At 46.5% G+C, this 64,662-nt stretch overlaps 3 protein-coding genes and 1 long non-coding RNA gene across 9 annotated transcripts in view; all 4 read right to left on the reverse strand.

Annotated features, from left to right (window-relative positions):
• The window catches only part of LOC307211253 (alpha-2Da adrenergic receptor-like), a 2,425-nt gene extending 918 nt beyond the window's left edge, over positions 1–1,507 (reverse strand). Inside the window, exon 1 of the mRNA XM_079967731.1 lies at positions 1–1,507. This exon is cut by the window's left edge and continues 918 nt beyond it. Within this exon, the coding sequence (XP_079823857.1) occupies positions 1–949 (949 nt within the window). The 5' untranslated portion in view covers positions 950–1,507.
• A 3,720-nt stretch (positions 1,508–5,227) lies between these two features.
• Positions 5,228–24,193, reverse strand: SLC34A1 (solute carrier family 34 member 1). 6 transcript variants are annotated; one of them, XM_079968078.1, is made up of 14 exons: positions 24,099–24,163; positions 23,806–23,915; positions 23,487–23,603; positions 22,629–22,823; positions 14,911–15,039; positions 12,001–12,144; positions 11,490–11,601; positions 10,820–11,015; positions 10,053–10,148; positions 8,829–8,931; positions 8,507–8,674; positions 8,204–8,320; positions 7,636–7,760; positions 5,228–6,668 (listed from the first exon to the last, which is right to left on the reverse strand). In XM_079968078.1, exons 3-14 carry the CDS (start codon positions 23,590–23,592, stop codon positions 6,129–6,131), a joined length of 2,031 nt encoding a protein of 676 aa, XP_079824204.1. In that variant the 5' UTR covers positions 23,593–23,603; positions 23,806–23,915; positions 24,099–24,163; the 3' UTR covers positions 5,228–6,128. The 6 variants fall into 6 exon arrangements, with proteins under 6 accessions (XP_079824204.1, XP_079824203.1, XP_079824206.1 ...); XM_079968077.1 differs by lacking the exon at positions 23,806–23,915 and having other exon boundaries at positions 24,099–24,193; XM_079968080.1 differs by lacking the exons at positions 22,629–22,823; positions 23,487–23,603; positions 23,806–23,915; positions 24,099–24,163 and adding exons at positions 17,541–17,880; positions 17,912–18,151.
• Positions 24,194–32,936: 8,743 nt separating this feature from the next.
• On the reverse strand, positions 32,937–35,794 carry LOC307209774. The gene is made up of 3 exons (XR_013835767.1): positions 35,715–35,794; positions 35,447–35,503; positions 32,937–34,694 (listed from the first exon to the last, which is right to left on the reverse strand). It is a non-coding gene; the product is annotated as an uncharacterized lncRNA (long non-coding RNA).
• A 4,945-nt stretch (positions 35,795–40,739) lies between these two features.
• On the reverse strand, positions 40,740–62,735 carry RGS14 (regulator of G protein signaling 14). Its single transcript, XM_079965145.1, has 15 exons — positions 62,127–62,735; positions 58,532–58,553; positions 57,596–57,750; positions 55,383–55,475; positions 54,435–54,578; positions 53,914–54,063; positions 53,672–53,792; positions 53,421–53,542; positions 51,389–51,592; positions 48,677–48,753; positions 46,915–47,041; positions 45,936–46,017; positions 44,326–44,384; positions 43,914–44,025; positions 40,740–41,520 (listed from the first exon to the last, which is right to left on the reverse strand). The coding sequence occupies exons 1-15, from the start codon at positions 62,169–62,171 to the stop codon at positions 41,207–41,209; spliced, it is 1,827 nt and encodes a 608-aa protein (XP_079821271.1). The 5' UTR covers positions 62,172–62,735; the 3' UTR covers positions 40,740–41,206.
• Positions 62,736–64,662: the final 1,927 nt, after the last annotated feature.

The following is a 64,662-nucleotide window of genomic DNA, read 5'->3' on the forward strand; positions in this document are numbered from 1 at the left end:
GTTCTCTTGCCTGCACCAGCCGGTTGGTGGAGACGGACATGTCCCTGCTCCTGCGCTGCTGCCGGCTAGAGGGAACTGACCAGGAAAGCCTGGGGGTCCTCTGTGACCGGGCACTGTTGCCAATCTCTTCTGCCCTCCACTGCCGAGAGAGCCGGGGCAAGCTAGGCTGGGGGTGGGGAAGCTGGCCGTGCTCCGAGCCTGCATTCTGCGCTTCCCCAGGGTGCTGAGTGCTCACTCTGCAGGCGTCGCACTTGGCTGCAGTGATAAGGTTGGGGTAGGAGACACGTCTCGCAGCAATGACCACCGAGTTCCTGTGCCTGGCCACGTGGTAGATCCGGCAGTAGACAGCAACCATGATGAGGCAGGGGGCATAGAAGGAGGCAGTGCAAGAGGCCAGCACGTACCAGGTGTCATCGTGCAGCAAGCACAGCTGGTCCTGGTGCGTTGACTTGAAAAGTGGTGGCAAGGACACCAAGGCAGAAATGGCCCAGACAGCCCCAATCATGCACTTGACCCTCCGGGGACTCCTTTTAAGGTTGTACCGGGCAGCGCGGGTGACGGCCCAGTACCGATCCAGGCTGATGGCGCAGAGGTGCATGATGGAGGCGGTGCAGAAGAGAACGTCCAGCGACAGGTAGAGGCTGCACCAAAAGCCGCCAAAGCACCAGTAGCCCATGACCTCATTGGCCAAGGAAAAGGGGATGACAAGGGTGGCCACCAGGATGTCTGCCACAGCCAGAGACACCAGGAAGAGGTTCTGCGGGGCCCGAAGGGCCCGGCTGGTGTACACAGCCAGCACTACCAACACATTTCCCAGTAGGGTCACAAGTGCCATGACCAGCACGGCCACCAGGATGAGTGCCATGCCAAGAGGCGAGTGCGGGAGCCCAGCGGGTGCCTGGTCACTCTGATTGCCAGATCCATTTTGCTGTGGCTCCATACCATGCATCCCCAGACCAGGCCATGGGGGTGCCCAAAGCTACCTGTGCAAGGTTCACAGGCTCCCAAGTCTCACCCGGGCCTACTCACAAAGCTCTGTTTCATGGTCACAGGTCCAGAAAAGGACGGGCCCAGCAGCCTTCCTCTCACCTGGCACCATCCTACCTTGTGGGGCTCAACAGCACAGCGGTGGGAAGGCCCAACAGATCCTGGCGCAGCACATCAGACACTAAAGCAAAACGACAAGTTCCAGTGAGGCATGGTAGATCTCAAAGTGTGATGTCCCATGGAACACTATAGTGGATTTCAGCGCAGTTCGGGGCAGATAGGTAAATCTAGTGCCCCCAGGCAGCAGAACTAGAAGATGCACAGTTCCCTCAGAGAACAGTCCACAGATGGCCTCAATCCCTTGGCTTCCACTTGATACTAAGCATGTCCAAGGCAAAGCGGTGGGTATGTGCAGAGTACACCCCTTTCTTCTTGCCTGCTGATTCTTCCCTCTCCCTGCAGTGGTGTGAAGCCCGGCAGAGCTGCTCCAGCTCTGAGCCTCTTTGCATCCGGCCTCTGAGCAGATCCCTTGGGAGGAGGGAAGGGAGGGGCAGGCAGTGCTGGCTGGCTGGCCTACAGGCGCCCAGCCAGCTCCAGCTGGTGGGAGAGGCTGCTTGCTGCCAACACTAAGAGCCCAGGAGGGGGAGCTTGCCTCCCTCACCCAGGCTCAGAGCACCTGGCAGGCGTGTACACACACAAGGAGGAAAGGGCTGGGGAAGGGCTGTGCCTAGCTGCCTACAACCCAGATCCTAAACTTTTTAAACTCAGGCATATATCCAGCTGATCTGGTGCGACTTACCTCTGAGTCTACTGACTGAGGGGCCCAGCTTTTTCCATGAGCCACCAGAGGGGAAGTTCCTTGTAGAGGTTCCACCAGTGATAGTGGACAACCATCCAGTAAAGCTCTCACCTGTGCCAGGGCAGATGACATTTCTCTTGCTTCTTTACTGTCCCAATACAGCCTTCCCAATCTTGGTGGCTTCTGGCTGCTGTTGAACGACAACTCCCCAACCAACCCCAGCCAGCATGGGCAATGGTCAGGGAAGAAGGGAGTTGTAGTTCCAACTCCCATCAGTCCCAGCCAGCTTAGCCAGTGGTCAGGGGTGATAGCTGGAGATGTCTATTTTTAACAAGATAACAAAGACCAGGTTTGCAGAGGCTTGGGAACTGTAAGTTATGGGAGCAGGTGACAAGCAGGCAAGAATGGAAAGAAATATGGAAATTACAAAGAAAGTAGTGGTTGTGTAACAATGGTGAATTGTGAAAAAGAGGATTTGGGATAGCTGGGAATGGAGCAGATGACATTATAATAAAGCCTAAGCAAATGTAAGAAAGGATAAAGTAAAATAATTTACTATTTATAATGTCTCCATCACAGGTGTATGAATGGCTTATTTTTTTAAAATGTATAGTGTGGATATGTTATTGTACACGGTGAATATATTATTGTACACAGAGATTTAATGAAGAAGAATTCCCAGTCAATAGCTCTTCACACACCACTGTCTTTTCTTTTAGAACCACCATAGAATGCAAACTAACCCTTATATCCAGCACTGGAAACCAACCCTGAACCTGCAGTTAGTGTGTCTCTCCATTTGTGGCTGCGGTTACTCAGTAATGAGAAAAAGGAACTCCAAACATGCTCAGATGCACCATTTTAATTAGTCTACCACATACTCCTATGTTTACCTATGAAATGGTTCGTTAAAAGGCTCCAGGTGCAGAGGTTCCTGATGATCAGCCACTAGCTGAAGTTAAGTAGACATGGAAATCTTTCTCTCCTAAATTCTGCTGAAACGCCATTGTTCTTCTGAGCCAATGCTCTTCCATCTTTATAAAGAAAGGACAGGGACCTGAAACGGCCACCTGGGCTCTTCTGGGAGTCACAGCATGAATCCCAAGTCTTTTTGCCTGCTCAGTGAGGAGCTAAAACTCCGTTCCAAGCTCTGTTCAGCTCAGCATTGCCATCCAGTGGCCATGTCTGTTCCAGGTTCCCAAAAGATGCAGTCTGGGGCATTGTAAACTATGCACGATCAGCCCCAAATAAGGGATTTTTAAGTTAAAACTTAAAATATGACACACATAAACACACAGGTAAGCATTTTAAATAGCTGTCTGCCAAGAGTCTGAGCAATTTATAGCAACTGTTCCATGGAGTATCTGCAAGACAGAAGATCCCGTGGAATTATTCATACTCTGCATTAAATATTGATTTTCCCAGAACTGCTCCACAAGCAATTAATAATACTGGCATGGATCCTATGGTAAGGAAGCTCATGGAAGGAAACTTTCATGCCCTCTTTCTGCATCTTCCTGAAAAACTGCTTGGAGAATCTGGGAACCTCTTGAACATTATGGGCTGGGGTGCAGGTGAAACTGCTGAGAAATGGAGGCACTGCTCAGACTCAAATCCTATGATAAATTAAACAAGGGAATTCAAAGAAGCAAAGTTTCCCACCACCACTATGCCTTAGCCAGCACTATTTTTCTAGAAAAAGCTGTGCCTAAACTCACCATGAACACCTCCCTTGTTCTCTTATAATGGCAATGGTGTCTACCTGAGAGGTGCCAGAACTGAGTTCTGGCAAGTTCCAGCTGCAAAAAGCCCTGGTCTTAGCCCATACTGACCAAGGAGGGACCCTTGCCCTTCAAAAGCGGTTACAAGGGTGAGAAGGGGATGGGAAATTTTCCTTATGTAAACTTCCCTAGGTTGTTTTAGGGATTTAAGTCAAGCAAACAAACAAGCAACCAAGTGGTAAGCCAAGAACAAACCTTGGTTACAGCTCATCATTTGTCTGAAGTGAGACAAACAACAAGCCTGGGTTCAGACATAATACTAAGTCAAACCATAGCTTAGTTTTTGACGGTGCACCACTTTACCTCCACTTATTATCTGCTTGCATATTTATAAATAAAGCAAATATTATAAAGGCATCATGGCCTAGTTTGGACATGAACAAGTGGAGGCGAGCTTCTGCAGACTTTCCTCTTTCCTTTCCTCCTTTTCTGTGACTGAAGAGATCAGAAGTTTCCACTTTCTAAAACTAACTGCAATACCGAATGACTTCCAAATTAAAAAAGCAAATTTACGATTTGTCACAAACTGCATTATGATCTTGGCTTGTTCTCACTGACCATAGTTTAAACAAACTACAGTTTCCCAAGTTCAGACAGGAAACTGTGGTTAGTTTTAAACTGGAAGCAGACTTTCCTTATCTCCTTATGGGAATGAGAGGAGATAGAGAGCACAAAAGTGTGAGACATACTGTGGCTCATTCACATATTTTCTCATTCTGCCTGAACCAGCCCCCAAAGTGCTCTCTCTCCTCCAAAGGAAACCAAATCGAGTAATGACACCCTTGGAACATCCCATCAGTTGGGAGAGTAGGGACACATAAGATTATAATAGATGTTCCTTTTACTATGGCACTCATAGTCATAGCTGTCATAAAGAACAAACACAAAAGCTACACCTCCAAAGCATCCTTTATTTTTGACATTTACCTTTGGAAACCCTACCTGAACAATCAAATGGAACAACAGGAAAATGCATTTCTGAATCATAGGACTGCAGTTCAAAGGTGCTGCCAGTGCCGGAGACCGCAAAAAGAGAAGGAACCTTGGCTATTTGGTGGTGATATAAGGGTATGTGATGAAGTGGGTAGGTGGCTTAGACTGATTCTGTTGAGGAGAGCACATGGTACGTGTGAAAAAGGAGCATGGGAACATCTAAAGAAGAAAAAATGCAGGTGCCTGGAACAACTCAAATTAGTCTAAAAGACACTCAACCACACAATCAGTTCTGAAACTTCAATGAAAAGAAATTTATTTAGTGAGATATAGAACAATTAGAAGCATAAAAAAAAACCACAGGCATTCCTAATTTATCCTTGTGTGTACATTTTCCTAAGGCAGTATGGGTCAGGCTTCAGAACTCAAAAGAAGCATTTTGATGACAGCCTCAAACAGAGAATTTGCCCACATCACATGCCAGGTTCCTCATCCAAGGCAGCACTTTCTTAAGTGTTCATATTCTCTTTAACAACACAGGACTTGGTTTTTTTTTTTCAAAAATATGTAAGAAATGGCTTCTGTTTTATGTGCAATTTCTTTTTGCTGACTGCTAGCTGTTGATCTGCATTATACAACTTTGCTGTACATTGGGTGAGTTGGGGTGTGTGTGTGTGTGTGACAAAGATAATAGTGCACCAAATTTTGTAAATAATAAACATTAAGCTCTTCCCAATCTGGATTTTTATTTGAACCACGAAACTCTGGTTTGCACTTTGACTGAAAGCAAGAAGTCGTACAACAAAAGATACATGGAAAGAAGCCCCTTCAAGCCACTTATCTCATCCCATTCCCATCCTACTGAACCTTGATAGTCCACCTAGAAAATTGTTCGGAACTCATCTGCAGATATAAAAGCAATGTGAATGGGGAGGTGGCAATACTTTTCTTAAAACTTCTAAACAATTTTTAAAAATTAAAGATGATATTTACTAAAGCAGTGTCTAGAACCCCCGTCATAGAGAGACAAGAGGTCACAAAGAGGCTATTGGCACCATATTGTCAGGAAAGGAGGGTAATTATGTTTAATATATTGCAAATGTGTGGCACATCCTGAAAAATACTTCACAGGATAATCCCCAGTGCTGCTACAGGAAGAACTTCCCTGTTGTCTCCATGCAGAACATCCCAAGCTTAGACCTTGCTCAACTTCCCAAACCAACTCATGGCAGGGCATCTAATGCATTGCACATAAAACACCCTCACCTTGAGAGACACAAACACAGTTGCAAAGGCTGAATTTTGCACTCATAGATGCAAGCCACACACACTGATGTTTAAAGCAACAGTTGAATGCACATTTATAGACACACACACACACACACTCAATACCGGGTCATACACAGTGGCAGAAGAATCCACAATGGCTGGAAGACAGGTACACACATGGCAGTCATACAGCTAGAGTCACACATGAAGCCACCAGCACTGCAGCTCAACACACACACACACACACCCTTCCCTACACAGTGGCAGGTACACTTTGTTTTCAGAGGTCAGGTCTACCATTCCTTTTCTGCTGAGCACCACTATCTGCAGGCGGCAATGGGGCTATGTTCCAACACAGGTTACAGGTGGGTAGCATTTTGCACTGCTGGTAAATTTAGTCGGGGAGAGGGCCTTGGTGGTAGTGACAATTCCTTTAAGGAAGTGATTGAGAGACTGGCTTTAATCTGAGGAGATAAATCACTCTGTTCCTCTTGGCTGCTTGAGCGACGACCAGCGCAACACAGTGTGGCCCTAGTGATCAGCTCATCCATGGGTTGCAAGGAGTGCATCCAGTACGGCAGGAAGTCCCAGCTCTGGAGCCACCGGGGCAGTCGGCCGGGACTTCGTGACTGCATGACGTTGACAAAGGCCACACAAGCCAGGAGGCATAGGAAAGGGGCTGCCACGCCCACCAGGACCTGCCATCCTGCCATGGAGAGTCCAAAAACCAGCAATGGCAACAGCAGGAAGCAGGTGAGTAGGTAGAAGATGGCAAACCAGCGGTATTTGGCCGTCTGCTCACCTAGCGCTCTGGCCATCTGAATGGGCAAACGGGTGCAAGGCAAGGGATACCACAGTAAGATTCCAGAGATGTTGAAGAAGAAATGGCAAAGAGCAATCTGAGGAAGGGAAAACAGAAATATAGCAACCATCCTGGAGCAAGACTGAGAAATGATGGCATGCCAGGCTGAAACAGGTAGGGCATGTAAAGAAGATAATCCCACTTTCCCCATGGGCCACTTCATGTTTTAAGAGCCTGTGTGGTGCAGCGGCCAGAGTGCTGGATTGATATCTGACAGACAAGAGTAGAAATTCACATTCAACCATGAAGGTCAATGGCTGACCTTGGGTTGGCCACAGTCTCTCAGTCTAACTGACCTCACAGGGTTGTTGTGAGGGTAAATGGGGTGGGGGAGAACTACATATGCCACCCTGAGCTCCTTGGAAGAAAGGTGGGATATACAGTATTTTTTGCTCTATAAGACTCACTTTTTCCCTCCTAAAAAGTAAGGGGAAATGTTTGTGCGTCTTATGGAGCGAACGCAGGCTGCGCAGCTATCCCAGAAGCCAGAACAGCAAGCGGGATTGCTGCTTTCACTGCGCAGCGATCCCTCTTGCTGTTCTGGCTTCTGAGATTCAGAATATTTTTTTTCTTGTTTTCCTCCTCCAAAAACTAGGTGCGTCTTGTGGTCTGGTGCATCTTATAGAGCGAAAAATACAGTAAATGTAATACAAAATAATAACCCTTGACCTTCCAAGATCAATGCGGTCATGACAAACTGTTTGCTTGCTTGCTTGCTTGCTTGCTTCTCTATACTGCCTTTTTCCCAAACAGAGATTCATTGCATTTGCATTTGCAGTAAACAGAAATACATAAAAGACCAGATGGGTATTGCTGAAATCAGCCATATTTGACCTGGGATGCGCAAACTGTGCAAGGTGGATTCTGTTTGGCAGCATTTGTGTATATAATGCATATGTGTGTGTGTATGTATACATAACACACACACACACCCTTTGGCTTGGAAGGTATGCTCTTCTAAAGTAATTCCACCCTAACCAAGTAGGGAGAGGGCATCTGCTCACCTGGAAGGCACTGGCCATCTTGTCTCCTGGACTTGCCAGGGCAGCTAGGATAGCTGTGGTGGTTGTTCCAATGTTGGAACCAAGGGTGAGTGGATAAGCACGTTCCAAGCTAATCAGCTCAAGGCCTGTCCCACAGAAGAAGAAGAAAAAAGAGAAAACCATCAGGAAAACAGCACTTTCTTTCCCCTCAACAGTCACTCAAAATAACAGGCAATGGGGAACATTCCTTTTTAAAGACCTGGCCTTTATGCCACTGCAAGAGCGCCTCGAGACATATTCTGCTATTACTCATGACATCTTCTTCCTGAGGGATTCCAGAGCTAGCTATGCTTCACAGCACCATCACTTACTGTTTAGCTGAAGCTACAGCAACACCTTGGTCTTTCTAAATGCTTATATTGCGTTAGTGATATTCAGGAATCCGAAGACCCACTTCCTCATAAGAGGCCGAGTGGGAGAGACGGGACTTATAGGCTTTATTGTCAGTCTGGCCATTTTAGTTTCCTTTTGTGTAAACACACACATCCCTTCTATCTTGCCCATGGAACCAGAGTAAGTGCTGACTTACCGATAAGTGGCGTGATTGCTGAAGTGAAGACTGAGCTGCTCTGTACAATAAAGGTCATTCCAGCACCAACAAGCATGGCGAAGTAGCCAGCAACCCAGCCAAAAGGGGATGGCAGATCTGCCCAGGAACAAGGAGGAAAGACTGAGATCCACAGATTGCTTCAGCCATGAGAACCCAGTTAGTGAACTTCTGGTGGCCTGGAACCCAGAGAGTCTCCACTAGAATCCACACCCTTTGGCTCACGGCTGGGTATCCACTGAGGGAGCCAGGAGTTCTCTCTGGGCCTGGTTTCAGCCAGCCTACCTGTGTTGATGACCTTCTGGATTGCTTTGGCCACATGGCCTTTGAGCACAGAGTTGAGCATCTTGACCAGCATGATCAGGCAGGTGCACAGCATAATCAGTGAGGCAGCAAGCAGCAGGAGGCCCACAGCCAAGTCTGGCAGAGTGGTGTCCACAAATAGGTGATGGCCTAGGTGAAGGAGCAAGGTGCAGAGAGTGCATTAGGAACAATCCAATTCCTCTTGCCCTAAGTCATGATTCTCCCTTGCCGCCTTCACAGGAACGGCACAGGTACAGCTGCCATTTCTAACAGGGTCCTGCTGCCTGGGGTTGGCAGTTCTTACATTTCTCTTTCACAGCCCTGCTGAGGTTCCCAGCACTGTCCAAGCTGCATAGGGCACGGGAGCTGCAGTTCAGGAAGCTTCCTCTCGAGCTCAAGGAAGAAATCTGTAGAAAAAGCGAGGGAGGCATCAGCCACATGCAGGCGCTTTGTGGACCTTGGGAAAGAGTCACCCATGCTGAGACAGAAAGGGCCTTGTTGTTCTATAGTTAATATTTGGTGTCTCTGTTTAGCCATTTCAGTTAGCCATCCTAAATTACTTCCTTTGTGCATTCCGACTTATTTCAAGCAGGCAAAAGAATACTAAAATGCTAATTCCAACACCAATCATCCTTCTTTTGTCAGGTTTCCACCACAGTACTTGCCTTATTTCAAAGAGTCTCTAGATAACCCACTAGTAAAACCTCTAAATGCTGTCAGCCTTGCATCAGTGATCAATTAATCCTTAAAATGGCACTTAATTGTTCATGGCTCTTAATGGATAGCAACGCATAATGCTCATTTTAATGCATTGTCTCCCATGCCTGTCCATAATGATTCTGTGTGCTTGCGTTAACATCTCACATAAGTCCAGTCTTTTTGGCTAAGCACTGTGACCATAGTCCTTGGGTTGAAGCCTAATCTGGCCCGCTGGTCGGTTTAATCCAGCCCCTGTGGCATTTTATTTTATTTCCTGGGGTAAAATCCTTAAAAAACCCTCTACAACTTCAATCTTAAAAAAGCTCAACAACTTGGTTGGCCCTCTTTGAATAAAGTTTGGACACCACTGGCTTAAGACAACATGACAAGTCAAATCATGGTTTGTTTCCTGGGGACAGTAGCAGCAGGAGCAGGGGAGAAGTGAAGCTCCTGTGATTTCAGCACTGTGAACCAGCACATTAAACCATGGCTTAATTTTAACGGTGGTTTAATAGGATCTGCGAAACGGGTCAATGTCATCTCTCACACCCCAACATTCCTGCTTTGTTGTCTCCAAAAAGCACAATTGTGCCCTAGGATCTGTGCAACCTTGCTTTCCAACCCTGCACAGAAATGGAAATTGTTCACACTCCGTTCTCCAAAATGCCCAAAGGTGTCTCATTGATCAATTTCTGGACTGTGTAGTTAAATGTTGAGTCTCTGACTTGAAGTCTTCTGCCAGGACCATCAGCACATTCTGATACTCAGCCCCTACTGCTTCTAGCCCTCCCATCGCATCACCCCGGCCACACACACCCTGAACTCTCACCTGTGGAGCTGATGCTTTACACCACACCTTGATCAGACTCTTGTTTTGCAAACTCTCGTCACCTGTAGCAATGCCGGTGATCACTGACTTATCCAGCTGTGGGAACAGGGGGAAAGATAATGGATATGCTGTCAGGGATGGGAGACAGAGAGCCCAAAGTTTCCCGTAAAAGGAAGAGAAGGAGAAGCAGACCCCTGGCATAGAGTGTCTGGAAATTTATGTTCTCTTTAGAAATCCTGGACAAACAGGCTAGCAATTTTTATATCAGCTTGAAGCTATGGAATTGAGCTGGGTTCTTAGGGAACTGACTGCAACACCTGCCTGGGCTTTCCCCTGCCAAGGCTGTCCCCATCACAATATCTTGCACCATAAGAGAATAACATTTCTCCCATTGCATGAGTTGTGACCTGAAGTGAGTAAAGCAGGACTTGCTTGGCTCCCCATTTCCCCCCTCAACTATTGGCTACCAAATCCCTTTTCCTACTTTGCTTTACAGCATCTTGGACATAGACCCTTTACCAGCAGCCAAATAATTATCTTTCAGTAGCCCCACAATTTATTGAATGTATGAACTTCACAGAGACCAACGGATCCACAGTCCTTAGATGTAGACAAAGGCTAGGCTCCTGACACTCAACACCTAGAGAAAGAACTGGAAGGTAGAATGGAGGATAAGGACATGGCCAGGGTCCCAAGCATGGGGAGGTGGCTATTTCTCTTGTGACAAAGCCCAAAGAGACCATGCACGACTTGCCAACAACACACACCTGGATAATAAGGCTAGTGAAGGGCTTTGTGATTACTTTCAGAAGCTCTGGAGCGTCCTGTCCACTGGGGAAGTTGAGAGTTGCCACAGTCACCGTGGTGAGGTAGTGCAGATAGCCACTGGCCACTTCAAGAGGCAGCAAAACCAGCACTGACAACCAGTTGAAGCAGTCATGTAAGGTGGCCCCTGCAAAGGCTCTGAAAGGCAGTAGAGAAGCCATCATTGATGTGAACTGTAGCAGTGCGGGGATGAGAATGATGGGGATGGTCTCAACTGGGCAATGGTCCAAATATCAGATACTTCATGTTACCATTGTGTTGCCAAACAATTTCCCTCTGCATGGCCAGATCTCTCTCCAATCCATCCATCCACTCCATCTCTTTGTCTGTCTACTTGGCCTACCCAGTCAGTCGAAGGTACGGTTACTCCCTTGTTAAGATGGTCTTGTTCCTCACTGCCCCTGTCAGTTCCTATGGGCCTCAGGAGCTTCAGTCACCGTAAAGTTTCCAAGCACCTCTGATCCCCTCCTAATTCCTGGTCTTCACCCATCTCTGTCAGCTGCACGACAACTGGCTTTCTCTCTAAAATACCCCATAGATGCAACCCACACCAATCTCACTTTTCAACAGCCCCACTGGTTGCTCCCATCGCATGCCCACCACAACACTCACCTCTTAAATTCATCTCTGTCACCGGACTGCATCAGTGCCACAATGGTGTTGGTGACTGAAGTGCCAATGTTGGAACCCATGATGATGGGGATGGCGGAACGTACCTCCAGCACTAGGAAGGAAAGGGCAAGGGCAGTGCCTTCTGGGTACTCTGACTCCGTACCCCATCTGGGGCACTAGAAACAGAGTGAGGTTTCAAGCAACCTCTCTATGGTGCCCCAACATGTGCTGTCTTTTTCTCCCTTCCTCCTCAGCCCTGCACACATCCCATTCAGATTTCATCCGTCTCCCACTCCCAGCCAAATTCAAAGTTACCTTGTGATAACAGCAAAGTATGAAAATGCTGCCAAGGCAAATTGATGGCTACAGTGATGCCAGTAGACATACAAGAATCAAATGAGGGAACGGAGTAGCGGGGAGCATGCAACCTAATTTCTCCTGCACCCACATGAAGCCACACCTCCAGAAACATCCCCTCCCTTCTACATTGATGTTTGCCAGAATGACTCACGCCCCGAGGAGACCATGCTGACAATGATGGAGCTGGAGGTGCTGGAGCTCTGAACCAGGACGGTGACCAGGATTCCCACCACAAGCCCTGCCACTGGGTTGGAGAGGATGGCGTTGTCATTGATAATGTCCCCGACTACTTTACCTATGGGGCAGAAGACAGAAGTCTCTGTGTGAGCACTTGGTAAGACCCAAATGTTTCCACATTTGCTCACAAATTGGGGAAGGGATTTCTAGCAGCAACAAGCTGGCTGGAATTGAAATCCTTAAGCAAGTTCCTCCTCCCCAGCATTCTTCCACTCCCAACTTTAGCTGCTTTTCACTAAGGAAGGAAACATGTAAGTGGAAGGTTGTTTATGCTTCTCTAGATTGACCATGAATGGGAACCTTTTGCAGACCAAGGGCCACATTCCCTTGTGGGGGATCTTCCAGAGGCCAGAGGTTGGTGGGGCCAGAGGCCAAAGTGGGTAGAGCAGTGGATGTGACTCTTGACTTTGTACAGTAGGTTACATAGCAGCCATGCAAAAGTAAGAGCTTTCTGCCTGCTCCACACATCTTTCTCCATTCTCCACCCAGGCAAGCAGTGCCTCACCAACTTAAGTCTGCCCCTCAGCCAGCCCCCGCCTGCCTGCCTTCTTGATTACATCCAGCCAGGGGGTACCCTTGGCTGTCAGCTGCCTCCTCCTTTGTCCCAGTGTTGCCCTTGCATAATTCAGCAGGGAGGAGGAGGAGGAGGCAAAAATAGAATTATTTGCTCCACCAGTCGTTGGCTTAGGCTCCACCTACCGTTGGCCACCCAGCCTTCCACCCTATGAGTCCACATGGGTCCCCCTCCCTGCAACTGAATGGGATACAAATGTAACCTGATTCAAAACTAGATTTCTACTCCCCCATGCCCAGCCCTGCCAACAGCATAGATTAGAAGGCAAGCACAAAGGAGCCAACTATAGACAGCCAGTGAAATGAGGTAGTGGAAAGGAGAATATGATGCTATCCAGTAGTATTTGGTAGCAGGTCCCTGATATAGAAGGAAACCTAAGTGGCTTTATTAGAAGGCCAAGCAAGATAACCCTTCTCAAGAGACAGAGGGCCTCTCCTGTGAAATGCAAATTGATCAAGAACAAGGGATAACAGGACCCAAAAATCAGGAAGAAGTAGAGATATGGGAGGCACAAGCAGGAGCTGTGCAGAGAACAAAAGCCATGCTTGGTCATTGGAGGCCTCTTGCAATATGTTTTTGGGGATCTGAGTCTCTAGCATTCTGCTGCGAGCACATTTTGAAATATCACTAACTCCATAACCATGAAATGTGGTATAATGCAATATAGAAGGTCTAAAACCATTTTGGGATTCAGGTGTCTCAAAAAAAAATTACTATCACTTGGAAAGAGAAGCGAATTAATGTCAGTGTATCAGAAGAAGCAAAGATCACCAGTGTCAAAGCAATGATTCTTCAACATTCGTTGGACTGGTCACGTTGTTTGGTTGCCTGATTATCGTTCTCCAAAGCAGCTACTGTATTCCCAACTTAGGAATGCAAAGTGTAATGCCGGTGAACAACACAAGAGGTTTAAAGACGCTCTCAAGGCAAATCTAAAAAATGTAGTATAAACACTGACAACTGGGAAACACTGGCCTGCGAGCGCTCCAATTGGAGAATAGCCTTTACCAAGGTGTCATGGACTTTGAAGAAGCACTTACTCAGGCTGAAATAGAGAAACAAGCTAAGAGGAAGGCACATTTGGCAAACTCTCACTTTGATCAACTCCTGCCTGAAAACCTATGTCCCCACTGTGGAAGGATGTGCAGATTCAGAATTAGCCTCCTCAGTCACCTATGGACACACTGTTAAGAGCATATTCATGGAAGACAATCTTACTTGGCTACGAGTGATCGCCAAAGAAGAAGAGAATGCAGTACAAGGATAATGAGATAGTGCGCTGCCCCTGATAGACGCTGAACTGAGAACACAAAGTGGTATGATAATACATTTCAGGACTAAGAGGTGGGGTTGACTGTTGGAAAAAAACCCTGGGGTGCCTCTGCAGCCCCCAAACTCTGAGCGTTCCTACAGTATGCGCAGCTCTGGAAAAGGCATTCCCCTTCTTCTCCAGTGCGCTTCAGCGACATACATCAACTGATATATGCACACTAATCTTCTGGCGTAACACAGCAAGAAGAACGAGACATTGTAGAGCTAATCTATGTATTTATTTACACACTACATACCAACAAAAGAATCATTGCATGCTTTCCAGCTCAGAGGGAACAGACAGAACAAAAGCAAAAGTACAGTGTAACAGTACACATAGCAGAAGAAATAAGACTGTCTTCCGTTCCCACACTCTTCCCAGACAGGCATGTGAATTACACCAATCACATCTGCAGCACTGGAGGCATGAAATACTAACATTGACAAGTAGGGCCTACAAAGCAAGACAGAATTTTCCTTGAGCCACTTCCAAAATGTAGCAGATGTACCTACCACAATTTAAATGCAGCTTGTAAAGCAGCAAGACAAAGCAAACCAGAAATGCTTCCTAGTTGGATGAGTCATTTTCTAGTTGCGCTAGAAAACTAAATAAATGTTCCAAGCAAAATGGCTTGTTTTTGAAAGAGATTCTGAGGATTCTGCACTCCCCATCAAGAAAAGCACATCTGGATGAAGGGGTCCAGAATTGGCAATCTTTAGCCATGGGAGCAATGAGAAAACAGTTCTCCCTCTCCATGCTGTTGACCTCAGGCTCTTTTGCAATAGCCTGGATTCAGCAGGACCTACTCCAGTTCCAGAGAAAGGCAGGAAGTGGAAGCAATAAGACCAAAGGGAAGGGGATCAAGCAGCTTCATTCCCATGGACCCTACAGAGAAAGGAAGGGAGGAAGGGGAGACAGGCATATATTGTGACCCTCACCTCCTGCCAACTGGAAAGCAGAGCTCAGCAGATCAAGGGAGCACACAAACAGGTACAAAAAGCCAAACATCAGAGGCACCTTGAGAATGGAGATGAGGATGGATTTGGTCCTTGCCCATCTTCCAAGCGCTGCAATGGAACAATAGACATTAGGTTAGAGATTATCTTGGTCAATTGAAGCCTCTCAAGTCCGCTGCACCCACCAATTATTCCCTTGTTTCCCCACACTTAGGGCTTCTCCATACTTCCTCTTGTCCAGCTCCTTTCGCCTGGGGGAAACCACTCTTTAACACTCCATCAGAGCAAAGGGCAATTCAGGTATTCCCCGGATTGCCATTTGTTCTGATATATTGCTAAAGAGTGAGTTTTTTCTTGGAAAGGAGAAGAGCACAGGAAACCCGCTCGGACACATGCTTTCTAGGCACAAGATAAACAGAAGTGTGGGTGAGACTTGAGCTTCCACTGAGGATTGCCAATTGCTCCGATTCACCGGTAAAATGTGAGTTTTCCCAGGGAAAGTGTCGAGGGGGAAAGAAAAGCCAAACACGTGGACATGGAGATTTAAATTCCGGACCTGAGCCTGGAAAACATGGTGCAACAGGAAGTCTGGATGAGCCCTGAATCTCTGCAGGGAGATTTTTTTCAGTCCCTGCAACCAGAATACAAAAAAAAACAAAAAAAAAAAACAAAAAAAAAACGAGGAAAGGTACAAAGCAAAAGCACAAAATGACCACCAGGTCAGCTTGTGCCCCAATCTGCACTAAGTGGGAGGTGGAGGAGAGGCATCATTTAGTCAGACTGGCATTCCAGTTCTAAAAACAAACCCATTTCATTTCAACTCCAGTGTGGGTTGCTTAGTAACAGTAAGGAACCTGCCAATCATCTTTCTATAAATGCTGAGTGCTTCGCAGCAGGGAAATGGACAGAAGTGGGAACTGCAATCCTTCAGGCACCCACGCAGCCAGCATGGGCAACTGAGAACAATGCAAAGGAAGTGCGTCCTAACACAACATGAGCACCTTAACTCTGACCGAAGGGCAGTGTGAGAGAGATGGGGGTCAGCAAACGTTTGAGCTAGTTTGCACAATCCTATGCCTCAGCTGTTTCTCTCAAGGGAGACTTCTCTGTGGGAAATGTTCTCTCTCAATATTTATCAGCTGGAAACAGATTGTGTGTCGTCGTCACTGTTACACAGCCTTGATGTCTCACATCAAGTCTAACAAGCAGGGAATCATTACTGATTCATGATGAAGTTGTATCTACGGCTTTGCACACAATACCCTTCAGGCATTCTGACCCTGGTTTTGACTTTTACAAATGCTCACATCTTCTGTTTATTTTGAGTTTAATGGTGAATGTTAGGATATTCGTTAGGCCAGAGTTAAGGGTGATGGTGAAAGTCCTTATCAGTTTGATTAAGATAACAGACATAACGGTAGCTAGTTGAACTTATTTATTTCCTCAGCTGCATCCTATAATATGCAACCCTATTGTACGCCAGTTTACTCAGAAGTGACTCACTGACTTCAGTGGGACATGCTCCGAATTAAAATTGCTTTCTTGAAACAGGGATGGAGAAGTTGTGGCTATCTAGATGTTGTTTGACTACAACTCCCATAATCCCTGTGACTATTAGCCGTGCTGTTTGGGACTGATGGGAGTTGAGAGTCCAACAGCATTTAGAAGGCCACAGAATCCCATCACTGTCTTAAAAGAAGTAATAGTCAACATTAAAGTATTGACTCATTGCACACACTGTGTTATCTAGTAGGTTGGAACGACCCACAGATTTTATAATTTCAAATGAAAGTTCACACACATAGGCAGTTGGCAGTTTGGTCATACTGGCTGGGGAAAAAAGCTTAAGACTTAACATACAGTACATGGAGGAACAGTATGTGATTGTGAAAATGTCCCCCACTGCTTTGTTTGTATCTAGGGAGTTTCTCAGATATTTTGTGCTATTTTTTGTTCTTGCACAAGCATACCTCAGTCTCACTTCTCCTGATACTAGAAGACAAAAAATCAAGTTGTGTCCACATTTCTAATTATATAGTGATTAAATGCTAAATAGGCAATGAGCTACGAGGCAAACTGCAACAGCAAGATAAATGACATGCTATTATAAGGGAAGCTGAAGTATTGGGGGAAAGGAGGGAACTGGACTAGTTCCTAGAAACAGGGTTGGGGAACCTGTGGCTCTTCAAAGATTGCTCCCATCATCCCTGACTATTGACAATGCCAGCCACAAGCAGGGTGCTACACTGGGACTGGTGGGAATTGAAATCCAACAACATCTTAGAGGACCACAAGTTCTCCATCCCTGCCCTAGAATCATGCTTTAAACTGGCCATGTAAGTAATGATAATTTCACCAGCAGCTGTGGATGAAGCTTATGCCAGGTATTCAGCCAGTACCAGTATACCAAGGCACAAGATGGCTGAGCTAGATACAAAATGGGAGGATGGGGGGGGGATGGCACTCCTCCACTTATGTTCTAAAATATTTGATGGCTAAAGCTGGGAAGAAGCTAGAAGGGACAGCAAATGCAGGGCTGGGTCAGCAAAGCTGGGCAAGAAGCTGTTGCACCAGCAATTCATAGGCAGAGACTGAGACCCCAGCTGCCCCACCTTCTTCCACCACCATGATCCAGAGCATGTGCTAGTGACTAGTCTTTGTCTCCTCCTCTACCCAAGCCTTGAGGGAAGCGAGGCCTTAGGCTTCCAAATGAGCTCTGGGCTTATCATTATTTCTGCTCCTGCAGTCCTGGAACTGATGGTAGAAGGGCCAGAAATCAAGGATGGGTGAGTCACTGGTCCCTTGGTATCACAACTTTCTGGGGGAAGGGGCTTATTTGGGGTGGTAGCCTTAGGCTGTTCCTCGAAGAAAATTAAGCCCCTGTGAACACAGTTGTATCTTTGGGCTATGGTTTATGGTCACCCTAATCCTGCAAAACCTGGTACAGCGTGGCTGGGGCAACCCAGCCAGATGGGTGGATTACAAATAATAAAATTATTATTACAGGTAACAATTTTGCCCAAGTAGCATAGTATGCCTAGCCCACCAGAAGTGGTCACTGCCCTCTTGCCCAAGGGTAGGGCTGGGGAACCGGAGGCCCTCCTGATATTGGGAACCTCCCATCAGCCCCAGCCAACAAGACCCATAGTCAGGGAATAGGTGGAACTGTAGTCCAACTGTCTCTGGACGGCCACAGGTTCCCTGCGTCTGCCCATGGATGTGGCTCTCCCCCTGGCCCAAGGCCTCAGCTCCAGAACAGAACCTGTTTACAGCACCCTCCTCCTGCGCTGCTGGTCTGCACGTTAGTTCCCATGTCAGGAGCCACCAGGGAGGGCTCCTTGGCGGTCTCCTCCCCGTCCTCTCCTCAGAAAGGCCCCTGGCAGACATGGCAGGAGTGCTGCTTCCATGTCACATGACACCCGGGCCCTCTCTCTGACAGGAAGACGTGGCACGGTCTCCATAGCAACTTGCCACGCCTCCCTCCCATTGCACCTTGCCCTGGTACCACTGAGGTGATGGCTGCAGTCCGTTCTGGTTATACATCAATGGGAGGGCCTCCTCTTTGAAGCTTTGTCTGTTAAGGACAGGGGCCTGTGGTCAGGGTGAACACACAGAATCCAAGATGCAACCCATTTACTGAAAAAGGATGTGAACAATACTTCTTTTTTTCTGCCTGTTGTTTGAAACTCAAAGCATAATGGTGGCTACCACACTTGGGCTCTTGAGTGCTGTTGGGGCATTGCTTTTCTGCACTTCACTACAAGGGAAATTAAAAGGGAGGTGCGCACAAGCACTTATTACAGCTCTATATTACTCATTGGTGTCGTATCTTATGGCCAAGAGACCTTCTTATAATGTTTACTCACAGCTAATTCCTGTTCAGCAGAGATTGCCACTACTGTTAATTAAAAGTTTGCTGCTTGTGTAGAGTCAGCCCGTTTTATTGCTAGAGGTGTGGATTAGCAACAAATACTTTGTTTATTGCCCCTTGAATAGTTTCTCTTAATTGCCTCAATATCAGTTTCTGTACCTGGGGACTAGTGAGGGAGGCTTTGATTACTGATTTCTCCATTATTTCTTTAGAGAAATAGCACTGTTTCACAACAGAAAATTTAAATTGAAAAAGGTATTAATAATTTAAGCCTTCTTTCTACCCTCCACCTCAGGAATGTAGGGTAGTATTGGGGCAATTAAGATAAGCAAGGGGGGGGGAAAGGATATTCATTGCTGAGAGCTTTACTGGGTACACCTGGAATTAATAATTCATGCTGAGCCTGTCAACAGGAAGTGTTCAGTTAAATTTATCCCTAAAAAGCTCTAGACAGGCTGATGCTTAATAATAATAATAATAATAATAATAATAATAATAATAGCAGCAAAAACAAATCAAGTGAGAAACACTGGAATGCAATGAGCTGACAATTTCACCATCTGGATACTTCATAAAAACTGAGTGACTGGACAGCAATGCTGGAAAAAGCTAGTGTGGAAGCAACCAAACCAGTAATCTTCTGCAAAACAGCAATAGTGCACGCCAGAGATGGAGAGACCTGCAGGTATTATAGGACTCCAGTTTTCATCAGTCAGCATGGCCAGTGGTCAGGGATGATGGGTGTTGTAGTCCAAAGCATGGGAAAGAACACAACTTATCCGTCCCTGCTGTACACGGTGCATCGTCTTCTTCATTGTTGTCTTCTTCATGTCCAACATTTATATCCCACCTATCTTCCATCATGGCATCATGGCCACCCAAGGTGGCTCCCAAGCAGCCACATCTCTAGGTACCAACCAGACCTAGATCTGCTTAGCATCAGTAAGGTGGTGACCTCAAGTGAGGCAGGTGCTGTGTGAAACATCTGCCTGAGACTCTTTGAAAGCTATCGCAGGTAAGAGTAGAGTCCACTGGAATTCAAGTGGTGGTCAGGACCCACTAGTACAACATGGGTCACAACAGGAGCACTAGCACCATGTAAATTCTTGTTTGGGTTAAAAGTGGGTCCTGGATGAAGATACCTGGAATACTAGGCTAAACAGAGAAACAGTCTGATCTGGTATAAGGAAGATTCCCATATTTCTATTTTCTGACCAGGCAGTGAAGACTAAGTGAAAGATCATGGAAACGCAAGGAAGAATGTGGCTGTGGCTTATCGGGAGGGGTTCACAAAGTTCCCTTTGTGAATGCACAAGCATCCTGCAGCTCACCCTGAAAGCAAATGTTTGCAACAGGTCAAACTTTTTGTGAACTTCTAGTGAAGCCTAGGGAGCAGCAGTCACTGCCCTTGCCCCGAGGTCAATTTCTGGTATCTTGAGCAGGGCAAGGGAGCTGCAGCAGTAGCTCACAGGATCAAAGCACATGGAACTCATCCCCCCTCGATCCTGCACACAAGCATTTAAGCAGGGACATTCAGTTTTGCCAGCGCCCTTACTTGAACGCACGCAACAGCCCTCATTCCCTTTTCACAGACTTCTTAAACATTGTGGGTTTAGCAACAATGGACTTTGCAAAGGCAGCTGGGCAATTATCTGTGCTTGTAAGATGGGTTCACTTACACTGCATACGTGCAGCAAAAAAGAGTGCCTTTGAACATTTTGAACATTTGTAGCAAAAGGAATAATTAAAATTCAATCAATGACAAAAAAGCAAGGCATTGCCGTAGGGAAGCCATGCTGGTGATTGTCTATAATGTGTGTTCTACATAAGTACTCTCATGCTGGATTTGCATTGTGGAGGAGGACGCAGCATCTAAAGCACTTTTAAGGTTATGGAATGGCAGAGGCATGGGCGGAAAGAGCTGTTGCCAATGATTCAACAGGAACCCATGTTATTTGTGCAACAGCTACAAACACTTTATATACAGCAGTGCCATTAGCCTACCGTAGGGTTGTCCAGGAAAACCAGGACATGTCCTCTTTTGGCGGGGGGCAACATGCCCATCTGGGCAGATTTTTACATTTTAAAGGAAATGTCTGGGTTTGGGAGGGTATTTGGGGGTTGGGGGGGGCATGTGCATGCCCAGGAAGGCACTGTGCCTGGAAGTCAAAGTGCCACAGTGGAGCAAGGGCATAGCAGCAAAGATAAGCTCAGAGCTGGGGTCCTGCCTCCACTTGGGCTGGCAGCAGCTTGGGCTTGGGCTGCTCTGCAATCTGTGGCCGCTGCCAGCCTGAGCCAGAGAAAGAGGTGTGTGGGTGCAGCAGCAGCCCTGTGCACCTCTTTCCACGGCTTGGGCTGGCAGCAGCTCTTTTTTGCTCTTCAAGATATGGCAACCCTAGCGTACGGAGACTGTAGCTGTGGGGACAGGGGACCCTCTACGTGAAACAATTCTGCTTGAATCTCAGGATAACGTCATATCACACTGCAATAATACTAGCTTGAAGGAAGAGATCTGGATCCCGCCCAATAAATCAGAATACATTCGCTGAATAACAGAACATTGTTTGACGAGGCCCTTAATTTCTCCCTAGGAAAACAAACCTCTCCCCTCCACCCCACCTTCACTACCACATACTGGATTTAGAGAGGTTCCCCATGATGGAATTTGATAGCTACCCTTGAGCTAGTTCAGAAGTTAACATGGTGACCTCTGGATGTTGCTGGACTTCAGTTCCCATCACCTCTGATGGCCGGGGCTGATGAGAGCTGGAGTCCAACAATATCTGGAGGGTGCTATGTTTGCTACCCCTGATCTAGTTGATACCTTCTTGGAAAGATACAGTGGTACCACGGGTTAAGAACTTAATTTGTTCTGGAGGTCCATTCTTAACCTGAAACTGTTCTTAACCTGAAGCACCACTTTAGCTAATGGGGCTTCCTACTGCTGCTGCGCTGCTGCATGATTTCTGTTCTCATCCTGAAGCAAAGTTCTTAACCCGAGGTACTATTTCTGGGTTAGCAGAGTCTGTAACCTGAAGTGTCTGTAACCCGAGGTACCACTGTACATGGAGAAGTTGTGACTTTCGCAATCCTGACTTTGTATCTCAGTGCCCTTTGGCAACTTGGCTAGCTCTCCTCTTTTGTACTATTTCTCAGATGTGCTCTGCTGGAGCATGCCCTCCAGGTAGATAAAAGGGCAGGGATAGCTTTTGGACCGCCTCTGCCTATGTGAACTCACCCAGGTTATGAGATATGCAGATACTCACAGGGCCTTAGTAATGGTGGAATCGTAGTTGCGGAATACACTGCCTGGGGAGGTCTGCCATGCTTCCTCTTAATTTCTACCCCCTTTATGCTGTCTTCTTTGGTTTGAATGTTAACAGGATGTAATGTTATACAGAATACATTTTGTATTTAATCAGTTTTACTCCTTGTAAACTGCTTTGGAAAAAAGGTTGTTTTTAAAATTGGGCATACATATTTAAAACAAGGGTGGGGAACCCTTGGCCCTCCAGCTGGTGTTGTACTCTGAATCCCAACAGCCTCAGCCAAGATGAACCACCCTGAGACCTCCAGGTATATGGCTGTACTGTATCTAAATTCAATTTTAAAAATATAAAAAATAAATAAGATGGCCAACAATCACGGGTGATGTGAGATGTTTTGGGAATTTTACAATTATTTTTGCAAATATAGGGAGTTGTAGTTTTACAACATCTGGAGGGCCCCATGTTCCCTACTTACCATAATAAATAAACAGACTGAATAATGGAGGGAGCTCCAGTACAGCTGCTTATGTCTAGCAGGGCCCTGTGCATATTTCTCTTACCTGGTTTCTGCCCTTCATCCAAGCCTGCGTGGGGGCCCTTCCATGGCTTGGAGGAATGAGTGTCCAGTTCATACTTCTCCATGGTTTCAGACAACTTCCCAGGAGAACCTGGGCAAAGGTACTCATGGTCCAGATGACTCACAGTACTGACTGTGGGGAACAGATATGCTCTAGGGTCAGGGATCCTCTGTAGAGCTATGGAGAAAGATGTGGATTACTAACTTGTGTCCCAAGTCAGGATATCCTGTTGTGAGTAAAGCAGTTCACAGAGAAACTAGTAGCATCTCTGGAGACTATCCTTGGAACTAATCAACAAAAAAGGATCCAGCAGAAAGAAATCCTGCTGCACCATCCCATGATAGGCCAGCATCTCTCCCCCCAAAAAGGCCATCTTCAGTGCCATATTTAAGCGCCCCAGTACCTCCCCAGGAAAATGTAATACCCAAAGTAACAGACTATCCTAGTGTCCTCCAGATTTTGTAGGATTGTAACTCTCATTACCCCTGACCACTGGCCATGTTGACCGGGGTGGTTGGGAGTTGGAGTCTAACAAATATCTGGAGGACACAAGGTTGTGGAAGTACCATATTTATCCCTTCCCACAGGTGAGCTGCTGTCGTCCTTGCACCTGCTGTGGCTTCTGCCTGGAGTCCTTTTGTTTTAGCAATAAGTAGACTAGGCACAGCTCTATTTGAGAGCTAACTGTACAGAAAACAAGCAAACCCCCAGTACTTCCAGAAGAGAGAGGGAAGACAAGAAGAAGGCAGAGTGAATAAGAGGATGAATAAGAGGTCAGGCTCATCAAGTGTGCTGTACGATGAACAGTCAGGTGCAGGAGTAGGCATCCGTGCTAAGTACCTTGGGGGCTGGGGCAGTAGGAATACGGTGGTGCCCGCAAGACCCTTCCTCCTCCTGTAGGTCGGCGGCATTGGACTGGACTCTCTCTTCCATAAGGTAACATCATTGCCTGCCAATCTGAACAGACATAGGTCATAAACAAGGGTCTTGCTTGCAAGTAAGTGCCAGCTGCTTCACCCACATGCAGCAAGAAGGCATGGCTCTTGTTCAAATAGGTCCCCCCCCCCAGGGGCCCAGAATACTCTTGCAATCATTTGCATAGCATTTGCTTCAGGCTAGTTCCATATTACTTTCAAGGCTAACAGAAAAGAGTCCCTACCTGAGGTTTCAGCAGTTTGAGAGAGAAACCACACTATCCAAAAGGTCAGATGGGTTCAGCCTGGTATGGATATAACTAGTGAAGTCCTGCCTGGCATTGTGCTGGTCATCCTATGAGACATTCTGGGTTTCAGTGTATCAGAGGGCCAAGAGCCTGTTTTAGAGTGGCTTGGATTCAGCTGCCAAATCCATGCCTGGTGAAGGTGCCCTTCTTGGTTGGCTGGTTGTCCCAGGTTGCCTCAGCCTTGGTCCCTTAGTGCTTCCCTAGACTCTTGTCCCTACTTGTTCCCTTACCTGCTTCAGGTAGGCCACCCAGGGCTCAAGGTCACTCCCTACATCCACGCTTCTCTCGAAGGCAAAGTGGCTGGTGAAACACAAGGTGTCCTTTATACACGGGATAGGAGCAAAGTCTAAAGAGTCTTGTGCTGCCCCTCAGAACCATCCCGCACTCCCCTCCTCCTCAGAAATTCCTTTAGTTAATTGCTAACTTCTGCATCAGCCTGTGTTGTGGAACAAGACAACTTGTGCTGTGTTTAAGATACAAGCAGACTCTAGGGCTGCCCTAGATGCTAACCTGCTCCTGGCCCCATTATGGACACATGATGATGGCACGCCTCCCATGCTGGGATCTCAAAGTGACATTCAGTCACAGCTTCTCAAGAAAAATCACATCATCCTTTTATATTGGACAATGTTCCCAGGGCAGGTAGCACTAGTAGCTTCATATTCAGTTGGGATCTAGAAACCAACACCAGCATTTCAATTATATTTCAGATGAAAAAATGGAGCATCAGGCATATATAATCATAAATAGGAACAGCTGATTTAGCATACAGAGTGTCTGGCGTAGCTGCAGAAAACAAGCAGATGTGGAATCTACTAAAACATCATCCAGATCTACAGAAAAAATCATCCATCCATTCATTTGCAAGCCGCCTTTCCAAAGTTAGAACCATGGTCAAGGTGGCTTGCAACATACAAAAAAATTACATAATTATAAGTAGCCATAAACAATAACATATCAAAAATTTCACAACCAAATTTAACTAATTCCACATAAATCATGAGAAAAATGGATGTGTTCAGCTAAGACAGAGTGAGAGTTGGCTAAGAAAATACAATTCAAGCATATTTCTCACCATAGCCAATATGGAACTCCCCCCCCCCCCCTATATTTTTTATCATGGCTGGGATTCCACTTTGGAATGAAGCTCCTTTGTCTTTAAGTGGTGTGATAGGGAACTACAGAACTTTTCATCATTGCAGTGCTGTGATCCGAGTTACTGTTGGTTCAAAAGAAAAATGATATAGAAAGGAAAATTCCCTGGAGATCCAAGATCCAGGATTGGGGTAAGTACTCATTGGTGAGTGAACCCCAGCAGAGATTTAAAATCACAAAATATGCATCAAGGTAAAGTTCCTTCCAGAGCTTCCCTCTCCCTCAGCATAGAAAAATACCACACATGAGGTAAATTAAAACAAGGGTTAATGTAGAAGCCTTAAAAAAGGTTTAAAACAAGGGTTGACTTACAAACTCTCCAAAGGTCAGATTCATGTGCTTCAGAATAGGTTGCACAGGCAGTAAAACTTAGCAGTTACAAAGTAGTGAAAGTTCCTACATTATTGGTATAGAAACTTAAGAATGGCTTGTGAGAGCCATGCAACTAAGCAAGAACAAGCTTAGCCTCTCTACATGCTGAGCTTCTCAGGTAGACTGAAGGTGAACAATAGGATTGATAACCTTCCTCCCAAGGTGAGGGGGAGTTACTTAGCTAAGCCTGGCAGGACAGCTTACTCTATGGTGTTAACCCATTCATGCATCAATTAGATTTAAGCATGTTGGTTCTATATGGCTGGTTATGCCACAGTTACCTCACCCACTGAAATACTCTCTAGCCCAACCCAGCCCAGAGAAGACAGGAAAAGAACATCATAACCACAAGGAGCTCTGTTTGGATCAGGAACTGGCAATCTTATTACCCATACCCCTACACCATTACAAAGGAATGGCCTGATGGAATTGTGGTAAAGTTATTAAATTTTGGGACCGTCCTGCCCACCACACACATAAGAAATTCTGAACATAACAGGGCAACAACTCAAGGAAACCCTAGAGCTAGCATTACTAAATTTGTTCATGGGAGAAAATCTGGAATGACAAAATAAGAATTTAATTGGATATTTACTTGTAGTGGCAAGAGCTATTATTATCAGGTTCTGGAAGGATCTAAAGGGTATTAGCTTGGCTAGGTGGCGTAACGAGGTCTGGGAAATTGCCCTTATTGAGAAACTTACACAAAAGTTATGCATGGCCAAAGGGAAGAAATGGAAATACATATTTGCTGCTGACTGGTTAAGATTTACTGCTTTTACAAATAGAACTGAATATAACAGAACAGTCCAAAAAGTATTTTCAGATCTGTGGGTTGCATAGTAACAACTGTTCTTTCTTTGTAAAGATTTGTTCTTGGACTGGAGTTTCATTTATATTTTCTACACGAAACTATGTGAGAGTTTTGTTATATTTTTGTATTGTTTTCGGGGGGGGGGGAGAATAAAAAAGAGAGGAATTGTCTGCTTGGCATCATATTTGCTAGCAAACTCTGACTGAGGCTGCATGCAAACCATACATTTAATGCATCTTTTCTCACCCCCCCCCCAAATAATCCTGGGAGAATTTCAGTTTATCTCTGACTGAGCTATAGTTCCCAGAATTTTCGGGGGGAGGAGAGAATGTGCTTTAAAAGTATGATGTGTATGCAACATATGATCTGCTGCTCCTAGCAAGATCATAATTAGGCTGAGTCACTACCAATTTTTATTGGTTTACTTATTGGAGCTTTTCTTTTCACATAAAAGTTTCCGGGCCCAACACGTTGCTCCCCTACACTCAATGAAGGGAGGACGTGGTAGATCTCAATGACAATTCTGACACAGCCTCAATCTCATGGTGTTATTAAGTTTAGCTGAACTGCACATAGACCTCACTCCCAGCATCAGTAGCCAGCCAAGGAACAATATGCCCTGCAGCATCAGACTGATCATCCTCAATAATACCGATGATGCAAAAACTAGGTGCTGCACATAAAATGAAAATAAAACACAGACCCTTTTATTGGGGCTTCATAAATGGGCCACGAGGTATACAGGGAACCAGGGCTGGGGAACCTCATGACTGGCCTTGCTATTTGCCCTCTGAATTCTCTGTTAAGTTGTGGGCGAACTTATCAGACGACACAGCAATTCTTCAACAGCTCTTGTTTATTCAGAGGCCAGAATAGAATTGAACTGAAGAGCTCAGTCAGCCTGCTTATATAGAGCTCCAGAACAATGTAACTGTTGCAGCTTTCTAAAACTATCCAATCACTGAACGTCACTTTCGATCCTTCATTTGCATAACTATCTACAGTATCGCCCTGCTTGCCCAGGGTGAGAACTTCAGTACATAACACTCTCCCCAGGCCACCACCTCTCTTCCGAGGCCAAACCCCTCGCTGACCTTGCATTGCACCCTGAGTGTTTTTGTCTGACAGGAATATGTTCTTGGACTCTTGACTGTGCCTCTTGCTTGACTGAATGTGATCAGAAACTATCCTATTGGACAAAGATAAAAACTGCATTTGTTGCTCTGCCCACCTCTGCATCTGCCCCTTCTATGACTGGCATGTGGCCCCCAGAAGGTTTTGCCCAGAAGGAAATGGAGCCCTCAGGCTGAAAAAAGCCCCCCACCCCTGCTATGGACCATCTACTGGGCCAGGAAAAAATGGCGGCTCAGACTGGACAGAAAAGGTGACCATAGTACAGCCAAGCTAGCACCTGTATCTGACCAACCATTTAAGGGAGGCACCCTGATACCATCAAAATATGTCACAAACATCCTTGCAGACCTGAAAGGCTTGTTTATAGCATTAAAACAATGATGTCAATGGAAGAAAATAACAGTATGATGATGGGGATCGTGTTTGTGTGTGTGTTTACATATGGAAATGAGAGAGGGAGGGGTGTTCACTAAGGGTCATATGTGTTTTGTGTAGCACTGCAACTATAGATGGGTTGAATGTGCATGGACATGGGAACAGCTACGAAATTCTCAAGCCAAAATTCTGTTTACGAAAGAGCCGAAAGTCACAGGACTGTAATAGATGGACTATTATAGTAAAGGCAGAATCATATTTATACTAACCCCTTGCCTATGGGAGTGGAAAGAATAAAGCGGAACATTCCAGTCTAATCCTGGCTGGGAACTTACCCAGGTAACCAATGTATCAAGGTGGCAGGTAACACCTGCCTGCAGCCCTTGAAAGGTAAACCAACATAGGGTGGGGAAGGATGTTTATCTTTTAATCTCTGGGCCATGCAAAATTAGTTTGTGCTGATAGGAGTAACACTTGCCTTGTTTGCACAGCACAGGCTTTCCTGAACAACAAGTATAAGGGCTGCAACATTAGTTCCACCTCATTGGGCAAGGAGAAGAGAGACGTCATCTATCCACAAGGCAAAGGCAACAGTAATCCATTTCCTAACCTTCCGGTTTCCTGGCTACCTACATCTGTGAAAGTTTTCAGACATAAGCGAGGCCACCATATAAGATAGGGATGGGGACTGTGTATCCTTGGTCTATAGCTCCCATAATCCCAGACCACTGGCCATGTTGGCTGGGACTGATGGAAGCTGCAATCTTGCAGCATCTGGAGTGCCACATGTTCCCTGCCACTGCTGTAAGGACTTTAGGGTGGAGGTCAGGAACAAGTAGCCTCAGGAGGCTCAGGAGGAGTGCTAATTTGGCAGGTGAGTGCTGACAGGCAGCCCAGTAGGGACCAGGTACACTACCGAGTTTCTGGGAATTCTGTAGTGCAACCAATCCCTGCCCAAAGTGGGGCTTGCTGTGGATGATAATCAGCTAAGCCCCACTGTGAAATGTATCATTAGCCTTCATGGTTTGATTTTAATCTGCCAGCCCTGCTACCTTTGCCTGTGTGGTTTGAAATCAAACCAGGAATATAAGTGGCCCCACCTACCTGCAGAAGTGGCCTCTGGATCCACCCTCCTGTCCAGATTTTGTCCCTCACCTGCTTTTAAAGGAGGGACGCTGCCATTGTCACATGAATGGAGCAGCAGTCAGCCAACAAGCTTGAACTAAGTAGGGTGCAATGGAGGAGGCCCTCCTGCACTTTCAATAGTTGTGTAGAAGGGGGAATTTGGGCAGGTGTAGCCTACAGAAGTTGCTGTCCTTGCTATTGAAATCCCCCCTGCTACACAGTTGTTGAAAGCGCAGGAGCCCTCTGCTCTTCTGCATTTGGCCACCCTAATGCTATGTGATAGCCTGGTGGGTCTGAACTGGCAACGACTAAGCAGGAAAAAGATCCTGACGTGGTGATGGACAACTCAACGAAAGCACCAACCAATGGTGGTCATGGGGGGGGGGGGGGGAGAGAGACTGATTCAGTGCTGGGTCTTGTTTATCTCGTACTGGGTCAAAAAGCATCATATCCCTCCCCCAGGATGTAAATGGCTATCACAGAGCTAGGAAAGGGCAGAAAGGGACAGCTAAATGATGGAGTTGGAGTGCTATCCCTTTCCCATAATCTAATTAGATATGTTGATTGGCAGTCGATGTTGTCATTGTTTCTTCATCACTTATCTTATGCCCTCCCTCCTTTCCTTCTTTAATAGATTCAGAAAAGGCAAAAGAAGGTCTTCTTCACACAATGCGTAATTAATTCATGAAATTCATTGCCTCGGTTGGGCTCTGGGATCCCACAAGTTTCCATCCTCATTCATTTCTATATGAAGCCACTGGGAGTGATCATAAGGGGACTGGAGGCGCATTGGCATCAATGTGCAGGTGACGCCCAACTCTGCTGCTCCTTGTCACCTGAAGCAGGTGAGGCTGTGCAAGTGCTGGACCAGTTTTCTATACAGAGTAATGAGCTGAATCCTGATAAGATGGCACTTTGTGGGTTGGTGGTTCCTGTGTCTAGGAACTGAGTAGATGGCCTGTTCTAGATGGGACTGCATTCCCCTTGAAGGAGCAGGTTTGTAGCTGGGAGTGCTCCTTGATCCAGCATTGTCAACTGAGGTCTAAGTGGCATCAGCAGCATGGAATACCGATACCTATTTCCAGCTACAGGCAGCTACATCAATTCCCGAACCAGGTAGCTTAGCCACAGTAATTCATGCTTTGGTAACTTCCTGGTTAGATTGCTATAGTGTATTCTACATGGGACTACCCTTGAAGATATGGCAATTTCCGCTGGCTTAAGTGGCTTTAAAGGGTCTTGGACAAACCAATGGAGAATAGGTTTTAACCATGAGGGCTAAATGGAACTTCCCTGTCCAGAGGCAGTGTATCTCTTGAATACCACATACTGGAAACAAAAGAAGAAAGGAGAGTAGTTAGCTCCACACCCTGCTTGTGGATTTCCTGGTGGCAATTGACTGGCCGCTGCAAAAAACAGGATACTGAACTAGACAGGCTGTTGGTCTGATCCAGCAGAGTTATTTTTGTGGTATCCAGCCTCTTTCTTGTCCACCCTCTTATTTACTCGCTGTATTTACCAAGGCTTGGTAAATTCTTAGATCCCAGGACTTCTATCTGACTAAACTAGATTAATGGTTAGACCAGAGAAGCTGTAGAGCAGCTACAGATGCCCTCCAAATGCCCTCCAGATGACACTGGACTTCAGCTCCCATTCTCCTTGACGAGTAACCACGTTGGCTGGGGCTGAGGTGAGATGGCGTCTGATCACATCTGGAGGCACCACATTGGCTACCCCTGACGTAGAGTACGATGTCGTGTAGATGTTTTGCCCAATGAATGGAGAACCAGTATATTATTCCTGAGTCCTCAAAAGCACTTGGGAATACCCAGAAAGGTAGTAGGGGAAGCCTTTTCTGACAAGGAGGTGAATGGTGAGAATGAAAAGCTTCACCTAATTAAGTTTTGCATACTTGGCTGCTGTTGCAGCACGGGTGGAGGGGCCAGTTAAAAAATGGGCTGGTGGCAACTCTTAACCGCAGGAGGGATCTTTTGTATCTTCTAATCCAACAGCATCATTGTGTACATTTGTCTTAGAACTGCCAACTCTTGAAATTAAAATAAATAAATCTCTGAGGCCTGGGTAGGATTTGGATACTGCTTTCTGGCATGCCCAGGGTGGTGTAGCTCACCATTTTTGGAGATCTAAGACTGGAGCACAGTAGTTTGTCTGTCTGTCTGTCTGTCTGTCTGTCTGTCTGTCTGTCTGTCTGTCTGTCAGACCTAGGAGCAGATCCTGGTGGAGCTTATGCCAGGCCCTGGGACACAGGCTATTCACTTATGGTGTACAGCTTGAAAAAGAAAATGCTGAAGTGGGAAGAAAATGACCTTTCCCTTTGTTTTCCAGACAGCTGGCCAGAAAGCAAAAAACAAGAATATGCATACAGACCTACCCGGGCTATTATGTCATAAGGCTGACTTGAAATTTCTGAGACGTTTCTGAAAAAAATTCTGAGGGTGGGTTTTTTTTGGGGGGGGTGTTTCATCCTAGAAAAAAGCTACTTTGCAGATTTTTCTCTGGATATTATGCACCCGCCGCAAAAACACTCCACTAACTCTGGGGCATTGTGGAAGATGCAAAATTGTGGGCAGGCTGCCCACACCATTACTGCTGCTGCCATTTACAATGGCAGTGGGTGACGAAAATGGTTAGAAAGCAGTGGCGTAGCGTGGGGGGTGCAGGGGGGGCCGGCCGCACCGGGCGCAACATCTGGGGGTTAGGGTTAGGGGGCGCAAATCCACGGGTTAGGGGGCGCAAATTACTTGCCTTGCCCCGGGTGCTGACAACCCACGCTACGCCACTGTTAGAAAGACAGTCCACAGCTGTGATCCTGCCACTGCGAATGGTGAGTCCTCACCCCTGAGAAACTGTTGGAGAATTTCTCGGTCCACAAACAGGGCAGCGCTGAGCTCTAGTTCTGTGTTTTCCCTCCTGGTCGTCTGGCAACCCTAGCGTCTCCTGCCTAGGATACTCTCTCAGCATAGCCACCAAGAGGTTAAACCCAAGTCACCTCAACCACAGTTCCTTCACCCCAATCTTCCTGCTATTTATCATTATCTGTTCTTCACGGCCAATTTCCCACCCACCTGAAAGGATCTAGAGTCTTGACCAGCCAAGAGGATACAGTTGGGCGGTGCAGGGGGCAGGGGAGGAGTTTCTGACTAACCAAGTTTCAAATTAAACTAAAGTCCAGGCCTGACTCTTCCCCGTGTATATAGTTGTCTTGTGTGCAGATGCATGTTTCTGGCATATAGCAAGGGACAGAAACAGCTCCATCTCTCCATATAGTTTTCCTGTAGAGGTTTGGGTGAAATATTGTCAATATTCCAGCTAAAATAAAGGGTGGGAAGAAACAATGCCTTTTTTTTTTACAAAGCAAACTAGAAAAGGAACACTGATCACATGGGCATATGATACTCAATATTTCAATATTTTGACAAATATTTTATTATCTTTTATCAATGGCAATTTATTATGATTTTAATATAAGACACTTTGAAGGGTCCATTGGATGAAACAGAGCCTTAGAAATCTCAATCAATGAACAAATTGCCACTTGATATACTGTTAGTGATTCAGTAAAGCTAGCAACTTATGCACATTTAACTTGTGTTCATTCAGCTTTACGCGCTTGGCAAAAATAAAAAATATTTTAAAAATTAAAGGGACGGGCCTCTGGGGGAAGAAAGACTTTGGCAATCCAAATTCAATGAGCTTTGCCTATACACAATTTTGTCTTTTGGCATGATTCCTGGAATGTAATCCCTGCATAAATTGTGGGTTTACTGTGCTGCGCTTTGGCTTTTATTTATTTTGCTTTTACACATTATTTCTTGGTTCCTCTAATTCATATGTAGCATGGCTTTGTGACCTTCATACACAATCTACAACATACTTTCTTCCTACCTCTAGGATAACTAAGCGACTGTGTGAATATAAAATACAGTTTTAGCTGTTTAGTTTGTTTTAAAATGCAATACAGATGTGCCTAGCAAGGTACCGTATCTTGGTTCTCTGCTTTCTTTATTGTGCTAGGCAGCATCTGAAAAAGAGCAGGAAAATAACCTTGAAAAGTCCTATTTTTCAGGATCTACAAACTATGCAGCTGTATTCAAAATCAGAAACAAAACAAAGCAGTTTCAGAAAGTCGTCTCTAGCAAAGACTGGTAAAAAGATAGACAGCGATGACATACATACAGCCCTTCCTCCTATTAGCCAGACTGCGGTTAATGCAGCTGCCTCATTCACCTCTCCCTGTGTCTCCTAAGCTAGCCTCGTCTGACCTGGAAGCCTTCTGCTGCCTCAGGGCTGGTGGAGGATGCTGTCCCATCATCCATGTTAAAGCAAGACTTAACTGCCTGGGATCATGTCCTGTGTCTCAGGCAGCAAGATTTCTTGGGCCAGCACTACATATGACTAGATTAAGAAGAAAACTTAAAACCCTTTGTAGGCACTGATTGGTATGGTCCGTATCCATGGTGCCCTCGTCCCTCTCAGGTGTTAGTCTAGGCATGCCTTGCAAGGAACTGTGCCCAATGGGTAGGACAGGCTGCCCAGACAAGTGTTGGTTAGGAATAATTGGTTTGTGGCATCCTTCCAAGCCCAGTCCGTTTTATGTTGTGAGTTTTCAACAGTCAATGTACCATCCATAGAATAACCACAAACCAAAATTATGTAAGTCGTGTCTGACTTCCAAGGAGTACAGTGATCATCACACTAATATTTAAATGTAATTTATGTTTGCAGAGTTGTCAGGAATCTGGCATGGGATGGAGCACTTATAGAACAGCGGAATGAGGATGGCCAAAAGAACTGCGTCTGAAATGCACCAACTCTTCAACAATCCTCTCTTCAGAATGACTCGCAGTCATTAATTTCCTCTGCCCTGGTCTATCACTCATTGACCGTGCTAGGCCAAAGTCCTTGCCCAGCATGCAATGTGATGTTCCATTGACGCTGCAGCCCAATAGGCATTGCCTCCCACCTCCCCAGCATGCCAAGTGAAGGGGTTCTGCAAGGGGAGATGGGGACTATGCCAGAACTTGCTGCATAAACACACACACACAAACACACACACAAAGAGACACATTTCTTTTGGCGCAGGGTGAATCATCTCTCTTTTGTGGTCTGTGACTTTCAATTACCTGAAAACATTTTGGTATTTTTCTCTCCAGCAAGAGCCTTTTGTCCCACAGACACCTGACACCCTACGCAGAGACAGTTTCTCCATTTGTATTTGCCATACAGAGGATGTTTGAAGGCTGATTCATATGTAAAGGTAGGGCATGCGACACTGCCTTTTCATGGGATAGTATCACCTTGAACATCTGCTGAAGTCACCCAACACATGGAAAGGTATGTGTAGTCTTTCTGCATACAAAGAGGCTTTCAAGTGGAGGTAGGTGCCCCACATGCATTGACTGAACATGAGCCTCTTGCAACAAGAGAACAAGACTTCTGGATTTTCAATCAATTTTAGCAGATAACAAAGACATGAAACGAGGAGCCCTGACTGCCCATGAAGTGGAGTTGCCAGCAAGTAAACCAACAGAAAGATCAACCAGAGCTTATTCTCATGGAGGTGGTAGATTCTTTGGCAAGAACTGAGCCACATAAGAAGGTCCTCAGGCCAGAAATCTGGCGTGCTGATAGAATCTAAGGGCATCTCTGTATGACCTGCCCAGTAACACCTCAACTTAGTCTTCTTAAGAGAGAGTTGTGCAGGTTTCTCTGCAGAGACAATGTCATGATATCCGTATGCACAGAACACATGGGAAGCAAGGTCTTTCAGCAAGTTTGGTCTCCAGTTCTGCTCTTGCGCCCTTCAGGGCTCTGGTGATACAAACGGCACCTGTATAAACGTGACAGAGGAGAGTAAAAGATGTTCCAACTAACTTTATTTACCCAGATCTCATTCCACAGAGAGGACAGACAGTCAGACAGCAACAGCTGGACAGACAGGACCACAGCGACATCCACGAGGGCATGAAGACTGAGCAACAGGGCCAAGCCATGGAGCAGAACAAGGAATGGTCACGACTCCACTCCTTGCAACCAGCAGTCTAGCAGCTCCTGTTCCTCAGGTCTGCTGCTGCTGCTGCTGAATAGTATTGGGTGCCGAGACAGGACAGGAACCCTGAGGAGCGCAGCAGAATGGAACACATTCAGAGGCAGGGAGAGAAACCCAGGAATCTCTATGATCACACCTTCAGTGAAGTTCATCCAGGCAAATGGGCTGTTTTCTTCCTGTGTATGGCACCTTGGTTCCATGGAACCTCTGCTAACATGGGAACCTGCAACACAATTTCCCACACAAGTGCCTAGACCTCTTCCTCCCATCCTCTCCCAGTCACACTCCTGGGGTACCCATCCTCTTAAGAAACACACTGAGTGCTCAAAAGATCCTCATCTTGAGGGGAAGGGGAATCCCTCATGGGAGCTAAGCTAAAACACATGTCCTCATCTGCATCAGGGTCATATTCCAAAATGCAGCAGGAGGATATAATGGCTTGGGACCTCTGGAAGAGGCAAATAAGTTGTTCTTTGTCGATGGACTTCTGGTCTGGTTGAGACAAGCTGATCCTGACATGTCAGTGAACATACCTTGGACTCATCTCCATCCATCTGGTTGGGCAAGGACTTCTGGGGAGTGTGGAAAGCCTGCAATGAGAGCCAGGACGGAGTTTAATCAAGTGGCCTGGGTTGTTCCAAAGCCCAGAGTGTAGTTTGCAATCTATTGACATTACACAGAACACTGGGAACCCTTTCCCACCAAATACATAAGAGAGCAAAGCCATCCAACAGACCATCTGTGAATGTGACCATACATTGGGGACTCTTCGCCCAAGTGGAGCTGGGGTGGAGCAGTTACCTTCTTGGCAGGCTGGATCTCCTCTGTGGATTTGGACCGAGCTTTCACTCCCTGCTTCTGAGGGGAGCTGGATTGCTCCTGCAGCACAGGAAGTACACATCAGTTGGGGAAATGTGCCCTTCATTAAGCCATTGCTCTCCCTTGGAATCTTTCATAACCTCTCTTTTCCTGCAGACACTTCAGAAAGGGAAGCTCATGATTGATACCCCATTCATATACACTGCAAGTGGTGTAGGAACCACTTCTGGGTTGCAAGATGCAACCCCAGGGCACTGCAGTCTACAGCGGTATCAGCTCTCTTCATCACTGGGCTGGGAGCTGGGATGGATCCATGCAACTGGCTGCATGCAGATGCATAACCACAGTGGCATAAGGTCTAGGCACAGAGAAGCATCTCCCATGCCACCACCAGCAGGTGTGAACAGGGCCGTCTTAAGTATATCCGGCGCCGTGGTGCAAAGATCCCTCCGCCCCCCCTTTCCCCAGAGTTGCTGACCTTTTTAGGGCACTGCTGGCAGCTTTGCAGGGTTGGAGGGCGGCTCCTCTGGTGGGGAAGAGGCGGAGGCTCAGGACGCGGCGCTGCTTCAGCAAGGCGGACGAGGGCGGCGAGCTGATGCCAGGAGGTGCCACATCCAGCCTCCGCCTTTTCCCTGGCGCCCTCCAGAACTTGGCACCCTGGTGCCCCATGCCACTTGCCTCTATGGGCAAGACACCCCTGAGTGTGAATGGGGCTAGCAGGGCTGTCCCATTCCAAGTGGAAGCTGCATAGCTGTCACACCACTGTATACAGCCCACCTATTGCAAGGTGACTCCTGGCACTGGCCTCTCAGTACAATGTGGATGCAGGAAGAAGATGCGACCTGCAAGGGAAGTGGCATGATCGCACCTGACACTACAGAACATCCTCAGCTCTCAGCGTGCATGATGTTTTCACTGATGGGTGCTAAGTGCAAGCTGAGAAAAACGGTCTAGGATCTCCACTGATCAACTCTGTTTGAGGCTGGCTGTACACAGAGAGAATGCACACATTTGCCTCCTTGGTCTGTCTTAGTGGTGCCCTCCAGGGGTGGTTGAACTACAGTTCCTATCTGCCCCAAGAAGCATAACCAATGGTGAGGGATGATGGGCATTGTAGTCCTAAAGCATCTTGCAGGCACCATGTTGGCTATTCCTGGTGCAGCCCATATTGTTTATAAACTGACTATAGAGTGGTTCACAAAAGTCCCAGGCAGTGGTCCTTCCCAGCCCCCACATCTGAGATACTGCAGACTCTTGAGACTAAAACCTGGGATCTGTGAAGAAGAGGCTCTTCCCCTGAGCTGTAGCCCCATCCAAACTGCATTAATGCAACTATGCCATTCTGTGCAGCACTGTGAGTCTCTGCTGGATTAGAGAGATGTGCGACACACTTGGTGGCACTCAACCTCCTTCGTGCTTGGAAGAACTCTGTGCACCGTTGCCATCACTGAGTGACACCCTGTGACACTTCCTCAGAGGTGCCGAGCATCGGCAGCAGGAATGGGGAAACTGGCCCTTCAGGGGCCATTGACATCCACCAGCCCTAGCCGAGGAGAATGGGAATTATAGTCAACAACATCTGGAGAGTTACAGGATCCCTGGTGCTTATTTATAGTGTCTTCAGGAATAAGAGAGTGGCAGTTGTGGGAAGGTTCCCCTTTTTTGGCCTCCTTAGTGTAAAGCATTTCCATGCAGTACCTTTGAGTTCAGCTCCATGGCTATTTCCTGGTGGGTAATTCTTAAATCCTTCTCTGGCCAGACAGAAGTTTCTGCAAGGAAGATGCACATCATCTGAGAAACCACCAGTCTCCTCCCGCTCCTTGTGGCTGCGATACACATGAGGAGGGTAGTCATGGCTAATAGTACTACTAACCTCAAGGGAAATAAGGGCTAAATCCCCTGTTTCCTAGTGACAATAAAATGGACAGGCCTTACAAAGGAGGGGTGTAAACAGGGCTCCCCCCTCCCTCCAGGATCTGTATTGGGGCCAGCCCTTCTAAACTTGTTCATAAATGACCTGGAGTTAGAGGTGACCAAAGTGGTGGCCTAGTTTGTTGATGGCAATAAATTACAAAGGGTGGTAAGAACAACAACCAAAAAGGGGGGGATAGCAAAGGACTCCAAGGGTATCTCTTCAAATAGTTGAATGGGCATTAAAATGGCAAAAGTGGTTCAATGCTAATAAGTGCCTAGTGGTGCACACTGGGGCATAAGGGGGGGGGGAATACGAACTTCACATTTGTTTTATGCCATGGGAACTACTTGACAGTGACTGAGCAGGAAAGAGACCACTGGGCTGAGATAGACAGCTCAACAAAAAGCACCGGTCAAATTGCAGCAGCTGTGGATAAGGCAAATTCCATGTTGATCATCAAGGAAAGGAATAAAAAGCAACACTTACTGACATCATAATGCCATTATACAAATCTATGATGTGCCTGCGCTTGGAAATATCCTGTGCAATTCTGGTCACCCTACCTCCCAAAGAAAAATGTAGAGCTGAAAGAGGTGCAGAAAGGGGCAACCAAAATGACCAGGCTAATATATGTCCCACTGGTTTTTTAAAAATACTTTTATTGACTAGACTGATTCTGATGGCAAAGCTAAGCACATAAAGATCTTCCAGTGAAGTGAATGTGGGGGGAGGGAAAGAGAACTTAATTTGGGCTGGACTATGGCCAACGGGTTGTACGGTGGGTAAAATACCAGGCAACAGTCCCGATACTTTGCTTCCCTTCTTCCACTCCCTTCCCCACTGAGCATGTTGGTGTTGGGAGACCCGACTTGAATGGAAGTGCAAAGCACATGCTGCTGTTTGGATGGTCTTCCACTCTGTACTCTGCCCATCAGCCTCACAGCAAAAACCACAGCCTTCTCTACCCCCTTCACCCAACGAATAAGGCTGTTTGTCAGTTCAGAGTGGGGAGCACACCTGATACCAAGTCCTCAAAGGAAAAGTCACGGAAAGCCCAAGACCAAGCAGCCAGCAGAAACCACTCCTTCCCCTTGTTTAAAAAAGCAGCAGCAACAACAACAGAACCATTACCTGCCCTGTCCCCATTTTCAGAGTGCTCAAGGGCGAGGAGGAGGAAGCTGAACAGTCTTCTTTGCCTATGACCTTGTCTCTGCTTACCTGTTCTTAGCCTTATGGAGCATTGGCCAAATATGGATTTTGTAAATGTTGTGCCCTTTGATGTTTCCAGGTAGATGCTCACTGTAGGGTCAATGCTCATCATGCATACAATTTCTTTCATTTTTATTTTGCAGAGTCCATATAGACCCGTCATGAGCATAAAAACACCAGCCTGTGTTTTCCCTCCGTTTAACTACCCTTTCCAAGGAAAGCCTTATCTTGTTGCCAGTGACCTGTTTGCAATATCTCAGTCACCCATTTGCGAATTAAACCCCTATCTGGAAGCACCTGGATATGGATTTTGGAATTTCCCTTGCCCAAGTGCTTCTTGCTCCGAGAAGGCTGGAGATATGCTTCAAATCCCATGCACTCTGCAGTTCGAAAACATTGTTCATTTGGACAGGCATCTCCATGCTAAGGATATCTCACGCACCTCCACAGCTGCCTCCAGCCTGGAATCCCCAGGTCTCCTGCAGAGAGAGCGCAGACTGGGCAAGTTGTAAACTGCCCTGTGATTTTCGAATGAAGAGTGGTATATAAATTCAATAAATTAAATAAGTAAGTGGCAGCGCTGGTTCCCCTTCCTATCAGACTGCAGCAGCATTCACCAACCTGCTGCCTTCCAGATGTTTTGGGCTACAACTCCCTTCAGACCTCATCATGCTGCCTACAGGGTTAGGATCGGGGTTCAAGCAGCCAACTACGGGAGCATGGCAAGGAACACAAAATTTGGACACTGGAAACAACGCTGACACCCCGCGCCCAGCATTAAAGTAGATCCCCAAAGGGAGATGTCACCCACCCACCCATCCCAGAAACGTTGTGCCACAGCGTCCCCTAGCGTTGACTTGAAGAAACGGAGGGAGCCCTGACGCTGAAGAGAGAAGGTGCGCCCCTTCTACTTTGCTCCTCGCGAGCGGAGCGCCCCCTAGCCGACCAGCAACTCAGGAGAAAGACCCCTGCTTCGGAATGACCCCTGCTCTAGGAATGGCCGCCGCCCGCAAGACGCAGCTCGCCCGGGCTTACCTGGCTGTCGCTGGGGCTGCCGGTGGCTCTTCCCGTCCGGGATCTCCGCCTGCACTGGCTGCTCCCCTCCCCACTCTCATTCAGACGGTGAGGGGCCGGCACATGCGGTCAGGGGCAGCCAATGGGGAAGCAGCTGCCTCCTCCGCCGCGCTTAGCATGCGAGGCGAGGCTCGGTAAGCACCTCGGGGACTGAGCTGGGCGAGGGGATGGGGCGCATCGGGAGACGGCGACCCCGCCCCGCGCGACCTCACCCACACGCCGCTTGCTGGCTGGTCTCCCCAGCATATGCACACAAGCAGAACACGTTTGCTGAGCAAAGGCTTGCGGAGGTTTCCAGGGGCCTAGGAATGTGCGTGTTCTGTGTGCGTGGGGAGAGCGCGGCAACCCCACAAGTGGAGTGTTTCCAACCCACATTTCCATTCATATCTCTCTCTCTCTCTCTCTCTCTCTCACACACACACACACACACACATTGCTTGCCCACAGAGCACACCACCACCGTTTTTGGAGAGGGATGGGGGACCCAGCTCCTAACAGAGACATACACAGCTCTGGCGAAGGCGATTCTGTGGTACAGTTGGTGTGGGCTTGTCGGATCTGCACATCAAATGCTCAACCCAGGGCAACTGGGAATTGGGTTGGGGGTCCTCTTTGCTCTAAGCCATGCCGTTTCATGTGAAGGATGTGGGAACCTCTCAGGGGCAGCACAGACCCCAAAACAGTCCTGTCTCCACAATTCCTGCACCCGAGTGTGTCTGCCTTGAGGGCTGCATTCACAACCCACTGCTGCCACGCTGCCCAGAGAGGCATGTGATGCCGTGCACAAACTCGCAGAGACTCAGGACGACTTAAGCAACGGTGTTATCTTACATTTTACAAAGACTGAAAATTACAAACTATATACAGGCGTCATCACCACCTGCCACAGAGATGCGGTTGCTGCTGGGGCAGCCATGGGCAGCTGTTTCACAACACAGAGCAACACCGTACGACGGTCTGGTACAGCAAGTGGGCAAGACTGGCATCTTCCTGCCCAGCCAGCACGGGCAGTTCCAAGGGAGGAGAGTCAGCCAGAACATTAGGAGGACACGTTTCTATTCCTGGAAGACAGGCTGGGGGTCCCTAGAGGTGGCTGCAGGCTGTAGCCAGGCCTCGGACCATATTCCTATGAGAGGGGAGGAGTCTCTGTGAGGCAGAACATGGTACCACAACATATACTGAACAGGAGGGACCTGACCTCACTGCAAGGAACATGAGGTTGACTAGGCCTCCTGGAAGGGACTAGTATGGCTGGTGGATGGAGTCATGGAGGAGGTCACATGGCTGAAGGTTTCCCAGCAGGACCTGCTGATGAGGGAGTTCCCGTAGGCGGCTTTGAAAGGGAAGCCTGAGATACTAACTGCTTCTTCTGGGCCTGGCACTGAGAGACGGTGGCTGCCTCAGCACTGGGGGCCTCAGATGTGGACTTTTTCTCAGGGGCTGGGCTGGATGAGGAGCTGGTCTTGCTGGAGACACCATCTTGTTCAGGCAGCTGAAGGAAGTCAGGTAGTTCTAGATCCTCTTTGGACAGGAGGCCACGCTGGTCGTTGACTCTGCAGCTCTGGGCCCGGTTCAGCAGATCCACGAGCCCTGGGGGGGAGAAGGAGAAGGAATCTGCTGTAGTTCTGGCGGCCTAAAAATATTTTTTTATTTTTTTTTATAATATTTATTAAATTTTAGTTTAACAATAAAATACATAGATAATAACACAATCTTTTCCAATATCCACATTTCATATTCATCTTTGGACTTCCTCACAACCCTTGTTCCTGCTTTCTAAACTCATAAATTTTACCAGCAAATTATTAACTTGGTTTAATTCATATAATATAATTTTCCAATATTAATATCTCAAATTTTGGGATTTAACATACTCTTATTGAAGCTTAATCATAAAATGTTACTTATCCAAAATTTATCTTTTCGTCTTCCAATTAAATTTAAATTTATATTCTTTATAACTAGTTTGTTGAAGCCATGTTTTTGCTAATCTTACATCTTTCTTAACATTCATACAATTTGCAATATTTTTGTAGATAGTCCTTAAATTTCTTCCAGTCTTCCTCCACCAGTTCTTCTCCCAGGTCTCGGATTCTGCCAGTCATCTCCGCCAGTTCCATATAGTCTATCAGTTGCATCTGCCATTCTTCCAGTGTGGGTATTTCTTGAGTTTTCCAGCTTTTAGCGATGAGTATCGTTGCTGCTGTTGTAGCATACATAAAAAAGGTTCGATCCTTCTTTTGCACGCTCTGACCAACAATGCCCAAGAGGAAGGCCTCTGGTTTCTTAAGGAAGGTATACTTAAATACCTTTTTCAGTTCATTATAAATCATTTCCCAGAAAACCTTCACTCTAGGGCAAGTCCACCAGAGGTGAAAGAATGTTCCTTCAGCTTCTTTACACTTCCAACATTTATTATCAGACACATGGTATATCTTTGCAAGCTTGACTGGAGTCATGTACCACCTGTATATCATTTTCATAATGTTTTCTTTCAAGGCATTACATGCCGTAAATCTCAAACCTGTGGTCCATAACTTTTCCCAGTCAGCAAACATGATGTTGTACCCTATGTCCTGTGCCCATTTTATCATGGCTGATTTGACCGTTTCATCCTGTGTATTCCATTTCAACAGCAAGTTATACATTCTTGAAAGTATCTTAGAGCTGGGTTCTAACAGTTCTGTTTCTAACTTTGATTTTTCCACCTGGAATCCTATATTTTTATCCAACTTAAAAACTTCTTTAATCTGAGCATAATGTAGCCAATCTCGCACTTTATCTTTTATTTTCTCCATACTCTGCAACCTCCAGTTATCTCCATCTTTTTCTATTATTTCCCAATATTTCGGCCATTTGGCCTCCATATTGAGTTTTTTCAGGGCCTTAGCCTCCATTGGTGATAACCACCTTGGGGTCTTGTTTTCCAATAAGTCTTTATATTTCAACCAGACATTAAATACTGCTTTTCTGACAACATGGTTCTTGAAATTCTTATGTATTTTAGCCTTGTCATACCACAGATATGCATGCCACCCAAATGCATTGTTGAATCCTTCCAAATCTAAAACATCAGTGTTCTCAAGAAGTAGCCAGTCTTTCAACCAGCAGAAAGCTGCTGATTCATAATACAACTTTAGGTCTGGCAGGGCAAAGCCCCCTCTTTCTTTAGCATCAGTTAATATCTTAAACTTAATTCTGGGCTTTTTGCCCTGCCAGACAAATCTTGAAATATCTCTCTGCCACCTCCCAAAACACTCCATTTTGTCCACAATCTGCAAAGTTTGAAACAAAAACAACATTTTTGGCAATACATTCATCTTAATAGCAGCAATACGTCCTGTCAAGGAAAGTTTCAATCTTGACCAAACATCTAGATCCCTTTTAATTTCAGACCAACATTTTTCATAATTGTCTTTAAATAAGTTCCTGTTCTTCGCTGTTATGTTTACCCCTAGGTATTAAAAATAATTTATTATACTAGCTGTCACCTTTCTATTCAACAGCCTTCTTCACATTTAAACCTTTCTTTTAAAAGTGGCCAATAATCCAGGCAGAGGGCCTTCTCAGCAGTGGCACCCGCCCTTTGGAATGCCCTCCCACCAGATGTTAAGGAAATAAACAACCATCTGACTTTTAGAAGACACCTGAAGGCAACCCTGTTTAGTGAAGTTTTTAATGTTTGATTTTTTGTTGTTTTTAATATCCTGTTGGAAGCTGCCCAGAGTGGCTGGGGAAGCTCGGCCTAATGGGTGGAGTATAAGTAATACATTATTATTATTATTATTAACAACAACAACAAGAAGAAGAACAAAGTAGTGAGGCTGAAAATTGCATGCATTTACAGAAATAAACATGTCAGCATGTATGCAGACGGACATAGCACCCTTTAATTCCCTGGGACTGCACTGCTTGCTTCCTAGTCAGTAATAAGCATCTTATTTACCTCCCCTATCTGACAAGTAACATCAGAGAAGATTTACCTTCCAAGTCATACGTGCGTCTATTCTGTTTGCTCCTAGGAGGCTTAGTGAAGGAACAGGACCCCTCACTGAATGAATCAGATTCAGATTCTGTCTCTACAGAGCTGTCATCCTGGAACCACAGTGAGAGAAGGCATGATTATAACCAGAGCCAAAATTGCCAACCTACCTAAGCACCATGACATAAGCCTAGCAAACCCAAAACCAGGTGATATGCATGGCTGGTGGGGTGGGGGGCAGAAAGACATCTCTAGACATACAAAACTAGTATTATCAGGAATACTGCTAGGCCAAAACTTTTCTCACTGAGATCTACATGCAGGAAGGCTTTGTTTCTAGAAATAAAAATGGAGCAGCATTCTGTCATGTAATTGCCCCAGCTAAGGTAATACAACCCATGGCCAAGACTCACCTCACTCAGCTCACGAGAAGGGCTTATTGCAGAATTTCTCACACCAGGAGGTTTCCCTTCTGCAATAAAGCACATGGATATTAAATATCCTGGAGGGACAGCAGAACAAAGAGTCAGACCTTAAGCTCTGACAACAATGGGAGGCTGAGAATAAGACTTGATGGAGAATGGATCAGGATTTCCTGGAGAAGACAACATGGAAGAGGCTGGAAGCCTATAAACTGGGAGCTGAGAGAACATGAATAGACTGTCCTTGAAATGATTCAAGTGTTGATCCATGTGCTAGCAAGAATACTGGCAAAAAGAAGGAAATGCTGTGTTTACAAATGTGTCATGGACTAGGGAAGTTGTGGGTTTGGAGTACAAGATGAGAGGAAGTAGCAATGTTGCCTTCTCCTTTTCTGACACGACTCCTATGTTTTCAGCAGCTGTATGACAGGTGACTCTCCCCTTTCCTGCTGTTTCCTGCTGGAGAAAATCTTCACTTATCACACAGCTGCTAAAGGAGCCCTGCCACAGAAAAAAGTGTCAACTTTAGTGGGCCACCTATAAGGTTATGAGACAGAGGTGGTTGATCAGAGTGAATGTGGAGCAGGATGCAATACTGCATGAAATCTGGTATGATTCCCCACCCCTGACAAATATCACCGTGCTACAGCACATACCATATTTTTTGCTCCATAAGATGCACTTTTTTCCTCTTAAAAACTAAGGGGAAATGTCTGTGCGTCTTATGGAGTGAATGTGTGATCCCTGGGGCTGGGGGGGGGGACCCGGGCTTCCCCCACCAGCCCCGCAAGCTCAGGGAGCGGAGGCAAGACTGCACGCAACCTTGCCGTGCTCCCTAACCTGTTCTGGGGGCTGGGGTCGGGGGAAGCTCAGGCTTCACCTGCCCCAGCCCCGCGGCTAAAAACAAAGACAAGGCAGCTAGTGGGATCCATCCAAAGCCAAAGCCGCGTGCAACCTCTCCAACCGGGAGAGGTTGTGCGCAACTAAAAGCAAAGTCAAGGCTTCTGCCCAAGCTGCGCGTAGCCTCTCTCGGCTGGAGAGATTGTGCATGGCTAAAAACGAAGCCAAGACAGCGAAACCGGGCTTCCCCCGACAGCTCCAGAAGCCTGTCTGCTGCTCTTTGGGGCTGGGGGGGGGGATAAGATTTCTTCTTGTCCCCCCCCCTAAAAACTAGGTGCGCCTTATGGTCCTGTGCGCCCTATGGAGCAAAAAATACGGTAAAGGCCATGGGACATGTGGTTGGGCCTGTGGCCTCCCTGCTTATGACAAATGGCTCTTCATCTAGCCTGTTCACCGTGAGTGAGAGCTGATTTCCTCACCACCATTCTGCAACCAACACTGAACAGGCTCATTGAGTGGAAGATGCAAAAATTAGTGGTCTGCTCATCAACATTGGCAGGAAACAAGGCAATCCTGTGCATTGGCCTCCCTCCCTCCCAGAGATCCACATGGTATTCATTCTTCCCTCCCTAGGAAGGTGTCCCTGTCTAATACTGCACAGTGCCAAGCCATCTACCAACTATCCCTAGAAAAATGAACAAGGTCAAGAGGAGGTCAAGATACTAGACCAGCAACCACATGTGCCTTTGAGCTTCACCTACCTGTATCTGACTCCAGCACAAGCTTCTGAGAAGCCACGGTGGTAACTTTCTCTTCCATATTAAGAGCTTGGGGCTCACCAGGCTGCAGCAGGAGAGCAGAGTTAGAGACACAGCAAGGCAAGGACTTCATGTCAGGGTGGATGAACAACCAGAACAACACTGTATACATGCTGCTAGAGTGGGCAGCTTTCCAAAAAGAAGCTGAACAGAAATAGCCACGTTCCGTAGCCCACCAACCCACAAAAATAATTAATGGTGTCTGAGACACGGGGGATCTCTCTCTAGCCTGGAGAGCTGCTGGACCTATGAATGGCCTGCATTTAGCTGGAACAGAACATTACCATGGACTCTGGTCTGGGTACCAGTCTCTCCTGGCCTGTCACTTCACTTGCTCCTGCTTAACTAGAAGGGGAAAGCATTGTCCCTAATAAGAATGTAAAAGAGCCCTGCTGGATCAGACCATAAGCCCATCTAGCCCAGCTTCCTATTCTCCCAGTTGCCAATCAGGTTGCACCCGTAAGTGGAACATGAGTGCAACAAGACAACAATGAGGAATTCCTAGTAATGGTATTCAGAGGCAATTGGTATTCAACGACTAGTAGACACAGGAAGCTCTTGTCTTGTCTGCTCTTTTAGAGCCATCCAAGTTGGTGGCCATCACTACAACTTATGGTAGCAATTTCCATAGTTTCACTATGTGCTGAGCAAGGGGTGCTAAAAAAAAACTGGGGGAAAGCTTAAGATCCAAATATAACTAGAAATTCTATCCCTACAGACCCCAGCAGAACCCCACAGAGAGGAAAACTGCAGGGAGGAAACTCCAAGTTTCATACTCCTTAACCATTTACCATACTGGCTGGGGTTTATGGGTCTTTGAATCCAACAACATCTGGAAGGCCACAGGTCCCCCACCACTGGACTGGAGTCACCCAGACTTCATTTCTGTGTCCTGTTTCACTTCCTCAAAGACCGTTCTCACCCGTCGAAGCAGGACTCGTGTGAGATCCAGGCCGTACTTCTCCACGATGGGCTGCAAAGCCTCCCGCAGCTGCTTAGTAGATTTTGCCAGAATGCACACTGTCTTATTCAGGGGCATGATTTCTAGCCTATAAGGAGAAGAAACATCAGAAATATACCCAATGGGCACAGTATACTGCATCTGGCACTGCCACTTTGCATAACTTGTGCACCCCAGTAATCTACCCCAGGTGAAGGATAACCCTCACTTCCTGATGCCTAATGGTAGGAAACCAAAGAGTACAGTTCTGATTCCCCCATTCGAAGCCCATGGGCAAAGTCACAGAAACTGAGCACATAGGAAAGCAGTGCAGGAAGGATGGTGGTTTCCTAATACTGTGCCCATATATGAATCGCAGCAAAGTGGGCAGGGAGAATATTCAAGCAGGTTGTCTTGAATGAAATCCTAATGTTGTGAACCCCTTGTGATTTAGGGTCTGAGAGGCAGAGTCTGTTCTGGAGCTGTGAGCCCTGACCTATGTTCATGGTGATACAGCAAGGTTCACGCAGATTGGGGGAGGGTGCTATCTCCCAAGAGATTTGCAGACTGGGGCTTGCAACACGTATGGCCTACTCACTTGGCCACCAGTACCTATATGGGAGACTCAAGGGAGTGTGAAGAAGATAATGGGGGGAGGTGCTTCCACCTAACCCACCCCCTCTGCCTTTGAAAGCCTTAATGCTGCCTGAATTGGGGATACCAAAGGGGCAGCACACCCATTGGGGAAGCTGAAGCCTTGACATTTGGTTGGCATAAGCTGATTCCTAGCTATTTTGTAGTGGACTTGGCCGCAGTAGCCAGAGCATCCAGGACTAAGATAAAACTGTGCAAACTCCTTTGTTGTTCTTGCCCCTGCCAGGAGGTGTCATGTTCCTACATTCATTGTACTGAAAAGTTGCATTTTGCATGCTGTTTTATTATTGCTACTACGCAGAGACATCACCTTGCCAACAAAGGTCCGTATAGTTAAAGCCATGATTTTCCCAGTAGTGATGTATGGAAGTGAGAGCTGGACCATAAAGAAGGCTGATCACCGAAGAATTGATGCTTTTGAATTATGGTGCTGGAGGAGACTCTTGAGAGACCCATGGACTGCAAGAAGATCAAACCTATCCATTCTTAAGGAAATAAGCCCTGAATGCTCACTGGAAGGACAGATCCTGAAGCTGAGGCTCCAATACTTTGGCCACCTCATGAGAAGAGAAGACTCCCTGGAAAAGACCCTGATGTTGGGAAAGATGGAGGGCACAAGGAGAAGGGAATGACAGAGGACAAGTTGGACAGTGTTCTCGAAGCTACCAGTATGAGTTTGACCAAACTGTGGGAGGCAGTGGAAGACAGGAGTGCCTGGCGTGCTCTGGTCCATGGGGCCACAAAGAGTCTGACACGACTGAACGACTAAACAACAACAACAACTATGACATTGTTCTTGCAGTTGTTGATTTTGTGATGTATTGCTGTTCTCCTTGTTGTAAGCTGCTCTGAGCAGTGTGGGTGTGGGTGTGGGTGTGTGTAAAAGCAGCATAGAGATAAAAGTGGCATGAACAGCAGTAGACAGAGAGGTGTTGGGTTTGCTTATGTTTCACAAATAAAGACGGGCCCCATCCCTGGGGCAGACAGCCCTGGCCCCATGTCAAGAGGGATTTAGCAAAGTTTCTGCCTGTTGGCTACAGAATACCATGGCCAACGCAGAGCAGGAGGGGTCTACAGAGATTACACTCACTCAAAGCTGACCCTGGTCTCCAGCTTCACCTCCTGATCCACCAGGACTAAGCTCTCCTGGTTCAGTGCCAGCGGCTTCTGTGAAAAGCCAAGCAAAGGGAGACATATTAATACAGCAAAAATTAAAACACGGATGTATTGTTGTATATATATGGGTATACACAGTGCTTTTTTCTAAAAAAATGTTTAGGGGTACTCTCATTTTCCTACTCATATTGAAATACTGCCCCTCAATGAGGCCAAATTTAGATTCACAAAGTGTTTAGGAGCTTGCATCCCCCCAGAAGAAAAGCACTACGTATTTGAAGTAAAACTAGAAAATAAGGCCACAGGTGTGCATGAGTTTAAAAGCTAATGAGACCAAGGATGCAAGTCTGGGAAAATAGCTTTAATAATCCTGCACGATACGTATTATGAGACAAAACAATCCTAGTGTTTAAGGGCTTTTTTCCTAGTTTACATTTGTTTGCTTGTTAGCATTTCTTATCATCAGGTATGAATCGCCTCTTAGCATGAGCTCATGAACACCACCGTTATTTTCCGTTTGTTGCAACACATGTGTTGTTGCAACATCAGTGCTTTCTAACATTCCTCATGATGCCTCAACAATGCCTACTAATCTTTCAAGATGCCTTTCTCTTGATCAAGTTTATTTTTCCATTGTTTTGAGTATTTTGGAATCATATTTTTTATTTGATTATTTGTGCACTCGCGTGGTAGTGACAACTCTCTGCAAGCAGAGAGGTTACTAGTGTAGTGTTCTGGCTTGAGGACAGAGGGGGTCCTTTGTTCAAATCTTGCCCCTACCAGTACTGACAATTTGTCAGCCTTGGTCCTTTGTCTGTGTGACTTATAAGGTTATTGCAAAGGTTACCGAGATAGCCCATGTGCAGCACTTCAAATGCTCAAGAAATGCTATTTAAATGCTGACTACTGTATTAAATATACAGTGGTACCTCGGGTTACATACGCTTCAGGTTACACACTCCGCTAACCCAGAAATAGTGTTTCAGGTTAAGAACTCTGCTTCAGGATAAGAACAGAAATCATGCTCCGGCGGCGCAGCAGCAGCGGGAGGCCCCATTAGCTAAAGTGGTGCTTCAGGTTAAGAACAGTTTCAAGTTAAGAACAGACCTCCGGAACGAATTAAGTACTAAACCTGAGGTACCACTGTAGTTCTAAGCATGTTTACTCAGAAGTAGGTTCTCCTGAATTCAGAGAGATGTATAACCTAATAAGTGTGTTTAGGATTGCAGCCTTCTGAAATCCTATATAGTACACAGTTACCTGGGAGAAAGTCCCTTGAACCTCAGTGGAACTTACATCTGAGTAGACATGCATGGGATGCTTTTTTCCCTTTTTTTGTACCAGGAAGCTTTCTGAGATTATTTCATTAGGAATGATCTATAAGTATATGTACACACGCTGTAATCAGCTATAAGCTGGATATTATTTGCCTAATGCAAATATGCCTTCTGAAATACTTGATATACAATCAGGGTGGATCTCTGGGGCTTACCTGTGGATAGGTAGGTAAATATTTGTCTCTGGCAGCACTTTGTAAAGAACAACATTGAAGGTATTTGAATTTCAGAGGAATTGAAACTATGCAGAGGCCCAACCCCTGGGCAAAAGAAAGATTTGCCCTGAAGTGAACCTAAAGTAATTTCATTTTGAGTTCTTTCCTTGTCAGCTATGTGGGGTAAAATTAGCTGGCTCAAGGAGATACTTGAAGAATAGTGGGTGTCCCTTGAAAAGTGATGATGGTAGTGTGTAACTCATATTAGTGCCTCTAGCAATCCATCTTTGGTGTCTTATCCATCATTAGTATTCTGAGCCTTCAACTAGCCAATACTGTACATTCATTATCTCAGTTACAGATAGGTAGCCGTGTTGGTCTGCCATAGTCAAAACAAAATAAAAAAATTCCTTCCAGTAGCACCTTAAAGACCAACTAAGTTAGTTCTAGGTATGAGCTTTCGTGTGCATGCACACTTCTTCAGATACACTGAAACAGAAGTCACCAGACCCTTCTAAATAGTGGGAAGGTGGGGAGAGATCTGGTCTTAACAAAGACATTGGATTCTTATCTCATTATACATGACAAAGCCATTTTTCACCTTCTTACCCCTTGCTTTTTCCTGTAAGACCTATTGCAGTCGTTAAGAGTCGTCAACAGGCTCATCACAGCTATCTGCCAATCACCCATTCCCACCACCCTTCTGAGTAATACCCCTCCCCACCTTCCCACTATTTAGAAGGGTCTGGTGACTTCTGTTTCAGTGTATCTGAAGAAGTGTGCATGCACACGAAAGCTCATACCTAGGACTAACTTAGTTGGTCTTTAAGGTGCTACTGGAAGGAATTTTTTTATTTTGTTTTTCATTATCTCAGTAATTCTTACTACAACCCTATAAAATGACCAATTGTTGTGCATGGCTTTTGAGACTGAGAAAATGTTGGTTTGCCTCAGGTGGGTTTGTACCTGCAGTGAAATTTCAGTCAAGGACTTCTGAACTCACAGCTCACAAGGGAAGCTACTGCATTGTCCACCAACTGGACAGTTTTTGCCCCTTGAAAGAGGTCACAGCTGCTGTCTCTGTCTATATTTGACCTGGAAATACAGCACACACAGCATCCCTTCCTCTTAAAATTTCTGCCGTGGCATTCCCCCAGAAGTTATTTTCCTTTTCCTCCCATAGGCTGGGCCTACCTTTTCATTCCCCACAAGATAGATCTTGACATCAGGCAGGTGGAGGCCCCGGCGCTGGCAAATCCCAGCCAGCATATCCTGGATGGAGAGTCCAGAGCGCACAGGGGCCAGAGAGGCCGTCCCATCGGGAAGGTAAATACAACAGTACTTGACAGGCTGGTTCTGACTGTCAGGTTCTGAGCCAGTCAGGCTCTGCCTGTTGTTCTGGAGGAAGGAGAAATCAACACATTCAGCATCGCTCTTTGCCTGGCTCAACTACTAGGATAAAAGCTCAGAGTGGACACCAGATGATTTCCTAAGGTCTGATATATAATATTGTCTGTGGGTGTTTTGAGGCTTCTGGACAAATGTACCAATGATAACAGCCATACACAGAATTTTCATACATAACTGTACATCATTTACCCCTCACCTGTGTGCAAAACATAATATATTTGCTGTTCCATGCATTATAGAGAATGAGGAGATAGAATACTAGAATGTACACAAGTGGCAGGTGGTGATGGGGTATAATGCCCTCCTTGTGCTTTTCTGATGGGTGCCATTTTTATTTTATTTTTAAACTTTCCTCTATTTAGTAAACCCTATTTTGCATCTTGTGAAAATGTTTAGCAGAAGAAGAACTTTGCTAGATAAGACCCAAAGTCTGACTGGTATCCTGTTTCCCACCACGGTCAATCCAATTGCTCAGACAAGCTCATAACATACAAACACAAGAAGAGTCTTGCTGGATCAGGCCAGGGGAACATCTAGTCCAGCATCCTGTTCTCACAGTGACCAACCAGATGCCCATGGGAAACATGCAAGCAGCAATGCATTGTTGCTTCCCAGCAAAAAGTATTGTCAGATCTACTACTCCTGAACATGGAGGTTCTATATAGTAGGTATCTTCAACCTTTTCAGACTCATGAACAACTTTTAACCCAAACATGCATTTGAGGACCCATTTCTTAGTCTCCCTATTGATATGCTAGTTTTGCTGCATGCAGGGACTACAACAGGGGAGCAATTTAAATATATGATCCTTCCCTACTACCTACAGTTTGAAGTAATACATTTTAGAATTCTACTCTTGCAATCTACATTTCTCATTCTGGGTACTGTATAGAAAAGTGTAAAAAAATTCTGGTTCTAAGATGTGTCAGTTTGGCAGCCTAAAGTCAGCAACTCTTGCTTTTGTTTCCAACAGCTCCCCCTTTCTGCGGATCTGGCACTGGTGCTATGAATGCAGTGTGCAGACCTTTACATACATGTCGCTCTTGCAAACTAAGCCTGTAGCTCTAACCACATTTGCCTGTGAATAAGCACCACTGAACCTGGTGAACTGTGCTGAATCATGCCTGGTCTGTTGGCATTTATGTGTAGTATCTATCAAAGCCAAAGAAAAATCTGATCTAATCCACTGTCCAAGAAACAAGTACGCTGTACATGCATGTGCATATAATAAAAAATAAGTAAATAAAAATCATTATTTTGCTCCCCAGAAGCTGGTCCCATCGGAACAGGTCTGTACTCTGTAGTTTACATTCATGTTATGAAGATCAGCCAATATTCAGCACCCTGCTGTCCCTGCAGGGTTTTCTAGCAATGCTTCTCCCTAAGGATAATGTCACTCCCTGTTCTCCTTTCACTGGTTGTTGTATTCAGGAGGGGAGGATTGCCTCCCCACCAGCTGGGACTCCCTATGGCTTTAAGCAACATCTTTTCAACAGTTCCAGGGTTCTGCAGCTGCGGAAAATACTGGGAGCTGCCTCAGCGGCTCTTTCCAGGAGCATTCGCAGAGCTGAACTGCACATTGTTGAGAACTCCTCCACACTGCACAGTCATATAGCCCATTACAGATTGCGTGGAGGCTGGGCGGGACAGAGCGTGCAGCAGCCGTGGCAGAACATCAAGCAACAGCAAAACGCCTACTAGCGCAAGGAAGGGAACGTGACCCGAGCGGGATGGGGTAGGCAACAGCAGCACAGGTCGGTTTTCACTGCCCTGGCCCCCCAAACCCCCAGGCTAAATAAGTCCCAGAAGCACTTGCCTCAGTCTGGGAACTGTTGGTGGTGTAAGATGAGAGGAAGCCCAGATCCAGGCTAGCCGAGGAATTCAAAGAGCCTTGAGACTCACGCCAGTGGGACGGCCCTTCACTGCCATTTCTTTCCTCTAGGACAGAGAATCAGCAGGTTTTTGGAGGATAGGTGATCCATGGCGATCGAGCACTTTATTGCCCACCCTGATGCCACCCAGTCACCTGAACAATTGTGGTGTCCCAACTATCGGCTTTGGACTCACCTCCCCAGTGACGCTCCCTCCGGTCCCCTCTCCGAAAGGATCTCCGAGGGCTCCTGCTGCCTAAGTTGCTACCTTCCTCCATCCCTAGCGGCAGCGATTTCCCTGCTTTTAGTTTCGTTTTCTAGGGGGAAGCCAGAGAGCGCATCAGCTCATGGCATGCTGGACCAGGTTAGGGGGACAAAGTGGGGAAAAGCCACCCCCTAACTTCCCCATGCAGTCCTGTTCAAGAGGAGGCCCCGTACCTTGCCACGGTCGCTTGGGGGGCTGCCGCTTCGAGAGTGAGGCCTCAGCTCTGGCAAGGGCTGCCCTTGGCTTTCGGCCTTCGCACATGCCTGATACAGTGGAGACTTGACGAAGCGTGCATAGCTGTCAAACTTCATCAGGTTGAAGATCTGGAGCAAGAAGCCTTGGGTTAGTCATGTGCCCATCACTGTGCCTGAAGCAGGATGCCCTCCAGGACTTAGATCGCCTCAGAGGGACATAGGAAGCTGCCTTATACTGAGTCAGACCACTGGTTCATCTAACTCAGTATTGTCAACACTGACTGGCAGCAACTCTCCAGGGTTTCAGATGTACCTGGATTGGGCCTGGGACCTCTCACATGCAAAGCAGCTGTTCTGCTACTGAGCTGCATCCCTTCTGCTACCTCAGAAGACTTCAGCAACAATGCTTCGCATTACTGATTGGAGAAGCGGCAGGTGGTGTTCCTAGATTCCCACACAAGCCCACATCTCATAGACTAGCTAAGGCAGACTGTTCTCACCTGGAGTTGTTGGACATGAAACATGTCAGGGGTGGGGGTGGCCAGCATCTCCTCACCAATCCAGGCCTGTCTGTCAATATTGACCGGGCTGACCGAATGTCTTGACAGGAACTCATCATAGATCCTCCTAGCCTCCTGGGCCAGCTATGGAGAAAGCAATGTAGGTTGAGACGAGTTATGACATTACTACAGGCAACAGCTGCTCTCTGTGCCACTCTTCTTGTCTCCTTTAGTGTAGGCTATAGAAGAGCGTCAGGGTTCCTCTAGTCATAGGGTTGCATGCAACCAATGCTTGTATGCAAATACTAGAAAAGTATGAAATTGCTATTCATTTGGTTGCAAAATTCAACATTATGAGAATCATTCCTTTGCATGCCTGGTAAAATCTCCAAAGCCAGGGGGAGACTCAAAATGCTTCTGAGCAATCAAAATGAAGTATTTTAATGTGCTGCATAGCTCCTTGCCCTTCCCTATGACTAGTGACAAAAGCAGGGAAGTATACAAAAAGCCAATTTCCACAATGTGTCTAGGTAGCAGAATCCAGCTTTTTCAGCCAAGAATTTGGCTCCCTCAGGAATTTCTTTAGTGTTTTATTTTTAAGCACAGTTCATGTAGTGTAACTGAGAGGCAAGGAGTCATCCTGACATTTCTTAGCATAACCCCTCTTCCAAATCAGGCAGTGTGTTTTCTGAGCAATGATAAACGTGCTGCCTGCATCTTGTGCAGAACTGAGCTTCCTCAAAACAAAAATCTTCATTTTATAAACTGCAGTTTCTAAACCTTGTGGTTAAAAAATAAATATGAATATCCCATTTAGGGAAAATTAGGAACAAACTGAGCTACACTTGCTTATATCCACTCCCTTTCAGCCCCCCAGGCAGAGAAAGAGTCTGCTTTGTGCTGGTTTGGGGTTTCACCTGCGTTGTCTGGCCTTGGTGGTGCTCTTACCTGTTGGGTGCTGCCAGCTGGGATCTGCTGAAACTGTTCACAGGCTTGCCAGAAATATACATTCTCAGCACTAAACTCCTTCTTCAGGAACTCCTAAAAAGAGGTGGGGTAGAGATGAAGACGACCCTCCCTCTGTCCCAGTGAGGCATCTAATCATAAGCCTGCATTTTTATCAAAGCTTATATTTTTGATTAAGGCCTGTATCTTAAAAAGAGCTTAAAGATTTTCAAATGTTTATGCCAGGCAGAAGACCAGCTGCCTAAGAACCTTGGCAAGATGTTTATTCTCCTGGACAAGGGGGCCCCCTGATTTATAGCAGAAAACAATTCTCAAAGTCGTAAAAAGGGAATTACAGGCTGACAGCCAAGGTTACACTGACCCTACATATTACAGAAGATAAAAAAGAGATAAACATAATTAAGAGTGGGTAAATAGTAAAATAAAACCATGTGCCTCCCATTAAACTTGAGCCATATTTTCCTAAGGTTGAAAGGTCAAGAGCAGTGAAAAAGGCAACTGGCTTGGCTGGAGAAGATAGGTTTCTTCCTATCTTATTTTGAGGCTGGAAACTGTTCCTTCCTTTTTTACTTTGAGAAGGTTTATTCTTCTAAAAAGCTATCTATGTTATGTATTAAATATATTGGCTTAAATGTAATTATGCAAAGGATTTAGAAAGAAAGAAATGTTAAATCCTTATGCTAGATTCTTATTTCATATAGTTGGAAGAGATCACAGGGGCCATCAGCCATCAGCCCAGCCCCCCTGCCAAGCAGGAAACATCATTAGAGCACACATATGGTTGTCAGGCCTTTGTTTAAAGACCTCCAAGAGAAGGAGATCTTTCAATGATGATGTGAACTCAAGATCCTTGACATCTGTTTAAGATAAAAATTTAAGATTAACCATTTGTTTTGGAGGGCAATAGGGCAAGGAGGGCAAGAGGTGAGCTGGTAATTAAGGTTCCTTGTTGAGACACATGTAAGATATATTACTACTTATTTGTCATTTATAGATAGAAGAATATATAGCTTTTTGTTTCCCATAAAAGGGCAAAAGGAAATGGGTGTATCTTTTGTGATTGGTTCTAGCAAACAGCCAATAGGAATTTCAACCAGGCTGATTGGACAGAGGCAGCCACAGGAGGAGCAAGGGGGCTGGATTAAGGAAATATAAGTGTTGGCCAGAATGGCAGGAGGGCAGGCCAGAGCTTGGTAACCATATACCACTGTGCCTCTCATTTATTTGTCTGACAAATAAATTATTATTTTAATTTCTCTATTGCTGCGTTGAATATTTCATTCCAGCTAAGCGTTAACCACAAGCAGGGTGCTACACCAGGACTCTCACAATTTAGTGTCCTGTGTAGATCAAAGAGTTCATCTAGGCACCATTCAGCCAGGTACAACAAATGCAATACAACACAAAGCAAAATATTATGTAAACTCTACGACAGGCACATACTATTGCAGGCTCACACATACACACGGGGGGCGGGGGGCGTACCTCTGCTTCTCACAGAAGGGTGAGCCATTTCCTTCTCCATTGTGGTGCTGGACTGGGTGGAGCCTCCCCACCCTGCCCCTACTTTGCAATGAGTATGAAAATACCCCCCCCTCTCTCCACTCTTCAGGTGGTCAGTCTAATTAGCAGAGAAGGAGCCATTTTGTTCCCTTTGTGGCACTGGGCTGGGTGGAGAGGCTTCCACCTCTCTACATAGCACCACACCATGGTGGGGAGGGGAAATGCACCACCCTTGCTTGATCCTGCATGCTTTTTCCCCAGTGGCAGCCAGCTGAAAATTGGGTCAGAGGCTGGCAGGCCACTAGAGAAGGCTTAGCAGGCCAGAAAGGGACATAGGAAGGAGGGTGCGAGGGGTGAGGTCTGACCCAGGTGTCATCCCTGAGGGGGTGACAAAATGGCAAACTGCAGGGGGGCGGCACACACCGCGGGGCCTAGCTTGCAGTGCCTGGCCTGCAGCTCTCTTCTGGGAGTGACGTGGTGGCTCGGGGCCCTGCGCTGCCCCAAACAGCAGCATGGGGTTGCGTCCGCCAGGTGGACTCCATGGCAGCTCGCCGTGGCACCCCCCTGGGTGGATCGCTGTGGCACCCCCAGCTAGCAACACCCCTGAGGCTAGATAAGCCCCACAGACTGACCATGTCCTGCCCTGGGTTGGAGGGAGATCATGATAAACAGAAGTGCTGTGTCTTACTCACAGTAAAGTAGGCCACACCAAGTCGGTCCTGCAGTAGTGTCTCAAAGGACTCTGCCCACCGTGCTACAGATTGCCCTGAAGAAGGAGAGGCGTTCTGGGTGCTTGGCAGACTGTCCACACTGTTATTACTGCCCCGAGCCCCCGAGCTGTTTAACTCTGTGAACAGAGAGAGAGATTTCAGGTCCTTCCCAAGCCCTAGAGTAACACTGAGTTGGGGGTCTGCCCAACTTGGCTACCTGAGGGAGAGGTCTAGATGACAACCTCATTTCACATACTGCAGGTGTGGGGAACCTTTGGCTCTCCAGATGTGGCTGAACTACAACTTCCACCATCCCAGGCAACTGGACATGATTGCTGGGGCTGATGGGACTTGTAGTTTGGCAGCATCTGGAGGGCCAATGGTTTACCACTCCAGACATACAGAAACCAACTGGAGTGGCAACTGAATCTTATTTCAACAAGATGGCATCCTCCACTGCGCCTGAGGGCAGCAGGCTAGTGTAGGAGGTGCAGGCCATGATGTGGCATAGGCAGTCCTGTCATCCAATACTTCCTCATCTGTCCCTCTACCTCCAGCATCCTTCTGAGGTAGACACCTAACTCCACATAATGAAGGGGTTGCCCCAGCAACAAATCTCTGGCCTCTGTATACCAGCTGATAAATCTTAGAGCTGGAAGTGGCCAGTCTGTGTCCTGGAAAAATATCCTGAGAGGTATTTTGGGCAATGTTTGTTTCACCATCTAGTTGCCTGGAGCTGTTTTATGTCATTCAAAATGCCAATGTGAGTGAGTGTGAGCAGGTCTTCCTGTTGCTTGTAGAGTTTACCAACCTTTGCACTGCTCCACCCCTACTAGCTAGTGAGCCCTGCTGTCATGGTCAGGTCTTTAACCTTCCCACATGCCCTGCACCCTTCCCAAAGACAGACGACCTACTTACCCCCATCTGACACAGCCAGGCCCTGCAAGAGAAGGATGAGAGTGGTCAAAAGAGTTCTTAGGGATATGGCAGAATGCAGCGTACCCCCGGGGACGGAGGCAGCCTCTGCTCAAGCATCACACAGCCTCCCAATACATTCTGCTGCACACAGCAGATGCAAGATAGCCGTCTGCTACCAGAAAGCTTCCGACTTCAGGACAAGTGCCAAACTGCCGCATCCAATCTCCTTTGCTGTTGTGGAAGTCTGCCGTGGTCAGAACTCGCTGTAAGCAATGTAAGATACGTGGGAAGGAGGTGCTGACCTACACGAGAGCAGGATCCCACCACTACCACCCCTGGACCCAGCTGCCTTTGGGAGAAAGTAAGCTGTAGGCCCACCTTATTCCCAGATGCACCCCAGGAGGAATGACCCAGGGCCAGTACTATTCCATACCGTCCAACATTTTCTCAGATGAAAATAGGGACATTCTATTCTACATCAGGAAGCTTCTCCCGCATTTGATCTCCAGCACACATAGATGTCTTATACACATATACATCTGTCACCTTGAGCCAATTACAACCTCTCAGCCTAACCTACCTCACAGGATTGTTGTAAAACAAAAAAATATGTGAGAGAGGGGATTGTGTACATCTTCAACTGATAAATGGAACTGAAATAACATTTCAGCAGTATGCTGCTTTGAGTCCCTGTCAGGGAAAAGATGGGAAAGAAGAGGAGGAGGAAGAGGAGTAAAAACTGTGAGAATGATCAGGAACATACCAGAGAGTAAATCCTATTGAACTCAGTGGGATTTAATTCTGATTAAAAATGCTTAGGGTTGCCCAGTCTTTACCCAGTTACCTGGGAGTAAGCTCCTTTGAATACAGTGGGACTTACTTCTGAGTAGACATGTAAAGGCTTGCAGTGTAAGGCTCCATTTACAATAAAGGAATAAATGCCTCGTGTTTCCTAAAAAATAGCTGGCTGCTGAAGCATTTTAATTAAACGATTTAAAGTGGACTGGTGACCTTTTCCTTCAGAATTATAGGAAGGGGCTTTGTATGCGCTCCACCATTTCCTTAATTTGATGTAGGTAATTTATTTTCGGTATAAGCAGCACTCTGTTTTTACACATATACACGCACCACTTTAATTGCTCTCTGAGACATGGAGGGGAAGAAAATGGAAAAGTAGGACATTCCAGGTTCAACTAGAAATGGTGTTCAACGTGCAACATTACTTGTATAATGGCACCAAAGGGCCACACACAAGACCTAGAGCAGGGGTGGAGTGCTTCAGGCCCAGGGGTCAAGTGTGGCCATTCAGGCCTTTCTGTTTGGCCTCTAAGACTCTCTGCTGCCACAATACGCTCTTGAGCCTCACCCCTCACCTGCCCTGCATTGCACCCTCCCTATTTTTGCCTGACCAGAATGTGTCATTTGAACTCTGATAACACCTCTTTGGCTTGTCTGAGTATATGTAAACACTAGCCAATCGCTGCTCTGCCTGCCTTTGCCTCTGGCACCACCCCCCACTGGCATGTGGCCCCCAGAAGGAAATACGGCTGTCAGGCTGGCACAGGTTCCCCACCCCTCAACTCGAGACTCCCATCCCAAGGACCATCCAGATGTGGCACAGAGACCAGCCTTGCCACAGTGCCACAGTCTAGTCAAGCCAACCGCATACAGATGTTGTGGTGTCCTTTGCCTACGCCATTGCTTTGTGGCACATACAAGGTTCCTCATACTGGAACTTCAGTCTAGGTCTTTCAGATCACACAAATCTGAAAAGGACTAATGGAAGGAGGATGCTGATGGGATACGCCTGACAGCTTGGTCCTTCTCATGTCAGGCAAGACAAAACAACTCCCCATATGAGAACGTGAGCAGCCATTCCTTCTTGAAAACCCACAACAGTTTCTACAGAAACAGGGTTGAATTCAACCTAATATTACATGGCAGTGGGAAACTTCCAGGACACATAATGCACACATTAGCACACACACACCCCAATACTGCATTCTGCTGTGCACAGCCGAGAAGGGGCAGGGATGTCTTCCCTCGATATCCATTGCCTGTTTGGTTTCCCCATGCCTGCAAACCACCACCACCCTGAACTCATGAAGCTGTCATCTGCACATGTGCAACAGCTGTACACACCTCAGCTTAACCGTGAAATGAATGTAGCTTATGTTTTCCAGTTGGATGGCACTGGTTTGAAGGGAAATGCACCAAGGAGCAGTATTTCTCAAGAAAAAGCGACAGGATATAGATGTGGATTGTAACAAATGCCTTGTGTATGTAGCTTCAAGCACCAGTGGTGGGCCACAGTAAACAGTAATGTGGGTACCGTCTCTGGGGTCAGTATCTGATATTTCTATTTGAATCCACATTATAGAAAGGATGGGAAATCTCTGCTGGACTACAGCTCCCATCATCCCTGACCATTTGTTATACTGGCTGAGGCTGATGGGTGTTGAAGTCTAACAGTGTTTGACAGGCCACAGATTCCCCAACTCTGCACAATAGGATAAGACTCTATGTTGTCACCATAGTCAAAGGGAATCTTTTCATGAACCACACCATGGACTTCTCTCCAAAGGCTCCTACAAGCTGACCCCACACAGAAATTCCACATAGGATCCCCCATCCAGGGCAAACAAAGGCTAAAGCCACTTTCCAGGCAACCAACTGGGTTTCTGTGGCTGGCTAGCAATTATCTCCCATCTTATATTCCTACCAAACCCTGCTATTCCCTAAACAAATAGCTGCCAGGTTTCAGCACCACCAATTTATCTAACCTGCAACTCCTTGCTTCTTCTTTTTTTTTGCTTTGTTTTTGCCTTGCTCACGACATGAGTCTCTGGCATCCAGTTTTGTCAGCCCATCTAATCTGATTACAGCCCTTCCTTGCCTTTTGTGGCTGCCAGTCATGCTGAGTTGTGCAACATGATCTCAGAGACTCTCACGCCAGCCCTCGGTCTTCTGGGCTCACCGCGGCAGATCATCTCTCAGTGCAAGCTGCAGCCTCTGAAAAGTACTGTGATTTCACAGGCCACAGAAACCCTCGAGCTCAGTGTGAGACAAAAAAAACCCCAATCTGGCCGGGTGTGGAGGGCGAGGGGTTAGCAAGGCAAGAGTCACAGACCCTTGACACAGACCAGCCACGCAGAGAGTGCTCTCCATGTACCCTCCCACAAGTTACAAAGAACGAGGTGGGGCAAACAGGCTCCTTGTCACCAGGCTCAAAGGAAATGAAGTGTGAATTAGCCTTTCTCTAATAGTCAAATCCCATCCTCTCCTCAATATCGGTGTCACAGCCTCCCACTTATCTTCCTGGATGTCAGAGATCCATGAAAAGTAAAGGCACCCCAGTTGGCCCAGAGAGCCCCTGCAAGGAGAAATACAATGAATGCTGATCTTCCTGGACAAATAACAACCCCAAAATGCATAAACACACAACCCAGATCCTTAAAAGGCTGCTTCCCTGAAGCATCCTTTGCTGGGGACAGAAAAAAACAAAACAGAGACCACATTTCCTTGCAGGTTTGTGAGCTGCAAGCCTTTGGCCTTGCCATCATCCCCCAGGAGCAACTGAAGTGTACTCACTCACCATTCGGCCATTTTGGACGCCCAGGTATTTGGATTTTCCCAGCATGCCTCGTGCTGCTGTCACAGGTAGTCCGTCTAAGCCAGGACCATCAGCCTAGGAGAAGCCCCTCCCTGAGGCTGCAGCACGGCCTTCTGAGCATCCCCGGCAGGGAGAGAAAGAAGGAGTGCAGCTGCCTGCCACGCTCACAGTGCTGCACTCACTACCTCTTTTCTCTACCACAGGAAGTGTCACTATGGAAACCAAAACCACAGCTCAAAATGGGGTTTGGAAGAGAGACTCCCTCCTTCGAAGAGCACAGTCCCACAGACACCCACAACAGCCCAGGGCTCTCTGTGAACTGTCCAAGGCTAGAGCATAAATTTCCCCAAAGGATTCTGCATCCTGATAAGGAACCGGAGCGTTAGGAGCTAAAGGCAAAGAAATTTACTGTCATCCACCACAAGAAACCCCTCAGGGGAAGGAACTGAACAGATGGAAGCAAGGTAACAAGGCGTTGCTTCAGCAGAAATGCAGCAGAAGGAGCAGAGAGAATGAAGACAACAATCTGAGGCGAACGCAGCACAGAAAACTGTCCTTGGAAATCATGAGACTCCATCAGGAACGGGAGGACTTTGTTTCATAATCTCTGCTGTAGCAATATGGCAAAAGAGGTTCCAGCTAATAAACAAGCTTGCTGGCATGAAGTCAGGAGCCTTGTGACTACATATACGGTGCCTCTAGGCCTCTAATCCAGGCAGCAACGGATATGACGCCCAGTCCAACATTGTTAAGCGTGATATTGGGATTTATTCACTTATTTCTTACATTTTTATCCCAGCCCTCCTCCAATGAGCTCTGGGTGGCATACATTCCTTCCTCCCCTATTTTATCATCACAACTACCCTGTGGGGAAGGTCATGGAGCAATTGGCCAAAGATTACCCAGCAAACTTCATGGTTCTAGTTAGGGTGGCCACTTTCAACACACATTGCCAGAAACAGAGAACACAGAATTGCATCTGCTAATTTTTATATAGAGATACCAATTTTAAATACTAAAATTTAAATAGAAATACAATACTTCTCACCACAGGGAGGACTGCAGCCAGGTGACCTGTGTGCCTGCTCAGTTTACTCTTGCGATGCACACTGTTGATTGGCAATTCCAAAAGCCCTCCTGCTTTCCCTTTCTCTTTAAACTGAACCTGGATTGAATGAAATTCGGGAGGCAGGTAAGCCCCACCCCACATAGTCAATCACAAGATGCAGTGCACACACACTATTTGAATGGCAATGCCCATCAGCTTGGGGAGTGGGGGCAGCCCCCTGAAATATTTTATTGGGGGGCAAAGGGCCTCAGTTCTTAGGAGTTACCTCCTATGCCTGGATTGAACTGCCCTTCAAATAGAGGACTGCCCTCTGTAAAGTAGGATATATGGCCACCCTTGTCCTAGATTCTAGGACATGGACCAACACATACACTATACTGGCTCTCACTGGGAAAGCTGGCAGCCTTTGAGATAGATTTGACCCTTCCAATGAAAACTTTAACTAGCTTCTGATAATTCTTTCAAATTCAAAGCAAGGTGTGATTTTTTAAAAAAAATGTTGTCCAGTTTCACTTGTAATGTGTAATTGTGTACAGTAATGTTATTGTGTTGTTATGCATATTCTGAGAAAGTAAAGGATCACTGACAACCTGAGGATATATTTCAGAATACCCATTCATTCTTTAAACATGACATTTGCTCCAGAGCAGTGAAGCTTCTCCTTCTAAGTAATGCCACTTGCATTATAGTACCTAAACATATTGTCCTGGGCATTGGCCTAGTATGAGGAGAATACACTGACCTCCCAAAGTGTAACAGTTGGACATCTCTGATCTGGTGCAAGGCTGGGAACATTAATGAGCTTACCTGAATGTGCTGCAAATTCTAGCATGTCATACAAACACAGCACAATCAATGGTACTCCCCATGGGTATAGCATGGGAGGCACTGCAAATAATATTGTAGTAGAGAATTCACAAGGGAGGTTGCTGTATTGTAAACATTCTCAAGATTGCCTGTGAAGATGTGTAATTAGTGCTTGCAGTGAGGAGTGGGTTAAAAAAAATGCTCAAAGTCTAAAGTAAAATTGACCACATGCACCCATCATTTATGTACAGACTATTACCTGTGACATCTATCAATTTGTCAGGTAAAAGTTCCCAGGTTCTATATGGACTGCATCAGTCATGAAGAAAACACTCTTATTTATGGCAAATATGCTTCTGGTGGTAATTTATAACAGGTAGTTCTCAACAGACAACAAAAATGCTGCCATCCGAGATAGGCTGGTGGATGGTGGGGTCAGGGGGTTGTCTCCTTCCTGTAACACAGATGGGGGAGTACAAAAAATGCACCTCTCTTGGTTCCTCGGCAGAGGAATCTGGATGCTGGTGGGAGTGGGAAAATGAAAAATTGGGAAAGCCAAAGTTGACGCGTTTTTCCATCCCTGGAGAGGAGTGTGTGAGGGTATATGGAAGCCAGCCAAGTGTACAAGGGAAAAATTTGTAT

The sequence above is a fragment of the Podarcis cretensis genome (assembly GCF_951804945.1).
Source record: "Podarcis cretensis genome assembly, chromosome: 2".
NCBI classification, from domain to species: Eukaryota; Metazoa; Chordata; class Lepidosauria; order Squamata; family Lacertidae; genus Podarcis; species Podarcis cretensis.

Excerpts from the sequence above, each read along its gene's own strand:
- RGS14 (XM_079965145.1), bottom strand. The coding sequence starts at position 62,171 with ATGCTGGGAAAATCCAAATACCTGGGCGTCCAAAATGGCCGAATG. Across the intron at positions 53,543-53,671 it reads GAGGGAGCGTCACTGGGGAG|AGGAAAGAAATGGCAGTGAA; the intron begins GTGAGTCCAAAG and ends TCTCTGTCCTAG. Across the intron at positions 48,754-51,388 it reads ATCTTGTGGGGAATGAAAAG|AAGCCGCTGGCACTGAACCA; the intron begins GTAGGCCCAGCC and ends GGCTTTTCACAG.
- SLC34A1 (XM_079968077.1), bottom strand. The coding sequence starts at position 23,592 with ATGATGTTACCTTATGGAAGAGAGAGTCCAGTCCAATGCCGCCGACCT. Across the intron at positions 11,602-12,000 it reads CAGCATGGTCTCCTCGGGGC|TGCTGGAGGTACGTTCCGCC; the intron begins GTGAGTCATTCT and ends TTTCCTTCCTAG. Across the intron at positions 6,669-7,635 it reads AGATGGCCAGTGCCTTCCAG|ATTGCTCTTTGCCATTTCTT; the intron begins GTGAGCAGATGC and ends TCCCTTCCTCAG.